At 35.8% G+C, this 72089-nt stretch overlaps 2 protein-coding genes and 1 pseudogene across 2 annotated transcripts; 2 read left to right on the forward strand and 1 right to left on the reverse strand.

Moving 5' to 3' along the window:
* Positions 1–13753: 13753 nt before the first annotated feature.
* On the forward strand, positions 13754–13859 carry LOC137836265 (small nucleolar RNA R71; annotated as a pseudogene).
* Positions 13860–27823: 13964 nt separating this feature from the next.
* LOC137834204 (uncharacterized) lies at positions 27824–29680 on the reverse strand. The gene has a single exon (XM_068642266.1). The coding sequence runs from the start codon at positions 29678–29680 to the stop codon at positions 27824–27826; it is 1857 nt and encodes a 618-aa protein (XP_068498367.1).
* Positions 29681–58866: 29186 nt separating this feature from the next.
* Positions 58867–59550, forward strand: LOC137834205 (uncharacterized mitochondrial protein AtMg00810-like). Its single transcript, XM_068642267.1, has one exon. The coding sequence runs from the start codon at positions 58867–58869 to the stop codon at positions 59548–59550; it is 684 nt and encodes a 227-aa protein (XP_068498368.1).
* The last annotated feature ends 12539 nt before the right edge of the window (positions 59551–72089 follow it).

Here is a 72089-nt window from a genome sequence, read left to right on the forward strand (position 1 = left end):
TTTAGAACCATTAATTGAATAAAAACAACATTAAACCCCAATAAAAGAAAAACATAGTTATTAATTACAATGGAGAAAGAAATCTCCAAAGAAATGTATTTTTCTCTCTAAAACTAGGTGAAAAATAAGGTAAAAAAATTATCTTTTTTTTTATTATTGATATTGGGGTTTTCTCATAATGGACTTCTGATATGGACTTAAGCTATTAAAAAATTGATCAATTAAGCGCTGAAAGAAATATAACTTTTTTTCTTCTTAGACTTTTCTCAAATATCTAAAAATGGGTCAGATAAACCCTTAGATAAAGTTTCTTCTTTTTACATAGGAATAAACTTACCCATCCAATTTTAGCCGGTTTAAATCCATACAACAACTTTTTATTTATTTTGATATAAATGAAAAATTCAAACTCCCTACCTTCAAAATCAGCAAAAAAAAAAAAAAAAGATTGAGTGTAACAGAAAATTAAAATAAAATTTAATCCTAAAGAACAAGTTATCTAAAATTAAATTAAAATTGACCACAATGAGAGTTCAAAAACATAATAAATGTCAATATATTAAATAAGTATATAATCTTTTATCACTTAGGTTAGTCATTTAACATTGTACTAGGATAAAAAATTATTAGTGCGACATGATAATAGAAATAAAAAAAATTCTGAAATGATTAAAAGTAAATTTAAATATAATTTTTCAATTGGTGTTTTTCCTTTATTCTCTTGTCTTGTCATTAGGTTTGATATTCCTTCAAAAACAAAAAAAGGTTTCATATTCCTTTCAGCCTCTAACTTCCACCTCATTTTGATTCTCTTCTCCCTTTTCCCTTTTCCCTCTTCCCTCTGGGGTCATCGTGCGTGCGTTGCTTCCTCTTTTCTTTAGCCAAAGTGCGATCTTTGATTAGCTTTGCCTTCGGAATTTACAAGAATTTCCCACACACTTTTCCCTGTTCATTCCTATTTTATTGTACTTTTTTGTTATTTTCAGTTTCTTTGCAGGTGTTCACAACGGATTCCCACCTACTCATGTTTGCTTAAACCAACCGACCAAGTTACAGATTTACCTACTCTGAAGTCATCAATCCGAAACCATGTTTTCACGAACATGTGTCGTATGGTTTTTTTTTTTGTTTATTGTTCAATGAAACATTGGATTCGATAATTTACTGAGTAAATAGTCTACTACTTCCTGTAGTTAACACCTTTATTACATATCCCTCATCAAACTATGATCAATAATAATAGAGTCTTGCCACCATATACTATGAACTAAATTGTTTTAAACCAAATTAAACTATTATACATTGTTTTTAAATTGTTTATTTTTTTTTAATTATTTCAATTATTACCAATGAATACCCCATAATATATTTTTTAATTTCGCAAGTTATAGTTTAATTATTTTTATTTAGAAATAATTTAGTTTTAAACTAATATAATAATTAAGTTCTTTTAAACAATTTTAATTTAATTCAAATATTGTTTTAACAATTCAAAATATTTCCATTTAGACAACTGGAGGTGGTGCAGGTTAGGCTCTTGACAACATTGAGTTCCAATCAATTAGTATGGAGGACAGCGAAATCCTAATCGGGCACATAAACAAGAGATTAAAAATGTAATTTAGAATTGTGAAAGTAGTAAAAGCTCTAGCTCGAACATTTTTGGGAGGATTTAAAAGTTGAGATAGTAAACGCGGTGCAGAATTTTGCAGAATCTGGTAGGTTTTCTAGAGGTTTAAACGCTTTTTTTTTTTTTTTACTTTAATTTCTAAAATAGTTTGTCCAACAACTACATAAATATAAACCTATTTATTTGGTGGTAAGTGTTAGACTTTATAACTTTTGTATAACTTTAAACTAAAAGGGTGAATGGTTTAAAGAAGGTTTTCGCAAACTTTTTTAAGATAGAATAAAATTCTTTGCAAGAAATCAAATTTAGGAATTCAATTTGTCAAGAACAAAGCTCAAAACAAAAAAGCAACATAAAAACAATCGATTGTTTATCGGTTGTTTTTACCAGTAATATAACAACAACTAAAATTAAAGAGTTTAAGGAATAGAGAATTGCACAAACAGTTTATACTGGTTCACTCTTAACCCAAGAGCTACATCCAGTTTCCCAGAAACCACTAGGGAATCCACTAAGTTATCAAATCCAGATTACATACACACACCACCAAAGAAGTGACATTGATCCCCTCAAGACACACACTTCCTTTAGCTCAGCACACAACCCTTCTTGGCTTTACAACACCAGAATGTACACAAATCACAGAACGAATTACACTGTTACAGAATCAATTGAAATCAATATAGAGTAATCCTATTACATTTCTCTCTTGAATATCCAAAGCTCAAGTTCAAACTCAAAATGCTTCAAAACTCTTTGAAAAAAACTCAAATATGTTTTTCTTTCTTGTTATTTGTTATAAAACATTAACAAACTATTTATAGTATTCAAATCTTGGTCAAAGCATTTAAAGCAGGACCGTATTCAGTTATGAAATCAATTAAAGCTCTTTTAACAACCAAAACTATTTTTTCTGTTAGGATTCCAAACAAACAATCGGTTGAAATAGCGAATCAATTGGTTGTTTGGGTTTGATAGCAAGTCAACCATCCAAAATAGTTTTCAAACTTTTTCAAAAATAGCTAACTATAAAATAATCGGTTGTTTCGACAAAACAACAGGTTGTTTTTCACTTAGTTTGAAAAACACTTTAATCTTAAAAGATTTGAAAACACTTAAGCTTTAGATTCAACAAAGAGTGGATTATAAATATAATCTACACCAGATCCTATTCTAAAGCATCTCAGCAACAACAAGCACATCCAGCATTCCATCAAACACAAAGGATTTGGATTCTTCAAAGCTTGAACACACTTGATTCAACAATCTCCCCTTATTTGATGAAGACAAATCCCTGGTTGCTTGTGTTGGACTTGTTTGAATCTGAAGCAGTTCCTGCAAAACAAAGTTTAAGCAAAGCACAATATCTCTGATAGAAGGTTAGAGCAGTAAAACAAAACATGTTTTGTTTAACAAAAACAATAGCTAAAAACCACCAGAAATACCAGCATATCAACAACAAAGCAGCAGAATTAAAGTTCACTTAAACAAAACATAGAATTTGCAGATAATAAAAGACAACAGAACATAAAATCTCCCCCTATTTGTCTTCACAAATAGACAATAAGAAGAGATAAAAAGGCAATTGTTCCAGATTATACAGAATTTAAAAGCAAAAGCACTTAATCTAATACAGGGCAGAAACAATCGGTTGTTTCGATCATTCAACCGGTTGTTTTTCCTTCAATCACCCTTGCCATACTGAAGTTCAAAGATCTGATTATGAACAACTTCAATCTGTTCATCCAGGGTCATAAATTGAGTATCCATGCTATTGAATCTGTTGTCAATGCTCTGGAAATTGGTCACACAAAGATCATGGAGATTTCTTTGATTTTCAGCAAAGCCATCAAGCCTATTCACCATGTATCTTTCAAAAGAAGACATAAAAGGCATCTTATCTCCTTGATGTCCTGCACTTGTTCCAGCTTCAAAGGTAGTTGCAGGATGATCTTCATTGTGAATATCCATATCAGCAACTTGATCTTCTTCATCAAAATTAGCAGCTGCAACACTTGATGAACCACCATGATCACCATCTCTGCTCACCCATTTTCCATTTATTTTGGTTAATCCCATCTTGCTTAGAGAGTCCTTGTTTATTTCTTGTGTTGATTTAACCAACTCAGAGGTCTCATCTTCAAGATTCACTTCAAAATAGAGCAAGAATTTAGAGATTAAAACAACATAGGGATAGTGGTAGTCACTTAACCTCATGGATTTTTGCATATCTTCTTTGATGATATTGTTAGAATGTATAGCTTTACACTAGAGGGGGGGGGGGTTGTGAATGGTTTAAAGAGGGTTTTCACAAACTTTTAAGTCTAGAATGAATTTCTTTCAAGAAAACTGGATTCAGAATTCAGTTTGCCAAAAACACAAAGCAATTTAGCACAACACCAAAAAAACGATCGGTTGTTTCGCAGAAACAATCGGTTGTTTATACCAATTCACAAATATAAACTGAATTTTAAAGAGTTCAAGGGATAGAGAGATTGAACACACAGGTTTATACTGTTCACTTTTAACCAAGAGCTACACCAAGTCTTGCCAGAAATCACTGGGGAATCCACTAAGCAATCAACCCTAGATTACTTACACCACCACCAAAGAAGTGACCTTGATCCCCTCAAGACACACACTTCCTTTGGTTCAGCACAAACACCACTAAGAATGCTGATCTTGACAACCTCAAGAGCACACAACACTTCTCAGCTTCACACAGAGTTTCTTCAAAGTACGAAAGGATTACACTTGTTACAGAAAGATTTGAAATCAATACAAGATGAAAATCCTATTCCACACTCTCTTGATCCAAGCAATCTCAAAGCAAACTTCAACTTCTTCAAAAGCAAAATCAGTGAAAAACTCAAATATGTTTTTCTTTGATTAAATCTCAGTTCATGTTTGTTACATAAACATAACAAACTATTTATTGCTTTCAAAGACTGGTCAAAACATTTAAAACTGGAGCGTAAACAGTTATAAAATCATTTAATGCTTAGTCAAAGAACAAAACAGTTTTCTGTTATGGTCCCAAAACAAACAATTGGTTGAATACTCGAATCAATCGGTTGTTTTGGTTTGACAGCAAGTCAACCATCAAAAACAGTTTTCAACCTTTATAAAAACACCTAAGTATAAAACAATTGGTTGTTTCGACGACATCTTGAAGCCAACCATCCTTCAAGTGGTGTGCACATTTCCAAGAGCTCCAACCACATAAGTTTCCTTGTCCTTTTCATCTTCTTCTTCCATTTCCATTGCAAAACAAACTCTAAAACATGTCTTTGTTGTTCTTGTTATTTCAAATTGGTAGAACTTGTTTGTCTTGTGTTTATATTCGGTAGTTTCATTTGGTTTGTTGTTCTTGTGGTTATGATTGTGTTTCTTGGACTTTTAATCGGTGCATTTATGTTCTTCCTTGTGTCAAATGGTTCATATGTCCAAAAATGGGTTTCTATGTGAGTTTGGCTTGGTTACTTGTGTTTTGGTGAGTTCTTGAACGTTTAAGAACATTAATCCAATTCTTAAAAAGTGCCTAATCATATTCCAACTCTTATTGAATCCATAACATGTCCATATCATATCTCCATCATGTTATTGGAATCATATCACTAAGGGTACATGAGACAACGACAGAGAAGAAGACCCCTGCGAAGCAGCAGCCCTACCAACCTAGGAAGCCCCAAACCAGAGGGCGTGCAGGGAAAATGTGCCACCAAGGGAGAAGCCTAGGTCATGAGAGTCCATGCGTGTGGTGTGGATGACACGTTCAGGAGTAACACAAGCAAAGAGCCACTGGAAAAGATACGACCTGTAAGGGTCACGTTCCAGGGGTGAAGCTGCACGCATGGCACGTGAGCAGCTAAGGCGCTCCCAGGATGGGTGACCCCAGAGATCAGGTGCACGAGTTTGCACCCAGGTGGTCATCCCATCAGAGGTTGCACTCCAGTTAGGGGGCCTTACGCGCTAGGTTGCCCCAAGAGTGCGTAATAGCGGCGCTAGGGCACACCCTCAGAAATCCTAATTTGGGTAGCGGAAATAGTGGAAACCCTAGACTATATAAATGGTAGTAATAGACCTAACAAGGTATCCTATTCATTTGCACAACTTTACACACATAGTTTACACAGAGCTTTTACGCTTAACAATTTTGGTGTTTCCTAGCCCTAAGATTGACTTGAGCGTCGGAGTGGAAATGACCTCTAGGGCGCCCTTTGTCTTTGTGATTTCAGGTGTTATATCGGGAGAAAGGCACGAACGAAGCCACAGAGGATCGAACGTGGGAGTATTGTGAGACGTACGAAGGCAACCAAGTCAACCGGAAGGAACAAAATACTTGATTAGAAATATTTCCACTAGATATGCATTGTTGTAAGAGAGCTATCAATGCTTTATACTACTCAAAAGTGAAACCGATTTGCTGAGACTACACTTATGACTTTGAACCTTCATGATTCTGCTTATCATTATTAGAATCTTGTGTGAAGAAAAAATCTCCTAAAGATCAATACAAACCTTGTCTCCTTGTGAGAACTTCTCCTTTAAATTATTCCATATGTTAAAGGAATTGTCTATATAGATGATGCTATGTTCGATGGATGGAGAAATAACCTTGAGCATCTAGGAAACAACTAACATATTGGTTCTCTACCATGCTGGAAACAATAAGTTGGTATATGTTGGAGATTTTATTGTTCCATAACCTATATTGTTCTTTGAAATGAGACTCATTTGAAATAAATGAGATTGATGATGATAGTTTGATCCCTCAAGAATAATATGGACAATAAGAAATGAATGATTATCAAATGAACTAACATGATAACGTGAACAAAGATCTTGTGAGGGATCAACAACTTCACCAATGGATAAATGTAACAACCAGATCTCTAATCAGAGCTCTAATACCATATTATAAAAAAGAGTAGAAATGAACAAAAGAGAAAAAGGAAGACAAATGATATGAGAATGAATATTTCTTTTATTTTCTTTATTGAGATTAAAGTAAAGGGGGTTAGAATATATACAGGCAGTACACCCGTTATGAGTCTAACTAAAGAGAGAGAATGTAAAGAGCCAGTAAAGGCTAGAATAAAAAAAGACTAAATAAAGGCTAGAAACAACTAAGAATTAGAAAAAAAATATGATATTAGCTTCTTTCTAAAAGCCTTATATCCATATTCTTTGATAATCCAAAAAAGTATAATTCTAATTAATTATTGATTTTCAATTATATTTTTGAATAATTTAGATTTTTTTAACATCCTCAACTTACAAACATTTCAAATGTGGTTGTACAAGCCAGAACTGGAGGAGTCCCAAATGTCTTGGTACCCGGTTCTGACCTACCAGCATGTTTAAAATGCATTAAGGTCAAAAGATGATTAATGATGGCAAAACCCCCAACCACACACAACCACATAATAAGGAAGATGAAGACCTAGAAGTTGTTTATGGATTTATTTGCAAATATGGGTCTAATTGAGTTTTTTTTTGTAGGCCCAATCAAGAGGACACATCTAGGATGAAGTGTTAGATTTGTAGGCCTTAAACAAGAAGGGGGTTGAATTTTTTATAAAATATTTTTTGCAAATATTGAAGGTACAGTGAAGGCCAAAAAGAATCAATCAATTAGAAATCTGTTTAGTTGAATTAAATAACAATTTTCACTTAACAACAGAAAATCAACCGGTTGTTTATGCGAAACAATCGATTGTTTATAGCAGCAATTATAAAATTCAAGCAAAAACAGATTTAAAGAGATAAGGGATAGAAAGTTCACACAGTAAATTTATACCGGTTCACTCTTAGATAAGAGCTACATCCAGTCCCCAGAAAACCTCTGAGTATTCCACTAAGCAATCAAAACACCCTCTGAATCTGCACACCAACAATTCTTACAAAAATACAATTGTTAAGAGAGAAAAGGAATGATAACACTTGATACAATCACAGATTGAAAAGAACAAATATAGTGCAATCCTATTCCACTCTTAGAAAGAATCCAAATCTTGAAGCAATCTTGGAAAAACTTGATTTGAAAGCAATATATGACTGTAAAACAAATTATATATACTCCAATCAGCTGTTAAAAACATTTAATGCAGGAGCCAAATAAGTTTTAAAACAATTAAAACAGATTGAACTAACTTAACTGAATTCTGTTAAGAAATTAAAAAATGAATCGGTTGAATTTTCGAAACAACCGATTGAATTGGTTTGACAAAAAAGTCAACCAAAGTTAAGTTGTTTCAAATCCTTTTCAAAAACTTCTAAGTGTAAAACAACCAGTTGAAACGACATTTCAACAGGTTGATTTTCCACTTCTCTTTGAAAACACATCTTTATCAAAAGGATTAAAAATAAAAAAACCTTGGATCAAATCGAGTGGATTACAAATTCAAACTATCCAAAACCCACACACACAAGCAGCAACAAAGTCTTCAAGCAATCTTCATATATTTGGAGACATCAAAGCCTATGTTCAATATGAATGAATGTACAAACATATCAGAGAAGACCTCCAACTCATGAAAACATAAACTAGAGCTTTGGTTAGAAGAACACAAGAAGACTGAGTCTCGGCTGAATTCAATGGGAAATACATGAGGAAAGACACTTTATCTTTAGGAGAGAGTGTCTTGGAGAACAAGATAGAGGGGTAGGGGTGCCATTTGTGAGAAACCTTTTAGAAGGTAGGTCAAAGAAACCCTAAACCTAAAAGCACTTGTCATGAAAGGTGGGCTTGGCACAAACCCAATTTACCATAGCCGCCCTTATAAATATGCATTTAAGAATGCGGCTAAATAGCCACCGTCTTCTCCATTGGACATAAGACTACGTGTACATCAAATGCAACTAGAAAGCCGCCTTTTAACCTTTATGCACCAATGGATGCATCAACATTATTCCTCCCAGGTGGTTGAAGGACGGTTTCCCCAAGAATATGTTGTAAGATGTGTTAGCGTCTACCACCAGATATCGTATCTTGATTGTTCGACTAAGCTTTCCCTCAACGAATTTGGTATAAAAGTCGATGTAACCTCCTTACCTTCTCGGTGTGCTGGCTCATCCCTCTTTGAGGGCTCGTCGTTCCGTGATCGATGCTCTGGTTGGCGCTTGCATTGTGCCATCAGCGAGGGTAGTACTCCCTATGCCCTTTCTCTCTCCTTGAATGTTCACATTTTTATGGAGGGGAATGTTTCACGCTTCGATTGTCATCCTGCACGTATTTATCAAGGCGATGGACCTGGGTAAGCTCCTTAATTTTATCTTTCAGCGCTTCACACTCCACGATCCTGTGCTCGATGTTGCGGTGATACCGAAACTTACATGACAAATCATCATCCCTAAGACTCTGCACCGTCCGAGGAGTCGGTAAAAGATTGACATTCAGAGCCTAATCCATTATCCTTCCCTTGTCAACGTTCAAAGAGGTTTATTTGGTGAAACGAGGGCCAAGGTTCTCCCTGTATCTATCATTTCTGTCGAACAAGGGTCAACAAATATTCTCTTTCTCCTTCTCCTTTTCACCCCTAGTATTCTCCTGGACTTGGTTCCAATATTCACAGAGTTTCTTCAGGTGCATGAACTTTGTTGCTCACTGTTGGAGCTCAACCAAGTTGGAGGACGACTTCCTGAATAAGCTATCGGCGAATAATCCTAGTCGGAGAATCGTGACCATGTGATGAATGGCGACTTCTGAGCTTAAATTCTAGATGTTTAGCGTCACCTTGCTAAACCTTTCCATGAACACTCGGAGGGAATCTCGTTTCTCCTAGCGGATGTTCACGAGCACAATTGATGTTAGGTGATGCAGTTGACTTGTGGCGATCTGCATTCCAAACTTGGAGATCAACATTTCAAAGCAGTCTATGGAATTAGGGGAGAGTTTGGTGAACCACATAAGGGCTCCTCCCTTTAAAGATATGGGGAATACTCGACATAACATCGAGTTCTCTGAGGTGAACAAACTCATTTAAGTAGTGTAGGCATCAACATGCTTATTGATGACTTTTTACGACAAGTGCACCGCATTTGTCAGAAGTAGTAAATGTCCCTCAGGACGGATATCGATCCACAAGGAACAGTGAATTATTGAGTACAATAATTGCTAAATATAGAAACAAGAACAATTAAAAGAGTTTTGAATTAATTGTGTTGGCACTGATCAATAAGAAAACAGACAAAGAATTAGTTGTTTCAATTGGAAAAATAAGGATTAGTTTCATCTCTCTCACTCTCAAGTATTTTTATTAGCATGTCAATATTAAGTTTTTTGATTGAAATTGATGCCCGTATAAAAATCATTTATATCGATTCCTCGCATATAAAATCCTCAAGAATGTCCCCTAACTATCAATCCCTCGCATAATTATAAGAACAACTTAGAACGAAGCTCAAACGTTTAATAGCAATTAACATTTCAAGTTTATTCCTAACACTGAAATATGTTAAGTATTGTTGTTTAGGTCTGAACCCTAAAAATACCTCCCGGTCAGATTTAAGATTCTCAATTTGTCACGGAAAATTAAAAGTAAAACAACAATACCAATAATCAATCAAAAACTGAATATTAATATATAAGATATCACCTCAATGCATAAGAGTTTGAGTAGATTACTCCCAATCCCAAATGGTAGAATTAGCCACGCATACTTCTAGCACCTTCCATTCTCCCAATTGGGTTACAATTCACTCTATGGTGTTTTCCTCTCAATCTGGCACACTACAGTTGAGCCTCTAGCCCTTTATTTATCCTAGTTTTCTAGGGTTAGATTGCTTCCTATGTCGCGCTAATGGGCTAAATGATAAAACATAAAAAAGACCCAATCTTTCTTTGCATCTCTTGCCATTCTGGGACCTTATATCTTTATCTTTTTAGCTCAAATCATTCATCTTAAATCCAAATCTCCAATCTTCCTTAGAAATATGCAATTAACACCAAATTTGGGAGTAAAATACTCTTATTCAAATAAATATCATAAAAAATATAAAAATGTATAAATTAATAAATTAGGGATTATTTTATATATAAATTAGCAATAAATCCTCATAAGTGCCTATATTTTAATATGAAATATTACTAAAATTAGGCACTTATCACTCTCCCCAACTTAGAATCTTGCTTGTCCTCAAGCAAAGTAAATGAATATATTTGAATTTAAATATCAAACAACTTAATTCACTAAACAACATATCAAATTAGAAACTTATGATGCTTCTAAATTCAAATATAGAAAAATATAGATACAATCAACTTCCAAGATCAAATCAAAACAAACAAATGACAATTCATCAAGGAATATCTTCTCATATGCTTATATGTAAGTGTTTCTCTCTATTTTCACTGAATCATAACAAATCACGGTTGCTTTTCATTTCATCTTCAAATCACAAACATATTAGAAACATGAATCTTGAGGTCTTTTCCAGGGTTGTAATGAGGTTGGGCTTCCAAAAAATATTGGTTTTTCTTAGATAACAAAATGCACATCTTAAAGAAGAAGAACATACCTACAATTCAATTATAAAGAACATATATGTTATCTAATTACCACTTTCTTTCGATGTCACCTTTTTCCTCATTTTCTTTCTTTTCACGATTTTCATGAAATTTTTTCTATCTTTCTTTTCTATTTCTTTTTCTTCTTCTGTTTCTCTCTTTTTTTTTTTTCAATAATAGGAAAAGATTCTTCCTATTTTCAACCTTTTGAACTTTCACAATCAGAACCAACCATTCCCTTTTCTATATGTATTGCATCTATGTTCTCCTTCCTTAGACATGCTAAAGGGTAGGAAATTATATCAATAAATGTTAAGGTGCAATATTAACAAAAAATTTCTTGGCCCAAAGGGGATATAAAAAAATGGAATTCTAATATAAAGGTTGGCTTTTTGGCCCTGGCTCCTAATTAACACAAACAAATGCCTCAATCATCTTCATGCTCTTTTATGATGCAACAAAAATAAAAATTAAGCAACCACAACTGTCAATTCATCAGTAAAACTCTCAAAACTGTTTAAGGTTCACACACTCACTTGGTTTAAATGGTCTCATTCCTTCTTGTCTTGTCATTATCAGTCATAATCAATCATCCTTTTCATGTATCATAATTTTAACTACATTTGAATAGGGATTCAATCATATTTTCTTTTCTAACCTGTGTCTACTTCATCTCACTATTTAATATTTAAACACAAATTCTTTTTTCCACAATTCAAAATTAATATTCTAGTTTTTTTTTATTTGAAATAAAAATAAGAAAACTAGAAAGCAAACAAATTAAAACTGAAATTTATTCAAGAAAGATAATTCAAGACTTAAAACTACCAAACTAACTAAACAGGAAATTTATTCAAAATAAGAAATAAAAACAAACTAAACAAATAAACATAAAACAAAATAATCGAAAAATAAAATAAATAAAATAAGAAAAAATTAAAATAACTAAAAAGAAAAGAGAATTAGAAAGATAAAACCATATTTTTGCTCAATCCTCTTTTCTTAAGAAGTCATCCAACATTTTGTTAAAATCTTTATCTACAGTCTTGCTTCATTTGCTGGATCTGCCCCCTGAATAATAGAACCTGTCCCCAGGTCAAAATACATAACCTGCAAAATGATTAGGAGGCATACATGATTTTTTTTATATTTTTTATTTTAAATAAAATCAGCAAAGGTAATAAAACAACATAAAACTAAAATGTGGGTTGCCTTTCAGTAAGCGCTCGTTTAACGTCATCTAGCTTGATGCCTGTTTATTTCAAGGTGGAATATCTCTTTGATCCATCCTTTTGTACACATTCTTCCCCTGCATTAAAATTTTTAAGACCATAAAAAAGATTTAAAGTTACCTCCTCATCTTGAGTTCTAACTTGAAGTTCTCCTTTGTCGACCTCAACTATGATTCTAGCAGTCTTCATAAAGGGTCTTCCAAGTATCAAGGGAACCTCCTCATCTTCTTTCATGTCCATCACAACAAAATCCACAAGGAATGTGAATTTATCCACCTTGACGAGAACATCTTCAACCACACCATATGGATACTTGGTTACTTGATTAACTAACTTTAAAGTCATTTTGGTGGGTTTAATCTCCAAATCACCTATTTTCTTCAGCATTGCCAAAGGAATTATATTTACGCTTGCTCCCAAATCCAATAAAGCATTGGCTACTAATTTTTGAGGCAAGCCTTTTTGAATAATGACATTGTATCTATCCTCCAACTCTATATTTATTTCTTCAATATAGCTCCTATTCTTTCGAAATCTTTCAAATGTTGAATCTTGCTTCAAATTTCCTGCAAAATAATTTTTAGGGAGCAAATTTATCAAAGAATTTTCTTTCCTTCTCTTTTTTTTGAAGGAGAATGAGGATATGATAAATCTTTTTCAAGAACTTCTCTCTCCTTATTTTCACTTTTATTTTTTATTTTTTTCTCCTCACTTCTCTTTTTCTCATCTCTCTTCCCCTCTGTCTCATCTTTTTCTTCTTTTTCAGCCACTACATTATCGCAATGCTCTTTTGAATTGGTTTGGCTATTGACTGAAAACTGGCCATTTTGTTCCTCCGCAATTTGTTTGGTCAGCTGTTCCATCTGGATCTCTATACTCCTAATCATGGCCATGCTATTGTCCTGTGCTCTCACAATATTGTACTGCGCGCTCACAATCTTTGTCCGGGCGTCTTCAACTTTACTCATTCTTTCAAGCATGGATGGATCCTCAACTTCAGGTGAATTGTTATGATAAAAACAGTGACCATTAGGATGAACACCTCCACAAAAATCACACTTGATTGACTGACTCTGGCTTTGAGATGAATGAACAACATATAATTGTTGGGGCAATTTAGCCATTTGTGCAGTTAGTTGCTCAATCTGCTGTGTTAGAATCTTATTTTTAGCCAAGAGTGCATCTTCTAACAACTCTTTATTCTGAAGATCTTGTCCATCATGTTGGGCTTTATAATCAGTTGATACCAATGCATCAATAATTATTGTCGCTTGTTCTACATCAAGGGCCATCATTGTGCCACTAGTTGCAACATCTAAGAGCATCTTTATGTCAGATCTGAGACCATTCAGGAATATGCTCAGTTGTGCAATATCTTCAAACCCATGATTTTGGCATTTTCTCAATATCCTCTTAAATCTTTCCCATGTATCACAGAAGACTTCATTTGCTCCTTGTCTGAACATAGAGATTTCAGACTTTGCTTTGATGTAGCGAGAAATTGGAAAAAATCTTTGCAAAATTTGTTCCTCTACATCCTTCCAGCTAGTGAGGCTCTGATTTGGAAGTGATTTGAGCCATTCCTGCCAATGAAAAAGAAAACAAGCGCATATAAACATTTTCAAGATCACCTCATTGAAAACCCATTGTTCCTACCAATTCATAAAATGTATCCAAATGTGAATATGGATCCTCATGTTCCATTGCTGTAAATTGATAGACACTGATGAGAGTGAGAAAATCGAGATTTATTTTCAAGGCCTTGGCAGTAGTAGGTATTGCAATATTAGAAAAATGTCTTGGTACTTGGTACATGACATAATCTCCAAGACTCTTCTTAGTAGGTGGTGCTTGTTGTTCTGTCATGTTGTTTTCTTCCTAAAACATATAAGTGGAGAAAAAAGGAACAAAGTACTTTGTTTTCTTTAAAAAGAATAAAATAAAATAAAATAAATTCAAAATAAATTTAAAGATAAAAATAAAAACAAAATATGTAAAATAAAATAAAAATAAAACAAAAACAAAAATAAAACACTAAAATGACATTAAGAGAAAAATAACAAAAATATTAAAAAAAAAGAAAAGAAAAAAGAATATAGATAAAATAAAAACTAAAAACAGAATAAAAGAAAACACTAAAATCAAGAAATAACGTACTTAAAAATAAAAAATAAATACTAAAAATAAAATAAAATAAAGCTAAAAAAAAATTAAAACTAAAAACTATAATTGTAAACCACTAACTAATATTCTAACGAACTAGCTTACGTAAAAATAAAAACTAAAACTAGTAATAAAATATAATTAAAACAAATAAATAACAGTTAAGTAAACTAAATAAAAATACCTAAATAAAACTACATAAACTAATCCTAAAAAAGCTAAAATAAAATATAATAAAATAAAAATAAACTAAAAATAAACTAAAATAAATAACGTAAAGAAAAGAAAAGAAAATAATATAAAAACAACAACTTTCTTTTTTTTTAAAACAGCAAATCTATAATAAAATTAAATCAAATCTAATTTTAATAAAATAAAAAAATCAAAACAAATAAAAAAATTAAAATATTTACAATATTTAAGAAATTATACTCAACAAATCAAATTTGTTCCCGGCGTCAAAAACTTGATGACTTTTTACGGAAAGTGCACCACATTTGTGGGAAGTAATAATTGTCCCTAAGGACGGATATCGATCCCACAATTATTGAGTACAATAATCGCTAAATATAAAAACAAGAACAATTAAAAGAGTTTTGAATTAATTGTGTTGGCACTGATCAATAAGAAAATAGACAAAGAATTAGTTGTTTCAATTGGAAAAATAAGGATTAGTTTCATCTCTCTCACTCTCAAGTATTTCAATTAGCATGTCAATATTAAGTTTTTTGATTGAAATTGATGCCCGTATAAAAATCATTTATATCGATTCCTCGCATATAAAATCCTTAAGAATGTCCCCTAACTATCGATCCCTCGCATAATTATAAGAACAACTTAGAATGAAGCTCAGACGTTTAATAGCAATTAACATTTCAAGTCTATTCCTAGCACTCAAATATGTTAAGTATTGTTGTTTAGGTCTGAACCCTAAAAATACCTCCCGGTCAGATTTAAGATTCTCAATTTGTCACGGAAAATTAAAAGTAAAACAACAATACCAATAATCAATCAAGAACTGAATATTAATACATAAGATATCACCTGAATACATAAGAGTTTGAGCAGATTACTCCCAATCCCAAAGGGTAGAATTAGCCACGCACTTCTAGCACCTTTCATTCTCCCAATTGGGTTACAATTGACTCTATGGTGTTTTCCTCTCAATCTGGCACACTACAGTTGAGCCTCTAGCCCTCTATTTATCCTAGTCTTCTAGGGTTAGATTGCTTCCTATGTCGCGCTAATGGACTAAATGATAAAACATAAAATAGACCCAATCTTTCTTTGCATCTTTTGCCATTTTGGGACCTTCTATCTTTATCTTTTTAGCTCAAATCATTCATTTTAAATCTAAATCTGCAATCTTCCTTAGAAATCTTCAATTAACACCAAATTTGGGAATAAAGTACTCTTATTCAAATAAATATCATAAAAAATATAAAAAGGTATAAATTCATAAATTAGGGATTATTTTATATGTAAATTAGCAATAAATCCTCATAAGTGCTTATATTTTAATATGAAATATTACTAAACACTAGCGCAGAAATGCTAATCAAATGCGGCTATTTTACATTTACAAATGCGGTTATAGAGCCGCATTTGCTCAGCACGCAGTTGTAAATCAGAGAAATACAAATGCGGCTATAGAGCCGCATTTGTAAATGCGATTTACGAATGCGGTTATTTCAAATAACCGCATTTGTATATTATTCTGAATGAGCTCGCATTTGTATATTCTTCTGAATGAGCTGGGGTTTTAGGGGCACGTTGTTGGTGAAGAGTGGAAGGGGAGAAGAGGAAACACGGTAGCGGCGGCGGAAGCAGTGGCGGAGCGGCGAGAGCGAAATGCGACAGCGGCGGAAGCAATGGAAGAGTACACCTTCAAAATGCAGAGCGAAACCCATTAAAAACGAAAGCAATATGGAAAGCGAAAGCCATCGAAGTTCAATGCAGTTGTTAGGAGCAATGGAAACAAGAGAATAAGGGGCAATGCAGTTACGTACCTTCGAAAATGAAGAACTTCGCAACCAGAGAAAACGAAGAACAGATATGAGCGCAAACGAAGAATGAACGAAACTGTTGAGCGCCTAAATATTTTAGGGTAAAAACCATTTACAAATGCGGCTAAACTTAAAAACCGCATTTGTAAATCAAGCTTTTTGATTTACAAATGCGGTTATTCAAATAACCGCATTTGTAAATCAAGCGTTTTGATTTACAAATACAGTTTTTAAGTTTAGCCGCATTTGTAAATGGAAGCTCTTGATTTACAAATGCGGTTATTTAAATAACCGCATTTGTAAATCAAAATAATTTCAAAAATGCCACCGCGTTTTTTACGAATGCGTTTAAGCGCTGAACCGCATTAAATAAGGAGCGTTCTTTTCTTATTTTTGTACTAGTGAAAATTAGGCACTTATCACTTATCGGAATCGATTGTCTCGTTGTTTCGATTGTGTAGAACAACTGGTTGAGTTGCAATTCCTCCACTGTTTTCCGAGGGTGCGTTGTAGTAGAAGGCTCGATTAGCTAGAATGAGGGCTTGTCATGGTGTTAACTGCCATGGGATACATCGATCTTTTGTTGTTGCTTCAGGGGTGGATTACCCTCAGTCAGTTGTCGCTTCATGTCCTCATTCTCCGTTCAGAGAGTTCGAATCTCCTCCTCATTCTTGTGTTTCATTTCCGCCATCTCTCTTTGAAGGGACATAAGCAAGGCCATCTACTCGCCTCAAACATCTTCTCATTCACATATTCCTGGTAGATACCATCTACTTCACTCTTCTCTCTACCATATCTCTTGGCCCCACAGTTAGCGCCAATTGTTCTTGTACAAAAGGGACTGAGAGAATTTCTACCGGCTAAACACTTAACTTCTCCACATTGGTCGGTCGTCACTACCTCCCTTCGCTCCTTCTCTAACTCTTCAGGTTTGGTCGGGCTTTACTTCCTTCATTCGCTCTAGTTCACTACCTTCGGATAAACTTCTCTTCCTTCATCTGCTCTCAGTCGAGAGGACACCTACAAAAGGTGCTCCAACGCTCAAATAGGTGTTCGGTATTCAATGCAATAAATGCGTAAAATGACGTACCTTTTCCTTGGAAGTTGTGCTTATTTATATGTATGTGATGAACCCTGATACTCTTGAGTTGAGATTAACGTATGGATCGTGGTTAAGAGTGTATTATCTAGTTCTCCGTATGACTTAACCTTGTTAATCATCTCTTGACCTTAATGCATTTTAAACATATCGCCGAGGCATCTAGAACGTTTCCCGTTCCGACCTATAAAATGACCTTTGGGATTAATTCTAGAATCGAGAAATTGTGGTAAAAAGTTGAGAATAGAAGAAGTTGCTTTGAGACTTTCAAAGAGTTCTGAAAACGAAAAACGCCTTTGAGTTCTCCTTTCAAATGTGTTGCGTCATATATCAACATTGAATATGGAATTTTTAGTTATAGGGCTTTGTTTATTTATGTACTTTCTTCTGTTTTACATTTTAAGTTAGTCATGATTAAATATTGCATGTTTGCAGGGATATTAGAGTATGAAAATTAGTTTATTTCTTAATAAGATAGTTTGCTCACTTAACATACAAAGAGGAACATGTGTGCTTTGTTATCAATTTTAATCAAAACGAGTTTTGAGATTTTATAAGAAATTTTTCTCACTCTCAAGTACTTGGCCTTAGATTATGAAAGAATATGAGCTTCACAAATTAAATCTTTAAGAACCTCTTGTGGTCTATAATTTGTAAATGAATTGAACTCCCTCAAATGCTCATATTATATAATTCTTTTTGCTAAGAAAAATTGGGCGTTAGATTATAATCTTTATCCCTAGCAGACACTATGTGAATTATAATCAATGTATAAAGTGATTACTTGATGGAACAAAAAAAGTTGGTATTGAAGGAATAAAGTTTTCTACAAACTTTATAATAGTTTTGAGTTTAGGATCCTTGAAAAGGTAACCAGTTATCATACCTTTGTGGATTCTTCAGAAAGATTACAACAGGGATCCATGAGGATCAACCTAAGAAAAGAAATAAGTGACCATGGTTATACCAAACTTTTGTTGTTACTCATGATCTCTGCGAATGAACTATCCTTGATGATGTATAGATAGATTTCATTATAGGACTAAGACAAAGGAAAATTACGTAAAACTGCATTGGTCCCCTTCAATAATTATTATTTTTGTATTGTATATACAGATAATTGCTGATAAAAAAAAACTGATAATTCATATACAATATTATCATCACACTAATTCATATACAACAATTCATTCTCACCAATGGCACTAAAATGCTAGGAAAGAATAATTGTAAGATCAAAAGTGAACTATTTTTAAATTATGTGATGCAAATAATAGCTTTTAAAATTTGGACACCCAAAATAAACTTAGAAGTTGAAATATCTTAATTTTTTATTTACATAAAATTTCATAAATATGATATAGTTTATAAAATCTAATTAATCATTAGATTGAATAATAGAGTCATTTAAGGTGTGCGAGTACAAAAGTTTGACCGTTAAATATCAAATGATCATATATATATATATATAAATAAATAAAGTGTTCTCAATAATTGACAATGTGTTAATAATATGAAGAAATATTGCTCAGTATAACCAGATAAGAATCACAGGTGGTATATATATATAATGTTTTGTGTTGATTATAGTATATAATCTACTTTGTAATGCAGTAAAATAAATATAACTCTTTATTCTTTAATTACTCTGTACATATCCATTATGTTATTCTTTAAGTATTCTCTAGATTACCTAAACTACCAACTACATTCCGTATTTTTTTTTTAAGATTCTCGTATATTCGTAATATATTTAATATTAAAAAGATGAATTTAATAGAAACGTACTACCTGCCTATTTTTCTAATACTAGAAGCTCAAAATTTGCTAAATTTAATAACTGGGGAACATATATGCGAAGTTGTTCTTAAACCTTCGTATGAAAATGTTGACTCGTCATCACCCACTATATTCTTAAAAATTCAGTAAAAAGTTGTACTCCTCCAATTGGGGCCCTCACAAACCTATCAGCATCATTTTTTTATATGATCTGATAAGTAGAGCAAGGTTTAGGACATAAAAATAAATTAGTGATTTTACATTAAAAGTTAAAGGACATGTGCCTTTTAGCTTATAATATGATAACCTACAAAGGGGTTCTATGATTTGTATATTTATTTTTATGCAAATAATAGGTTCTTATACTATATATCTTTCCCAAAAAAAAAGAACAAATATTCTTGTACTAGTAAGTGCTGACAAAACAAGTATGATTTTTAAGTAGGTTTGAGTAAGTTTCTTTATTTATAAATATTTGATTTAAATATTTTTTTCTTATTATATTATTTATATAAGATTAGTTTTTTTCTTAATTAAAACTTTAAATATCCTGATATTTATAATAAAAATTTTATTAAAATATTATATATATTTTAATAGCTTTTTTATTGTATATTTAGGAGATTTAGAGTTTGAATTAGAGAGAAAAACCAATTTTACCAAAAATATATTTAATTCTAGATATTTTTAGAAGAAAATAATCAAAGAATGAAATGATTTTATTATGAATTAAAATAAACTTGTAAAAAAACATTTTAAAAAATTATATATTTTTTTACTAGTTGTTTTATATAAAATAAAAAATAATTTCATTTTTATAAAGTATTTAAGGACAAATTCACCTTACCTTAATATGTTATGTTTAAGGTTTGTCCAAGGAAATAAAACACTATAAAAAATAGTATTATTTATAAATTTTTACCCACGGATATGAATTCGTAGGTAAATTTAATATTATATACGGATATTACCCACAAATCTAATTCATAGGTAAATTTAGCATTACTTACCAATTATTATTCATGGATCTCTATTACCTACCAGCTATTACCCATAAATTTCTATTACCTACCAAATATTACTTACAGATATCTATTACCTACCAATTATTACTCACAGATCTTTATTACTTACCAACTATTACCCACGGATCCTATTACATACCAATTCTTACTCACAGATTTCTATTACCTACCAATTATTACCCACATATCTCTATTACCTATTAACTATTATCATAATAATTATACATATAATATTAAAATATTATATATGAATAATTATAAAATCATAACTAATATTCATAAATAATAATAATAAATAATAATAATCATAACTAATAGGTATACATATTATTAATATTATAAAATTAATAATAATAATATAGTAATATAAATAATATTATTAGTATTATATGAGTAATATGAATATATTATTATTAATAATATTGATATTGATAATCATATTAATAAGTATAATAATAATCATAACATCACAATAATAATTGACTGATGTAATAATTAAAGATTTTTGTCATTCTTAAAAAAATTTAGTTTCAAATCCCACTTTCTACTGTTTAGGTATCATAAAAATGAACATAAAATAATATTTATTAATAATAATTAAAAAGAATAAAAAAATTCAAATTATAATTAAAAGTTTAAAAATAAAATATCTTGAATTACGCTCAGAAAGTAAAACTCTAACTTCAACCCTTTGATTCACCAAGCCAAATCTACCATAATATCATTCCACTAAAAATCGCGACTACAAACAAAAACTCTTTAAATTACAATTTGAATATTTTTCAAAACTTTTCTTATACTTTATAAAATTTATATCACAGTTATATTTCTCAGGAACTAAGAAAAACTAAAAATAACGTTTAAAATAATTTAGAATTTTACTTAAAATTTAATTTAATTTATTTCATGTTGATCCATATAGTTCACAAATTAGGAAAATTATTTTTAAAGACTAGAATTAAAAAAAAGTAATATTAATTTCAATATTTAAATAAAATATTAAAAAATCATAAACTTATTGAAGTTTTCTCACTAAAAAAATGTTAAGAAGTTATTGTTTACGTTTTTCATAATTTTAATTATTTATTGTTGGACTTGTTCTTGAAAGTACCTTTGTGAGTAACATTACATGACGGTTTAGAATAGTAAACGAATAATAAGTGTACCTGAGTGGAGAGTGGGGTCCAGGCACGGTCGGTTGACGTAGTGAAATTGCTGACGTGTCGATCTTCTTCTCTTTCGGTCGGTCGTTCCTTCTTGGTGTCTCCTTCGGTCGGGCGGGGGAGGGTACCTGCGAAGGCACTCCGACGCTCAAGTAAGTATGAGATTCTAAGTGTGGTTTAGTAAGTGAATGAAAACGTACCTTTCTCTGGCTTGAGCATCGTATTTATAGGATTGCCTAATGGGCTTTCTATCCCTTGGGCTCAGGAATACGAGTGGGTAGATATTAATGTTAGGAATATACCCATTGTTCTTAAGAAACCGGACGACCTGGATAAAGTGATAGCTAGGGCCCCTGTCGTGCGGTCGGGTTTACCTTCGGATATTCTTATTGCTGAAATATGTGGGTATACCGACCATGTCTGTCATGGAAGGGAGAACGCTCCAGTAGATTTTTTTTATGTTTATAGTACGTTATTCGCTGATTTGAAAGTGACTTTGTCGTTCGATGAGTTCACGATGGACGTGCTACGGTTTCTCAACCTAGCTCCAACCCAACTTCATCCGAACTCATGGGCGTGCATGCAGGCCTTCCGAATGGTGTGTCAACTTTTTGATTTGACGCCCAGAGCGGAAGTGTTTTTATTTTATTATAAAATACATTCGGCCAACCCGGTAAGTTGGGTGTCATTGACCAGCCGTCCGGGGAGTGTGCGTTTTGCGGCCTTTACCACGTCCTACAAGAACTTCAAGGAATGATATTTCAAGATATTTGTGGAGCCGGACGGCCGAGAGTATTTTTATAATGATGATGTTACCAAGTTTCCGTTCCATTGGACCCAGAATCCGACTGTACTTAACACGAGTTCCCGTACGGCCCTGTCGGCTTTGGATAAGGCCGTTATGATGGTGTTTGACCAACTCCCTCACAAATTACCTACGAGGGAGATAATTTCGTTATATGCGTCGTCCGATCCCTGGGCGGATTTTATTGGTATGTGATTGTAAATTTGGTTTGATTGAATAACTTCATTAATAGTGTTTAATCCTGTGTGTTTTGCAGAAATTATGAGTCGGGCGGACGCTTCTTTGCATGAATATATGAACAAGTTGCGTCAGAGTAGGGATGGTCAGTCGGCCTCTGTCGACACGACCGGGGCGTTGGCGGCCGTTCCGTCCACAACGGTGCCTACGGCGGGGGCCTCGGCTACTGCGAAGAAAAGGGGTCGGCCCCCGAAGGGAAATTAGGAGGGCCGAGCTGGGCCATCCTGAACGACTTCTGAGCCAACGCTGTTGGCGGTCGGCATGAACATAGCGGCCCATCTGCAGGCGGAGCTGACCGCGGAAGAGAATGAGATTTTTGCCACCATCCCGACAACCAAACTGATGGTAGAAACGTTAGAGTTACAAAGCCGGGCGCTTATGGCAAGCCGGACGGTGGTCGAAGAGCTCGAGAGAGTGACGACCGTCACCATTCCTCGGTTGAAGAAAGATGTGACCGAGGCCACTCAAGCTACAAAGATGTCGACCGAGAAGGCAGAGAGGTTGAAGGTCCAGTTGGAGGAGAAGCAGACGGCCTTAAAAGCGCAAGAGGAACTCGCGAAGAGTCTCGAGGCGCAACTGAAAGAAGGAGCCGACCGGGAGGAGGCTCTAAAAGCGGAAGTGGCCAAGTGTGACGACTTCATGCTTCGCATTAGCGAAGAATACTTCCGGTTGGGCATCCAACAAGTGGCTTGTCTGCATGGTGCCCCACTGGAGGACGACCGATACGACATAGAGTAAATGGTGGTCGATGGAAAGCTGGTGCCGACTAACCCTGGCGAAAATAATGAGGAAGCTGAGGCTGAGACTCCGGGGCCATAGCCGGACGCCTCGTTTGAAGAATTAATGAATATTCCGTAGATAATTGCTGGACCCGGCATGTGGGCATCGTACAATGGTTTTATTTTGAACGTATTATTTTGAACCTTGTTTGTTTGTCGTAAGTAGATTTTATTAATTTGAATGCCGGACGAGGCGTAGGTTGTTCCGATCACAAGAAAGTAATATAATTCTGAGTGCGTTAGTAATAGTTTGACAATTCGAATGCCGAACGAGGTATGCTTGACTTCGTTAGTAATAATGCGAATGCCAAACGAGGCATGGATAATTCTGATTACGTTAAAGTAATATGATAATTCGGATGCCGAACGAGGCATAATTGATTCTGGTTGCGTTAAAGTAATAATGTGATAATTCGGTTGCCGAACGAGGCATAATTAATTTTGATTACGTTCAAGTAATATGATAATTCGGATGCCGAACGAGGCATAATTAATTTTGATTACGTTCAAGTAATGTGATAATTCGGATGCCGAACGAGGCATAATTAATTCTGATTACATTAAAGTAATATGATAATTCGGATGTCGAACGAGGCATAATTAATTCTGATTACGTTAAAGTAATATGATAATTCGGATGCCGAACGAGGCATAATTAATTCTGATTACGTTAAAGTAATAATGTGATAATTCGGATGCCGAACTAGGCGTAGTTTGGGAGTGATAGAAGAAATAGGAGGAGTGTAGTTTATAGTGCCTCGTTAAAACCTTCTCGGTCGTAAACCCTTCTTAGGGAAAAACCGACTGAGCAAGGAAAGAGTGCACTTTTATTAATTCAACTGTAATAAAATTTGAGATGCGTGACATTCTACGTTCTCGGTATGTTCTTTCCAGATAAATGTTCTAAATAATAGGCTCTGCCGGCTGCTGTGTCTGCTATGCGGAATGGTCCTTCCCAATTGCTAGAAAACTTGCCGCCTTCCTTCCGGGCGTCGCCTCGCATTTGCCATACTAAGTCACCTTTGTGGAACTGTCTTGGTTTAACTTTGGAGTTGTACCGCCTGGCTGCTCTGATTTTGCATGCTTCCTCACGAATTCTACACTTGTGTCGAAGCTCGTTGATAAGATCTAGGCCAACAGAGAGACTTTCCTTGTTTAGGTCAAGATCAAGGGTTTGTCGGCGGAGGGAAGGTTCTCCAATTTCGACGGGGATCATGGTTTCAGTGCCATATGTTAGGCTGTACGACGTTTCTTGTGTGGTCGTCTGAGGGGTACAGCGATACGCACATAAGACTTCTAGGAGTTCTTCAGTCCAGTTACCCTTGGCTGGGCCAAGACGTTTCTTCAGCTCGTTCAGAATGACCTTGTTGGCGGCTTCTGCTTGGCCGTTTGTTTGTGGGTGTTCGACGAAACTGGTGATGTGTTTGATGTGGAGTTTCTCGTAAAATTCAGCTAACGTCCGGTCGGTAAACTGCCGACCGTTATCGGTGATGATGATCTGTGGGAGGCCGAAACGACAAACAATATTTTTCCATACGAAATTTTGGACATTGCGAGCGGTGATCGCGGTTAGAGGTTCAGCTTCAATCCACTTGGTAAAGTAGTCAATGCCGACCAGTAAAAATTTACATTGGCCTTTACCGGGGGCGAAAGGGCCAATGATGTCCATACGCCATTGGACGAACGGCCAAGGTGACAACATAAAATGGAGTTCCTCAGGTTTTTGGTGGGACAAAGTGCCAAACTCTTGACATTTAAGGCATTTTTGGACGAAATTGGTGCAGTCGCCTTGGACGGTCGACCAGTAGTATCCGGCTCGGAATACTTTGGCAACCATTGTTCGCGCGCCTGAGTGAGTGCCGCAAATTCCTTCGTGCAATTCTCGGACGACATAGGAAGCTTGGTCGGGTGTCAAACATTTAAGGAGTGGTCGGGTATAACCTCGGCGATAAAGGTCGTCGCCAATTAGGACGAAACGGGCGGCCTGCAGCTTCATGGTTTTTTCACCGAGAGGATTACATGTGCCATCGAGTAAATATTGCTTAATTGGGGTAATCCAAGTAGATTCCGCGTCGGTCGTTAGGCATTCCTGTAGGTCGATGCTTGGGCGTACGAGCGTAACATGGATGACCGACCGATGTATTCCCTTACACTTCGTGGTTGCCAACCGGGACAAGGCCTCCGCGCAAGTATTGTGATTGCATCGAACGTGTTGCATGGAAATTTCCGAAAATGTGCTCATTAACTGTTTGACTAAGTGATAGTATCGCTGCAGAAAGCTTTCTCGTACTTCATATTCGTCATTAAGCTGACCGATGACTAGTCTGGAATCACTTTTGCAAATTAACTTAGTGATTTCCAATTCTTGAGCGAGGCGTAGACCGGCTAAAATGGCTTCATATTCGGCCTGATTGTTTGAAGTTTTGAAGTCGAATTTTAGGGCTTGCTCGATGACAATCTCGCCGGGGCCTTCCAAAACGACTCCAGCTCCGCACGACCTTTCGTTGGAGGAGCCGTCCACGTATAAAATCCACGATGATTGTTCAGTCTCGGCTGAGGAAGGAGTGAGTTCGGCTGCGAAATCAGCAAGAGCTTGCGACTTGATGGCTCCTCGTGGTTGGTACTGAATATGGAATTCGGATAGTTCTATCGTCCATCCGATCATTCGTCCAGCTAAATCTGGTTTAGTGAGAATCTTTACAATAGGGTAATTTGTCCGAACAATGATACGATGATTTTGAAAATACATACGCATTCGTCGGGCGGTAATGATGAAAGCCATAGGCACCTTTTCGATCATTTGGTATCGGATTTCGGTGCCATGGAGAGCGCGACTAACGAAATAAACTAGCCGTTCCTCAAAATTAATTTCTTGCACTAAGACTGAACTAACGGCTTCGTTTGAAACGGCGAGGTAGACTATAATCGGCTCCCGGACGTCCGGTTTCTGGATGACCGGTGGGGAAGATAGAAAAGTTTTCAATTGGAGGAAAATTTCTTCGCATTCGGCCGACCACTCAAAGCGAGATGCTTTTTTCAATAATCGGACGATGGGTCTCGTTCGTTCTGCAAGTTTGGGAACAAATCTAGATAAGGCGGTGAGCCGACCGATGAGTCTCTGAATTTCCTTAATGGAGTTGGGGATTCTCATTTCGGAAATAGCTTTACATTTCTCAGGGTTAGTTTCTATGCCTCTATGGGTAAGCATAAAACCTAAGAACTTTCCCCCCTCGACGCCAAACGCACACTTGTCGGGATTGAGTCGCATCTGGTGCTGGCGGAGGGCCTGAAAAACTTCTTTTAGGTCAGCAACATGTTGCTTACATGAGTCGGACTTGACAACAATGTCATCGACATAGACTTCAACATTCCGGCCGATCATGTTGTGGAACACATGATCCATTAGTCTTTGATAAGTGGCCCCGACATTCTTCAGTCCGAAGGGCATAACTTCATAATAGAAATTATCGGAATCAGTCATGAAGGCTATCTTCTTTCGGTCGGCCGGGTGCATTTGGATTTGATTATAACCTGAATAGGCATCAAGGAAGCTGAGGATGTGATGTCCGGCCGCCCCATCAACGAGACGATCGATGGTAGGCAGAGGATATGAGTCTTTTGGGCATGCCTTATTGAGGTCCGTGTAATCAACGCACATTCGCCATTTTCCATTTGCTTTCTTTACCATAACTACGTTGGCTAGCCATGTAGTGTAATGGGCTTTTCGGATGAATCCGGCTTGTAATAACTTATCAGCTTCGACACGTGCGGCCTGGCATCGTTCGTCTCCTAAATTTCTTTTCTTCTGAGCTATCGGTCTAGCTTCTTTATATAATGACAGTTGGTGGGTAATGATCTTCGGGTCTACGCCAGGCATGTCAGCGGCCGTCCATGCGAACAGGTCAGCATTTTTAACAAGCGTTGTGCCGATGGCAACTCGGTCGTCCGGCTTTAGTGAGGTGCCAATATGTGTAGAGTGGCGATCATCCTGAAGTGGGAATGGATGCAAGTCTTCTCCTGCTTCCATGCGGGGGTCGTCCATACGAGGGTCAAGATCAACAAGGGCTATCATTTGGCGACGGGACATGCGTTGTCCGGAATGCCGAGTCGGGGATCGTCCTCGTTTTTGCGGGGGTCGGTCGTCCGGATTGGTCGTGTAGAGTCGCCGAGTTGGTTCATTTTTCAAACTCGCAACATAACATTCCCTAGCGATTTTTTGATCGACATGGATTGTTGCAATGTTGTTATTGGCCGAAGGGAATTTCATGGCTAAGTGTGGGGTGGAAACAATGGCTTTTAATCTGTTGATGGACGGTCGGCCGAGCAGGATGTTGTAGGAAGTCTGGGCGTTAACCAGGAGATATCGTATGTTTATTGTTTTATGCAGACCGTCTTTACTCTCTAAAGGTTGTATACAAGTTTATATACCCCTTAGTGTCAACCCGTTCACCTGAGAACCCTACAATTTGTTCGTTATAAGGTTGAATGTCTGCTTCTGGGATGCGCATTTTCTTGAAGATATCCCAGTATAATATATCGACCGAGCTGCCCTGGAATACCAAAGTCTTGGCAATTGTGAACTTGTCAATTTCCACAGTGATTACCATAGGGTCGTCCTGGGCTGGATCTATGGCTGTGAAGTCGTCGTCAGTGAAAGTGATCGGAGGTATGTGTGGGCGCCTTCTCGTAGTAGCATGAGCGAACTGAATGTCCCGGAGATGTTTCTTTCGGGCAGAATTTGAGCACCCGCCGCCGACAAAGCCTCCGGCTATATAATTTGCTTCGTGGTTTGGTTCGCCCAAGGTAACGGGTCCAACAATCATATTGATGACTTCGCGAACTCGTTGACGAGGGCGGGCGTTTCGGTCAGGACTTGTGCTGCGGGCGCGTGTACGCCGAACGGGGCTTTCACTGTGTTTCCGCGAAGCCTGGCTATGATCAGTTTGGCGTTTGTAGTTATTACGGTATGACCGGTCGTCACCACGGGATGGACGGTCGGTACTTCGTGGTGGGGATCTTGAATTTCTTATCTTCTTGACGAATTGCCGCAAATGGCCAGCCTGGATGAGTTCTTCGATTTTGTCCTTCAACGCTTGACATCCTTTGGTCGTGTGACCGAAATTTCGATGGTACTGACAACGCCTAGCAGTATCTGCATTCGGTGGTGTTTGATACTGTTTTAGTGTCGGAATTAAATCCGTTTGCAGTGCTTCATCTAGGGCTCGTCCCCTCGGAACAATTAAAGGGGTGTAACTATTAAACCTGGGGATTCGGCCTCCTCTGTTCCGGTCGGACCTTGGGGTGGTTCGAACGGTCCGTTCGGTCTCGAATTCCCTTTCTTTGCTCGGGGTTTGATCATTGAGGACTCCGGATCCGATGGCTTCGAACCGTTGGTGATAGTCAATGTGTTCCTCAATTTGCATGAATTTGGTTGCCCGAGTTCGAAGATCTTCCATGTCTTGAGGCGGCATTTTGATGAGACTTTCGGTAAAACGGCTTGGTCGGATGGTCGAAACCAAATGGTGTAACGTGACTTCCTGTTTGAGCCCTCGGATATTCATGCATGCCTTGTTGAATCTATCTAAAAAGGTTCTGAGAGATTCACCTTTCTCTTGTTGTACCGCTAGTAGAGACATGGAAGACATGTGATGCAGTCGGCTGGTGGCATATAGAGTAGAGAATTTTGCGGCTAAGACGTCGAAGTCGTCAATGGAATTCGAAGGTAGCTCTGTAAACCAAGTAAGAGGTTCTCCCTGGAGCGACGTGGGGAATACTTTACACCACACATTGTTATCTGTGGTATACAAAGTCATTTGCGTCTTGTAAACATTTAAATGCTCGTCTGGGTCGGTCGAGCCGTCATAGAGTTTGATGACGAGGCCTCTCCACTTGTCAGGAAGTGGTGTGGTGATGATTTCGTCTGTAAAAGGATGACCCCTTTTACTTATCTTTCTTTCGACTATTTCAGTTCTGGAAGCAGGATTGGTGTCGGCCGGTGTAGGTATGCGAGAGGCGGTTCGGTCGGCCATATGGGATTGGCCTTCTCGTTTGGGATTATCAACCTGTCGTTGGAGTTGTGCATTCTGCTCTCTCAATAAGGCGATTTCTTCCTCTTGACGGCGCCTATCCTCTTCGTGTTGACGACGGTCTTCAATCCCCTTTTGCCGCAGTTCCTCCATCTGAGTTTGGAGGGTTTGAATCATAGTCATCTGTTCTGCCATAGCGTCGTTGTTGTTCCTTGTTGCAACCATTATAGCTTTAAAAATTGCAATCTTGCCTCGGCCCCACGGTGGGCGCCAATTGTACCTGAGTGGAGAGATGGGGCCCAGGCACGGTCGGTTGACGTAGTGAAATTGCTGACGTGTCGATCTTCTTCTTTTTCGGTCGGTCGTTCCTTCTTGGTGTCTCCTTCGGTCGGGCGGGGGAGGGTACCTGCGAAGGCACTCCGACGCTCAAGTAAGTATGAGATTCTAAGTGTGGTTTAGTAAGTGAATGAAAACGTACCTTTCTCTGGCTTGAGCACCGTATTTATAGGATTGCCAATGGGCTTTCTATCCCTTGGGCTCAGGGTGGTTATGGATAGGTCTTACCAGTCGTGCTCCGGAATACCCGGAGAACATATCTTCTTTAAACGCGTATTCCTTATTCTTCGGAGGTGTATCTTAACCACCTTAGCTTGTCATACAAATGCCCTCACATCTATTATGCGTTCGGTCGGTCGGCCACGTTCGTCCGGTGCCTACCGGTACACTTGCCCCCTAGGCTCGAGGTGAATAAAAGCTGAAGAGTCGTAATGATTGTTGTGCCTTTCGAGGTGTCAGACATTAGTTCACAAATTAGGAAAATAATTTTTAAAGACTAGAATTAAAAAAAAGTAATATTAATTTCAATATTTAAATAAAATATTAAAAAATCATAAACTTATTGAAGTTTTCTCACTAAAAAAATGTTAAAAAGTTATTGTTTACGTTTTTCATAATTTTAATTATTTATTGTTGGACTTGTTCTTGAAAGTACCTTTGTGAGTAACATTACATGACGGTTTAGAATAGTAAACGAATAATAAGTATCTTGATTTCACCATCAAAGATACCGAGATACCGACAAAGACCCTCTACTATGATTACAACCCAACGTTATAAAAACAATATGTTTGAAATTGATTTGTTGTTGTATATATTTGACTTGAATTATAATATATTTTAATTGTGTTATATTGAGTAAAGAACATAAGATACTTTAATTGATCATTGTGGTCAAGATGGGTTTAATTTTTCTTTTTTATCAGCAAAGAATAATTGAATAAAATGAAATATTTGAGGGGTATCCCAATCCTATTACAATTAAAAAAAAATAAAGCCTATAAACTATATAAGGTAACTTAAGCTAACAATTATAGCACAACAAATAACAAACTTAGACTTCCTAATTATAATTAGAGTCTTCACAACAGCTCATGCCAAGCCTTAGATAACTCATTCTTCCTTCATCTTCTGTACCGTCCCGTATCCGGGCGTTGACCAAGTCAAGGTCAAAGTCAACGCCTGGAGTCAAAGTCAACACAAGGCGTCGCCTAGGTGAAGAGACGCCAAGTGCCAGCATCGCCAAGAGGAAGCGTCGACAAGGCAAGGCGTCGCCTAGGTGAAGGCGTCGCCCAACCAGGGCGTCGCCAAGATCAAATATCATTAAGTCAAGGCAATCACAGTGCGGTTCCCCGATACCCATGGGTAGGAAAGACCATGGAGGGAGCGACGCCGTGGGAAGGCCTCAGGTCCCGATAATCCGGGGTAGTGATAAAGAGAAGGGAAAGGTGGCTTCAAGGCCATAGTGATAGCACCAGTGTAGGGCAGCCTGACTCGTGAAGTACCCCTGCCGCCCCAGAGACGCCTTTGGGACAGATACGACTCAAGGGGAGGGTCACGCCCAGGGTAGCCAGGCGCAGGGTACGAGAGGAAGGCAGATACGCTCTCAAAGTGAGTGACTAGATGATTGGGGGCATGAGTTGGCACCCAAAAAAGTCACCCCTTGCGCAGTAGCACTCCCAAGCAGGAGGACTCACACGTAGAAACGTCCCCAGATGGGCAGAAACGTCCCCAGATGGGGTCATGACGCTGTGAGGCCCTCCACGTGTACGACAGCCAGATCAGAATAGAAACACCATTTAGTCAGGTACCAGGTAATTAAAGTCATTTAATACAGTTTCTGTTTCGAGCGTTTAAGGTACTATAAAGGCTCCCAAGCGTTTCGACGTCTTAAATGCGCTACGTTTTCTAATTAAACGCGCTAATTGAGTGCGTTACGTTTTATGATTAAAAGAGCTTTAAGGCGCTTTAAATGCTTGGGTAGTTTAAATAGCGCTGAGAATGTTGGAAACAGGGTTCGAACTTTTGGCTATTTTTCTAGAAACACTCTAGTTGCTTGCTCGAGCCTTGAGGTTTTGCACAAGGGACTAGGGAAGGATTTTGGCCAGAACGAGAAAATATACACTAGACACAGTTTCCTTTTCACCACCTTCAGAGTGCCATACGCGGTACTTCGAGACGGAGGTGCATAGTTTTTGGTGTTTCTTGCTGGCTGACTTGAGCGTCGGAGTGCAAACGGCCGCTAGGACGCCATTTTGTCCTTCTTTGCAGGAATCCACAGGTAACCAGTGGGAAGGAGTCCCTAGCTGACGGTTGAGGTCGCGCACGAAGACATCCCAGGTCAACCGGACGGAACATCTTCCATCCTCCAATGCATTCTCTCTAATAGCTTCCAACGATTACTGCATAATTCTGCATAATTCTGTAGAACCTTCTTATGCCCAATCTCCAACCTCTCCATCTCTCCATCTTACTAACACAAGCATAACCACTACAAGCATTCAATCCAGAACCAATATACAACATTATTTGATGGCACAAAACTACAAAATAATGCATAATACATGGGGGAAAATGCAGTATACGTGGGGTAAATTATGCAGTATACATGGGAACACTTGACATTGGTAACTTTATTCTCGTCAAGATGTTAATCTAACTAACCTTCAAATCAATATATGACATATATTTATGAAAAGTCCTTTAACATGTGCAACCACAAAACCCAGCTAGACAAACTTCTTCTCATCCAGCTTTGCACTAGAACTGGACTTAACCTCAAACAACAAAACCCAGGCTTCACAATTAGGCAACTATTATGCAACAAATTTGATTCAATTATGCAACATAATTATACAAAAAAAGATGTTGCAGCAGAAAAATTGGCACACGCCTTGTGCCCAAATTCGTTTTTATATTTCCTTGGTGTTAATACTAACAAAAGCTGCCACACCATTCCTCTATGCTCTCGGGCTAGCTTAACCACATTCTATTTCACGATTATGGTATACCTAGCACAGGTACAAGCATCTAAACAACATTGCAATTTTGTTCATCATAAAGAGGTAATGCATACTAGCGCACTTGTCTAATCTTTGTGACAGGTAATCAGCCAATTCCGCATTGCCACCCTTCATACTCCATTGCTCGCCCTGCGTCATCTATCCTTTCATCCCTCTGTATTCTTTTCCCTGTTGCTGCTACATGAGGCCTGCTCCCCATTTTTCTCTACTGATTGAAACATCACCCTATTTAAGTTACTCCTTCACAGAAGCTACACCAAAGGAAGCCTAGATCACACACACTTCTTACTCCCTTCCAATACTGGACCGAGAGCTCAATACATGTGGACCCTTGTGAGTGACAGAGACATTCCCTTTACACCATGAACATTTATTCTCCAATCTAAACTACTTAATTATGCAGAATACTAAGAACATATTGTTGCAACATAAACACAAAAGTTAGCTACAATAGTCTGTCCAACTGCTTCTCATCTGGGTGCCTAGCTGTAATAAACCATTATAACTACCTCGTCACATCTGTTTAATGTTATCTTTAGATAAGTTAAGTATCCTGGACGTGTTCAAATTACTAGATATGATATGGGATTTGGTAGTACTTTATATTTTCATTGAGTAAATTTCACACCTCTAGGGTTCTCATCAAGGATAGGTGAGAAAATATATCAAGAATGAGGTCACACATGATTGACATATGTACCGACCACTCCTCAGTCATCGACTCTAGAGAATACCTCAGACATCGGACATCGGTGTCAGATAGTAAAATGGGCTACGTAAGCTGGGTCCCACAAGCTATATGAGTTAACATGAAGTTAATGCCCAAATACTAAGAAAAAGCCTAAGTCACGAGGGATCCATGCACGTGTATGTATAGCGCATTCGAGCGCAACACAAGTAAACAACACTTGGAGGCATTAAGGCCCACTAGGGTTAGGGTTTCCAAGGGAAGACTGCATGCATGTCACGTGGATACTTAGGGCACCCACAAAACAGATGGCCCCGCAACGTTGGTGCATGAGTTGGTACCTTGGCAGCCACTATGTTAGTCGTTGAACTCCAATAAAGGGAAGTCCTATGTGCCAGATTACGCTAAGATTGTGTAATAGCGGCGCAGGGACATTCTCCAAGGAACCCTAAACATGGGTAATAGAACAGAAGTAAAACCCTAGTTACAACCTATATAAAGGGTGGTAAGAACCCTAGCAAGGTACACCGTTTCTAAGACTGAAACTATTTTATACACTTACTGTTTCTTTGCCCTAGTATTGACTTGAGCGTCAGAGTGCAAACGGGCGTCAAGACACCCTTTGTCTTTGCTGGTGAGAGATTCTTCAACCAAGGAAGTTCGATTCTTAGGCGGAGATAGGCGGGGCAGAGACTGTCGTTCAAGTCAACCGACGAACGAGTCAACCGGCGAGAACAACATAAAATTTCATATCAAAGTTTGACATACGATTAAAGACCTTGAAACTCTTACGGCAGATAATAACTTTAATTTACCTTAAAGAACCTCTAGTTGTTATGTTAACATAAAGGGAAATTGTATTAGGAAAAATCTATTAAGGGGTGACAATGATTCCATATGCTAATGTGAGTTATCAATGCTTCGTATGCTAATGTGTGTTATATGTCAATGACACTACTACCACCTAATTTGTGGCTTTTGGAGAGGTATTTTCACATCGATTTTTTAGCAATTAGACAGTGGTTTTCCAACCACAGTTTATCAACACGTAGTCTATACATTTAGGGTATAGACAACAGTTCCACAACCACCGTTTATAAGTCACATCTAGATGGTGTTTCTTTTCACAACCGCATAATGAAAATCAAATATGGGTATACACAATCCTAGGAAGCATATAGATGTCGGTTATGTACAAAACTATCATCTATACCCTTCCCTAGTAGGTATAGACTAAGGTTATGGTCATAACCGCCGTCTATTATGGTCGTGTTTTTTAGTTCATTCTATTTTATGCGTTTTTCCTTCTTAATTAACCTGTTCATTTAAAAATCTAGTTAGATACATAAATTTAAAAGAAGCAAATTATATATGTTGATAAAATGTATTACAAACACTAATACATATTCCTATCTATCTAATTTCTATACTATTCATTATGCCTGCTTCCAATCTTTTCGAATGCCTAGTCTTACAATGGTAACCATCCATTGCATAATGTAGTAGCAACACTCATAGACTGTGGGTTGTTTATTATAATACAATTCAATATAAATTAAAAGTTAATACTGAAATTTTGATAGACAATGAAAAGATTAAGACAAAAATTACAAACATTTAGGTTTAACCATGTTAGCTTTTCATAATTTGCACTGGGTCGACCTCTGAGTATGCTATATCCACGCCATGCGCTGATTAATAGAAAAAACCTTCTTAGTAGACGTTTAAGTATTATATGCAGGCAAGTTTATAATGTAATTACACATCAACTATTTGCTTCAGATGTGTGGATGACTTCTTGTGCAGTGAACAAAACCACTTAACATTGTTATCAACTACAAATAACACAAGTAACTGGCAATGACCCCTACATCATCCATGAAAGTAGTTAGTAAATATTTTAAACATGAACTACTAATAATTGAGTACTTATAATTGAATTTACTCTTTAATGTAAGGGCAAAGATATATTCCCTTTTCAATCAGAGTGTTGGTGATGTATGACTGAGTTTCAACTTTATTCACTCCAATTGAAGTAATGAAATAGGGATTCAAGAATCCATAAATATCTTAATTCCTGTCATTAACAGAAACTCCAGACAAATACCTATAAGTTATTAGTTAAAGCACAATCAATAATAATTTAACATAAAGTAAATTGAAATATAGGTGAAAGATACTTACATCATAAAAAAATGAACGATGGTTATATTAAGCTCCTAGTTTCAAGCTGCAAATTCTAACACATCTGGCATGTATATGTCCAGGGGGATGTTAGTGTTTCTTCCAAAAAAAGTATAATCCCATGGAACCTCGAGTGGGCTTGTGCCAATAGTTTTAGCCGTTGATAATAAAGAAGTTATGGGATCGTCAATGGGAACCAGAAGCTTCTTTTGTGAACTTGGTTTTCAAGGAAGTTTTTACAAAATAAAGAACATTTTTATTAAATTAGATATAATACATAAATATAAATCAATATAATGAAATTAAATTCTTACCGAGGGTTTTGGAATAATTCGAATGAGGTGTTTGGACCAGACTATGAATTTCTGAACTGCCTCGACAATAGTAGTTACCTCATTTGTAGGTAGTTGAACACGAGCATCAGCAACTCGTACTTTTTCCACCATCACCTTCACTACATCAGGGGGAGAGCCACGTTATGTAAGGTAGTGGCCTCTTCAAAGACTTTTCTAATGGTCACCACTTGAGGAAAGATGTCGTCCTCTATAAGTAACTCACATTGGCTTATTTGGCCAATGACATCCCCTGACGTTGTAGGAGTTGCACAACTCCATTTTGTGCTCCTAAGAGTAGGAGCATCAAACGACTCAGCACAAAGTTGTTGCGATAGAAACTTCTATCGCAACAACCGATTCTTCTCCTCAAACTCTAGCCACATCTGCTCACTCTTCTGTTGCATCTTCTGCTTAAATCCTCCATTAATTATTGTCGTATCTTAGACACCATTTCTTCAATGGTCTCTGCGGCGGAGGAGGAGGAGGATGAATTTCGTGGTGCAACTTCGAAATATTGTCAAATTCCAACCCCTTTTCTAGCTGCACGTACACGACCAGGGTGCTCAGGTTGTCCAATAACTTCAAGAAAGATATCTTGATGACCATGAGGTACAAAATTACCTTGGGAGCTTTGCTCAACCAAAGAATTCGACAAGAGTCCAAAATTATATAAGTTTTTAATATAGTTAATGCTTTAAAATAAATGCAAAAGTAGATAAAAGTAACTTACAAATTTTTCTTAGACTATCCGTAATTGCTCATAACTATATGTACCAGATTTTTTCATTCAGGTCATCTTCCATTTTTGGTGGCGAGTAGGTGGAGATGGAGGTTCACTAATCCCTGTATCAATTTTAGAAGCAGTCACCTTTCTTGATTGCTCCTTCTCATTTACCAATGATTATTCAAGCTTATCATACCCACACGAGACATTAGGTGCGAGGTCTTATTCTTGGATGCATGTGAAATCTCACATTTTTATTATAGGTATGAACCTGTCCTATTGGAGAATATTCACTTTTATTTTAATTTAATAATACATAAATTTAATCAACATTAGTTATATTTAACAAAATTCCGGCTGCATTTCACATTGGTCTTTAGGAAACACGAAATGAAAGTGGTGAAATGAAATCTCAACAATCAAATATTGCCTCGAAGAACAACACAAAATGCTTTGAATCAAAATTACGTAAAATATATGTCATGTCAATAAGAAGTTACGTACTACTGGACTAATAAAAAGTGATTGTTCTTCTCAAATTGTCCACCTAGACATTTCAAGACTCAATACAATTACTATCACTACAATCCCCTCTGCTTTTTAAAAAATGTTTTAAAATAAATTACAATTGGAGGAGTAGTAGACAAATACATGTATTAAATCTCAAACGGAAAACTAAGGGTCTCTCATACGGGAAACAATTGCCGAGGATCGAACATCCCCGTCTCAATATCAACACATATCAAAGAATTATAAATATACATGCAAAATAAAATCAACAAATTTAATCATACATACAATTGAATAAAAAATATTAATTAAAAATCAATAAATTATTTATAATCTAATTACAAAATCTAATTAAAAATCATTAAATTAATTATAAATACTAAATAATATTACTCTAATTACAATCTAACAGATTAATAATTATATTTTAGCCTAAAAATTAACATAATATAAATTAATAATAAATACAAATTAACATTAATACTAAAATATACACATTATTATAAATTCTTACAAAAACACCAATCTGCAGCAGCGAAGGTGGTGAAAGGCAACGACGACGTCAGCAAAACAATGAAGAGAAGGGAGCGGTGGTGGTAGCAACAATGGTGGCAACAACAGTGAGAGAATGAAGACAAATCGAAGGCAATGAGAACCTTGATTAATGAATCGAATGGAATGAGCAATGAACAAAGAGCAATGAGTGTGAGGGAATAACTTACAAAGGAAGAATGGAAAGAAGAAGAACATAGTGAGATGTTGAAGCCGTGAAGAAGATAATATGAAAATGCTCAAAACGAAAGCGTAAGTGCGCTTCAAATTAGAGTAATATAAAGGAGTTAAACACGACGATTCTTTATACCTAAGCGTATTGGAATATACAACGATTTTAGTAAAACTGTTGTATAATTAGCTTTGATAGGCGACGGTTTCACCCCAACCGCCATCTATTCGTTATGTAATTGGAAAATGACACCATGTTTTGTTGGATAATGTTTGACAATGAAACCAATGTTTATTAGCTGTTGTAAATGAGCTTTTCTGCACTAGTGATTTGAAGAAATCATAATCTTATATAGTCTCCATTCTGGTATCGCTAGTGTAGAAAAGTCCTTAGACAACAATTTTTTAGCTATTAGATTGCGATTACTATTGGAAAATAAACAACGGTTCAAAACCACTGTTTATAAGTCACATCTAGACAATGGTTTTTTTACCAACCGTAATGTATAACAAATAAAAAATATGACTATAGAATAATATCCAAGAAAGGGAAAAAATGACAGTTTGGGTCATACCCGCCTTCTATTCGCTTCCTTGAGAGGTATAAACGACGGTTATGGGCCATAACTGCCATCTATTATGAGAGTTTTTTTAGTCCATTTTGTTTTATGCATTTCCCTTTCTTAATTAACCTGTTCAATTAAAATCTCAACTAGATACATTCATTCAAACAAGCAAATTTTATATATTAATAAATGTATTACAAACACTAATACATATTCCTATCTATCAAATTCCTATACTATTCATAAACTATCCTAGAGTTATAGTAATTAACAAAATATGTGGCCCAAATATTTCTCACATAATCTAGGGCTTCCAAAGGCAGTGATTGTTCATCCGTAAACAACTGCATTACAAAATAAGTTTAAATTAGTGTTAAGATACATATACTTTTATTATAAAAATAATTTAAATATTATTACCTGCTCTCAATCTTTCTGAATGCCAAGTCTTACAATGATAACAATCCATTGCATAACGTAGTAGTCACACTTATAGCCTTCTGGTTGTTTATTATACTACAATTCAATATAAATTAAAAGTTAATATTAATATTTTGATAAACAATGAAAAAAGGAAGAAAAAAATTACAAACATTAAGGTTCAACCATGTGAGCTTTTGATAATTTGTACTAGGTTGACCTTTCTATATCCACTCAATGCCTTGATTAATAGAAAAAACCTTGTTAGTAGACGTTTAAGTATTATACACATGTAAATTTATAATGTATTTATACATCAATTATTTGCTTCAGATGTGTGGATGACTTCTTATGCAGTGAACAAAACCACACTGTAGTGTTATCAACTATAGATAACACAAGTAACTGCTACTGACCCCTGCATCATGCATGAAAACAATTAGTAAATATTTAAAATATGAAATACTAATAATTGACGACTTATAATTGAACTTACACATTAATATAAAGGCAAAGATATATTCCCTTTTCAATCAGAGTGTTGGTGATGTATGACTGCGTTTCATCTTTCTTTGCTCCAATTGGATTAATGAAATAGGGATCCAAGAATCCATAGATATCTTGATTCCCGTGATTAATAGAAACTCCAGGCAAATACCTACAAGTTATCAGTGAAAGCATAATCAATAATAATTTAACATAAGGTAAATTGAAATAAAGGTGAAAGTTACTTGCATCCAATCTTTTCCCATTCAAACAATTAACGCACGGACACCTAACATTACTCTAGCATGACCACTATTGTTGGCGTTATGTTGTGCAAATTGTATATATTCTTTTACTCCTCTTTCATACTCATCACTTATGGGAATTGAGTTAATCCAATCTCGATCCCATTATATTTTCTAACGACCATTAATGCATGTGAAATCTCACGTTTTTATTATAGGTATGAAGCTATCCCATTCAAGAAGCTTTAGTTTTTTTTATAATTCAATCGTACATAACTTTAATCAACATTCCTTATATTTAATAAAATTTCGATAGCATTTCACATTGGTCTTTAGGTGACACAAAATGAAAGTGATGACATGAAATCTCCACAATTAAATATGCACTCGAAGAACAACACAAAATGCTATATACCAAAATTACGTAAAATATATGACCTGTCAATTACAAGTTACGTACTAATGAACTAATATTGCTCTTCTCAAACTGTTCACTTGGACAATTCAAGACTAAAGACAATTACTATCACTACAACCTCCTTTTTTGTTTTATAAAAAATATTTTAAAAAAATTACAATTAGAAGAGTAGTAGACAAATACATGTATTAAATTATTATTTTATTATTATTGAAATAGTTAGTTATATAATGTCTTAAAAAAATAATAAATATTTAAATTATTTAAAAATAAAATAGTTTAATATATTATATTTGGAAAATGTTATATTAAAAATAATTTTTGGATGGTATACTTTGTTTTCTCCCAAAACCACGAGAAACATGCCCGATGCACAGTGCCCTAAATATTCGTCTTTATCTCTACAATCCTAATTCAAACCTCTTATTGAATGGATGATGGTGTACGTAAGGTGATATAAGTTGCCTTCCATGAAAATCACACACCCACTATGATATGACAGAGCAATCCATTTCACCAAAAGGTTTGTGGAAGCTTTCATATTAGTGACCAAAAAACTGAATAGATTATGCTTTTGTAATTATTGGGGTATGTAGCACTTATGTCCTAGTTATACTCGATATATCTAATAATATATAGAATAAAGGATATAAATCTATATCTATATATTATTAATATATTAATATAAATTGATAATGAAGATTTATGTAAATAAATATAATTAATTTTTAAAAAAAATATTTTTTATAATTAATTTAAAAGAATTTATTTATTGTATAATAAAAATTTATACAATAAATTTAAATTTTTAAAAAGTTATTGCATTATTTTTTAAAAATTATATTAGAATCTTACTAAAATTATTAAAAACACAAAAAAAAAATATAAAATTAAACACTTCATCCATCCATTATATAATGCTGTGTCGTAGGCATGCCATTAGTTTCATTGTATAGAATAGGTAAACTAACTGCATGGACAATAATTATTTAGGAGACGGATCATCGAAAACTGTTACTACACTAGCACAGTGTTTTGGGCAATAGAAGCAAAATGGAGGAAGTTGCAGTGAAGCTTCCACCTGTCTAATGCATACGTCCAAAATTCAAAGTAATATTCTTTCTGATTATAGGGGAAGTTGTACATTGCTGTAGCCACTTTCTATTTGTTATCACTACATAATATATTTCAAACTATTTTCGTGTGATACAATTTAATATAATAATGTCAGGCTCTCAGTCCCCTATTCGTACTTATTTGGCCAGCAGATAGCCATTGGCTCCATCTTCATTGAAACTCGGTTACTTCAATAATTGCAGGGAACACTTTTTCAGTACAGTGATTCATTTCATTTTTAGCTTCAACATGGCATACTTTAGAATTGATAGTACGAAGCAGGGGAACCAGGACATTGCACTGCTTTGTCTTCCTTTGTTGCTGCATGAATTACCTCAAGGGAACTTCAACAAAGATTAGCTTTTACATGGATCACGTAGAGAATCATCATGGAACTCGTTTTGAAATGGTTTCTCCTCAACATTTTCAATCCAAAAAACAACGGTTCATATAAATATTAATATCTTGAAACTGGTTTTGTTCTTACTCTAGTCTTAATACTAATGGGCGTTTTTGAACACTGATGTTGATAATTTAATGGACTTGACATGGTTTATTCATGTTATGTGGGAATAAAAAGAAAGTTTCAAGATATTCCTATCTTTTAGCTTTTAATTATAGAAGTGGTTTTGGTACATTTAAAATTTCAAATAGCTTAGTTTATAAATTATCATCTCTTAATTTTTAAAATATTTTTTATGAATAAAATTATGATAGAAACCGTTAAACTTCAAAATAAACAATATCTTAATTAATTTTAAAATATTTTTAAAAAAAAAGAGTTTTAGATAATTTTTATACCTTAATCTTCTATTTAAAATTTAACTTATTTTTAAAATTTATACATATATTTCTTCTTTAATTCATTAATATAAAAAACCTTAATAAAAATATTTAGTTTAAAATTCAAAATATCTCTAATAGGATGATTAAATTTAAATATAATATTTAGAAAATAATGATTAACTTTAACTATATTCTTTTGGAGGACTTGATATAGGAACAAGTTTGGTATTTGTTTTAAAAATTTGAAAGGGAACTTTAGAATATTAAAGCCTTCAAATGTTCAACATTCCTCTGTTATGATACCTCCTATTGAAAAACGTAATAGTGGGGGTAGGTAGGAAAATGTCTTTATCACATGTATTACATTAAATTCAACCGATAGTAATAAATAATTCAACATCATGTTTAGCATGTTTTTTTCTTTACCAGACACAAACACAAAGTGCTTTAGTTCTAAGTTTCTGTTAATGAAAAAAATACATTAACAGTTTCGTCTTTTCTAAGTCAAATATTCATATTGAATTAATGATGGCTACTATTGTTTTAGCTTTTTCCACGTTAATGATTCCTTTTTCAACTAGTCACACACTTGTTTATTCCCTGTCGTTATTATAACTTTTTTAAATTGCTAAATCTATTTTAAAAAGTGAAAATGGATCAAACAATATCCTATAATTATGGATTTTGTCTGTTTTCTACTGTGTTTTATAAAAGGTTCAAATGTCATCTTCTGTTTATATTAATTTTTCTTTTATATTCACAAACAAGATTTCTCGTTATCCTAACTTAAGTCACAAATCAGTAATTAGTAAAAATTACAGTAAATGATTTTATGTAGTGGACATTTTTTGAATGATGTGAAATTATAAGCTTGTAAGAGGTTGGTGATATATACTTCTTCTATATGTCTTTTAATATAATCTATAGCACGAGTGGTTATTTAATTTATTATTCTAGTGTTTATATCTATGTAAATATCACTTTCAAGTACGCAACCTAACTCAATAAGTTATTATATTCTAGATTGTGTCAATTTTTTTTTTTTTTTTTTTTTTTAAATTTAAAATAATTTTTGAAAAGTTTTATCAACATAAATTATAAATTATAAATTATATATGAAGTGAGTGAAAGAGAAAATGGGTTGGATTAGAACGTTTAATAGAAACTAGGATTAAAAAATAATTTTATTTTAGGAAGATAGACTACAAGAAAATCATGAAACAAAAATCAATTTTTAGAGACCAAAATAATTAGTTGCAACAGTAACTAAATTAGAGACCATTTTAGAAAGTAAAACAAAAATTGGTTTCTAAATTAGTTTATATTATTTTTAAATAGTTTCTAAATTGGTATCTAATTAGCAACCAAGGTTTTAGAGACCAAATTTAGAAACTAAATAATTGGTAGTTAAAACCTTGGTTGCTAATTAGATATCAATTTAGAAACTATTTAACAATAATAGAAACTAATTTAGAAACCAATTTTTGTTTTACTTTCTAAAATGGTCTCTAATCTAGTTACTGTTGCAACTAATTATTTTGGTATCTAAAAATTGGTTTCTATTTGATGATTTTCTTGTAGTGATAGGTAAGTTGGTAAGTCAAGTATAGATTATATTAGGATGTAGGCAATACTAGAAGAGTTAGGAAGGTGAGACAAAAATAGGTCATAGCGGTATTTTGAGTGGAGAAGAGAGTGATTCAAATGGAAGAGATCTTATGTATGAAAATTTACACGGGAATTACTACAGACAATTTAGAAAAGGAAATAGAGGATGAATGGAAGTGAAAAGAGGATGAAACATTATAATATATTGTAAAACTTGCCTGCAAAAAGCTAGAAAATAACAACATAAAGAAATTCACAAATGTATATGACATGTTTTGAAAGGTGAAAGGTATGCCATTTGCACATTTGTTGGCTTGACATAGTGTGAAAAACAGGAAATACCAAAAGAGATATGTTAAATTGTGTTAAAAAACTTTTGCAGTTTTTCGTTAATATCTTTTGTGTAAGTGTCATCAGACGATATGAATATGAAAAAGGGTTTAAATTTTTTTTCAAGATTGACTTTGATTTGTCATTCCTTCTTTAGTTAGTTTAAGTATAACATGTAACATAAGAGATCAAAGGAAACAAAAGATACTCCATATTTTTATACTGATTCATTTGACCACATAAACTAGGTCTATTCTAAACCAACCATTTAAGTTTCACTAAACAGTCTACTATTGCAAAGTACAAATGAGTATTCTTTGATCAAATCACTCCTGACTAACATTTTGTATTCTTGACACTAGCCATTTTCGGATCAACATTAAGTATTCTTGACATTTGGCTCAACACAGTTACAAATACTAAGTAATGAATAGATCACTAGTTTTCACTCATTAGAAAGACTAGTTTCTTTCCACATATACAAGGTTTAAGCTCTCTTTTACTAGTAGGTGAGAATCAACACAAACATTCTTCTTACAAAGATTTAGGGCACAAAAAAGTAAACAATGTTCCAACATTTGCAAAATATGAATCACTTTCTTATCCTTTCATTCGAAACATGTTTTCTTACAAGTTTGAAAAAGTAGTTATGCATTTCCTTTTCTAGTCGTAGAGTAGCTTTAACTCACTTCATTTCCTGCTTTCTTTCCCTGTTATTGTCTTATGAGCTCTTAAGTTGAGAAACATTAAATATAACATGGAGCATTAAACTCTCTTCTTTTCTTTTTGCAAATTATTTGATAGTTGAAGTACTTATCTTCCTTAGTAGCTATTTTTTTTTAAATGATGGTGAAAGTACACACCATACAAGACAGATAGCGAAGCCAAAGTTGTAACTAGCTGCATCATAAAGGTCAGTGGTTGCTGTAGCTTTAACTCATATCCTAAGATATTTTTAAATATTGTTGCTTGGAGGATAACTTCCTAGAATAGATGTAGAACACATTTTTCATGCGTGTTAGTTTGAAGTCTTGATCTGTACTTATTGTTTGAAAATTAACTTATCAGATGAAGTGGAACTTGGTTCTATCGTATGTTAGATGAAGCATATGCATTTGTGATCTAATCAATATCTATCAAACGCAACTACTTCATGTTTTTTAAGCTATCTACTTGTTGTGTTTAAGAATATAATCAAAACATTTAGGGTGTTGTATTTTTTTCTCTAACAATCTCCCATTTTTTTATGGTGTTTAAAAATAAAACATGTGAGTATGAACAAATTATAACATTAGGTAAACAGATCAACAAAAAGGATTGATTTGGTTGGTCTATAATTAGTTTAATACTTGATCACCATTGAATGCTTGTGAGTTTCTACCCATATTAACTCATATGGGCATCCGTCTCATGATGCCTTCATATTCTTTTAAGCATGGGTTCGCCTTGCTTTGTCTCCATATGTCTTCTCTTCTTAAGACCTTTTTTTCCTTTAAACTCCCATTTTTAAGCATTATTAAAAAAAGGGTGGTGCCTTATGGATAGAACACCATACAGCAAGTGGGTAGCACAACTATAAAGGAATTTTTTGTAAACAAAGGATAGTAGTATTATTTTGTTTGCATTGTACATACTTGAGCATTGGATAGAAAAAGTCATGTCAATAAAAAGTATGGATGAAAAGGTGTTGACATATAAAGAGGTTTCTCTTTCAGTTTAATACCACTCGTATAGTATTCATAAAACTTGAACGTGTCGAATAGACGCAAGACATAAACATCCAAATATCTGGATCTACTTTTTTTGTAAGAGATGCCAACTAATTGTGCATTGGTTGGCATATAGACTCCTTCTTCAAATGATAAATTTCTTCATCTTCGTCTCTGTTAAAATTAAAGTGTTTGATGAAAGGCTGGTGTTGCTGTTGTGCTTGGGTGGGATCTAGTGATGTGAATGCAATAACAAGAATACATGATTCTTTGACATTCTTAGGAGCAACTTGAGTTGGTCATGAAATGGCACTTTACTTAGAATTGGATCAATGTTCTAATTCAAGAACTCACCAAGACTTTGCACCAAACCAAAGCTCATATGGAAGTCCATATATTGTCAAATGGAATCAAACAACAAGGAATGAAGAATAACGAATGAGAACCGAACAGAATTGAAAGATAAAGCTACTGTGCCGAACAGAAATTGAAAACAAAGCTAGGAAAAACAAACTTAAACGGTGCAAAAGGATGAAGAACACTAAACAATGGAAACTACCGAATGAATTTGAAAGAAATGAAAGAAAGAACACTTATGGAGTGAAGCTTGCTGGATTTGAGACCTGGAAAATGCAGTCACGCCACTTGGAGCCTTGTTCCAAGATAAGTGAAAGGTTGCCGCCACTTGAAGCTCACCATTGGCACACAAGATAAGGCAGAGGAAGAAGAAGACAACAAGACTCACAATTTCTCTCTAAATTTGAGTATAGTCTCTCTACTTCTAATTTCCAAATCTGATTTGTACAAGGGCAACACCTTTATTTATAGCCTATAAGGTGCTGAAATGCAAAGCCAAATGTGCCCTTAATGACACTCAAATTCGGCGCCAACTAGTGCATGAAGGAAGTGTGACTTTCCTTCCTAGTTTGGCACCTCCTAACTCCTATCTACACTCCCCCTAGCATCCCTTACTACTTACACACCTATTTATTACATCCGCACCCCTACTCTATAAAAGAAATAAGAAGAGCCATCTTTTGATACTCTTGTCCCAAAGCTCTTGCCATGCTCCTAGTGATTTGTTGGGCTTGGGCCCCTTGTTGGGCTTGGGCTTCATGGGCTTGAGCATCCTCTACTTGGTTTCCATCATACTCCCCGGGTTGGAGAGAATTCGTCCACGAATTTGGGAAACCTGCATCAAAAGGAGTGAGATCAGTAACATTGAAAGAATTACTACCAAGATAAGTAGTACGCATATCTAACTCATAGGCATTATCATTAATCCTCTTGATGACTTGGAAAGGGCCATCTCCACGAGGCATAAGTTTGGACTTCCTTAGAGAAGGAAATCTATCCTTTCTCAAATGAAGCCAAACCCAATCGCCGGGCTCAAAGATTAATGCCTTTCTCCTTTGGTTGGCAGTGTCAGCATACTTACCAACTTTCTTCTCAATTTGTAACTTGATGCAGTTATGCAAATCCTTAATAAAAGAAGCCTTTTCAAAATCGTCCTTACATAGAACCTCATCAAGTACAGGAATGGGAAGAAGATCTAGAGGTGTGAGGGGATTAAACCCATAAACAACCTCAAAAGGAGAATGGTTAGTGGTGGAATTTACTACCCTATTATAAGCAAACTCAACATGAGGTAGTAAATCCTCCCAAGCCCTTGGATTCCCAGAAATAAAGCATCGCAATAATTGACCCAAAGTTCTATTAACCACTTCAGTTTGACCATCAGTTTGAGGGTGGCAAGTAGTAGAAAAAAGAAGTTTTGTGCCAAGTTTCCCCCATAAGGTCCTCCAAAAGTGACTTAAGAACTTGGAATCCCTATCGGATACTATACTTCTAAGAAGTCCATGTAAACGAACAACTTCCTTGAAGAAGAGATTTGCAATATGACATGCATAATCCACTTTGTGGCATGGAATAAAATGGGCCATTTTAGAAAAACGATCCACTACCACAAAGATGGAATCCTTACCCTTCGATGTCTTGGGAAGTCCTAAGATAAAATCCATAGAAATATCAACCCAAGACATTGTAGGGATAGGAAGAGGGGTATATAAACCATGGGGTTGGACCATAGATTTAGCCTTCCTACATGCTATACATTTATCACAGAAGTTATGTACGGATTTGCGCATGTGAGGCCAAAAGAAATGTTCATGCAATGTTTCTAAAGTCTTAGCTACCCCAAAATATCCCATAAGCCCACCCTCATGAGCCTCTCTAACAAGAGATTGTCTTATGGATCCTTGGGGAACACAAAGTCTTTTTCCTTTGAAAAGAAAACCATTATGTAAGAAAAAGTCTTTGTGACTTCCCTTGGAACACTCTTGATAGATTAGAGAGAAATCTAAGTCATCATTATAAAGTTCCTTTATGTGATCAAATCCTAAATATTGAACATTCAAAACATTTAACAAGGTATATCTTCGTGAAAGAGCATCGACAACCAAATTAATTTTACCTTGTTTATGCTTGATCACATAAGGAAATTGCTCAATAAACTCCACCCACTTAGCATGTCTCTTATTAAGCTTGCTTTGGCTTTTCAAATATTTAAGGGACTCATGATCACTATGGATCACAAATTCCTTTGGAAAAAGATAGTGTTGCCAATTTTGCAAAGCTCTAACAAGAGCATAAAGTTCTTTATCATAAGTGGAGTAATTGAGATGACTCCCTTTGAGTTTCTCACTAAAATAAGCGATGGGGTGTCCTTCTTGAAGGAGAACGGCCCCAATGCCTATATTAGAGGCATCACATTCTATTTCAAATGTCTTAGCAAAGTTAGGAAGGGCTAGAATGGGGGCTTTAGTCAATTTATCTTTCAAAGTTTGAAAAGCGTTTTCTTGCTCTTGACCCCACTTAAAAACCACATCCTTCTTTACTATGGCATTTAAAGGTGCGGCAATTGTACTAAAGTCTTTCAGAAACCGCCTATAAAAACTAGCAAGTCCATGAAAACTTCGTACTTCATTGACATTGGTGGGTGTAGGCCAATGTTGAATTGCTGCCACTTTTGTTTGATCTACATGCACCCCTTTATGACTTACCACAAACCCTAGGAAGTCTATATGATCTAATGCAAAGAAACATTTAGCGTGATTAGTGATCCTGCCTGCTGACCAGAACGCAAGAGCTTCGCCTCGTCGAATCTGGATCGACTTTTCACCGTGCTAGCTTCCGTCCTTCGCCTTGATTCACCTCAAGAACCTGCAAAAGACAGAACGGTGCCGCTGCGGCCGATCACGCTCCGACGCCCAAGTCAGCGACTGAACCACCAAAATACTAAGAGAAAACTAAGAACTTCAGGAACCGTGCAATGTTCTCTCTCAGCGTACTCCAGTTCTTGCAAGCGTAAAAGAAGTATTCTAAAACGTGCGTACCTCAGAAGTTCGTTAGGATTCCTTATATACCTGTGCATTTTCTCTCTCCTGATAGTTACACATCTGGACACGTGGCTCGCATCCAGCTGTACACGTGTCACCATCTGGAGCATCCTTGACTTGAGCGTCACCTCTTATTCTTCAGGCTTTCGGCTAAGTTACTTATGCAGGAAGCAACTCAGCGTATAACTGTCTTGGAGCGTGATCTCTTCTGCGTGGCGAGTACGGGTGTCTTCATACACACCTTCCCTGTGGTCTCGCCGGCCGCCATTATAATCTACTTTACTTACTTCACTGTGCATGCTCGGGCGAGCTGTTCCCCGACCTCAACCTCTGGCCATCTAGGGAATGACCATCTGACGACTTCATCCTTTGCTTCGAAATCCTGGAACAAGCTTTCCTGATCTTTCGGCGATGTCATCCTCTCGGCGATTTCCGATCGCGTTGTCGCCTGGGTTCGCATCTGGCGACTACAACACAAACTTGGTGACCGCCGTTTTAGGTATGCTAGAGATCGGGGCACGCCAACTTAACGACTGGCGATCACACGAGCCTCCCGACGTCCTTCCCTTCTACCAGCCAGGTGTCCCGTCCAACACGCCTATACTATTGCTTGCGGCCACGTCATCAATTCCGACTACCTGGGCGGTACAATTAGCATATAATTTCTCCTTCCTAAGAGTTTCTAATACTTGTCTAACATGTGACTCATGATCTTCTAAAGACAAGCTATATATAAGAATATCATCAAAGTAAACCACAACAAACTTGCCAATGAATGCTCTTAATACATGATGCATGAGTCGCATGGAGGTACTAGGAGCATTAGTCAAGCCAAAAGGCATGACCAACCACTCATATAGACCAAATTTGGTCTTAAAAGCGGTTTTCCATTCATCACCATGTTTAATTCGAATTTGATTGTAACCACTCTTAAGATCAATTTTGGAAAATATTTTAGACCCATGTAATTCATCCAACAAGTCATCTAACCTAGGAATAGGATGCCTATATTTGATGGTAATGTTATTTATAGCGCGAAAATCCGTACACATCCTCCATGTCCCATCTTTTTTTGGAACAAGTATGACAGGCATAGCACATGGACTCATGCTATCTTGTACCCACCCCTTAGCTAATAATTCCTCAACTTGTTGTTGAATTTCTTTGGCCTCTTGGGGATTGGTCCTATATGCAGGGCGATTTGGTAAAGAAACCCCGGGCATGAAGTCTATTTGGTGTTCAATCCCTCTTAGAGGTGGTAAGCCTTTAGGAGGATCTTGAAAGACATCTTCATATTCCTTTACCAAATTGTCAAAACATGTGGGACTATCCTTAGCCGACTCACATTCAATAGGTCTAGGAATAGCTAAAAAAATAGGCTTTTGAGTAACTATTACCTTTTTAACTTGTTGGGTAGATATGAGAAGGCTTCTCTTGGAACTTTTTTTTATCATTTTCTTTCTCTCTCTTTTCTCTCATTTTGACTTGGTCCTCATGCACTTCCTTTGGAGAGAGAGACTTAAGAATGACTTTGTGCCCATGGAAGTTAAAAGAAATTTTGTTGGTAAAGCCATCATGAAAAACTTTTCTATCAAATTGCCATGGCCTACCTAAAAGAATATGAGTAGCTTCCATTGGAACAACATCACACAAGACCTCATCTTTATATTTACCAATGGAAAATGTAATGAGGACTTGCTTGTTCACCACTAACTCACCCACCTCACTTAACCATTGTAACTTGTAGGGCTTGGCATGAGAGATGGTAGGCAATCCAAGTTTGTCTACCACTCTTGTGCTTGCCACATTAGCACAACTCCCACTATCCACAATCAAAGAGCAGACCCTATCATTAATAAGACACCTTGAATGAAAAATATTTTCTCTTTGAGTTTCATCAAAAGGTTTTAAAACTTGTCCAAGCATGCGTCTTATTACTAATAGGTCACCCTCATGTGGATTCTCACTCTCACTCTCACTTGGGGATCTAGAAGGTGAGGAATGTCTAGAAGATTCGGATTCATGCTCACTACCATCTACCCCATCATGCATATACATAGTTCGCTTAGAAGGGCAATTAGAAGCAATATGTCCATAGCTTAAGCATTTAAAACACTTCTTACTAGACGATTTAGGTGGTGATTTAGGCCTAGAAGTGGAAGTGGAAGGCTTAGAATCTCTAGGTTTGAAAGTAGAGTCCTTAGAAGGGATAGTTGAGAAAGAGCTATTTTTATTTTTCCAAGAACAGTGGTAGTAGTTATCCTTAGAAGAATTTTTGAAAGCATTTTTCCTTGCAAGTTGATTTTCAATTTTACTAGCAAGGTGAACCATATTTTCCAAAGAAGAATATTCTTGCAACTCTACCACGTCTTGAATGTCCCTTCGAAGGCCACTCACAAACCTAGCTATCTTAGCTTCCTCACTCTCATCCATATTAACTCGAATTAAAAGCGTGTCTAGTTGTTTAAAGTAATCATTCACACTTAGCGTGCCTTGATGAAACTGTTGGAGTTTCAACAATAGGTCTTTCCTAAAGTGTGGGGGTACGAATCTAGCGCGTAAACAAGCTTTCAAATCGTTCCAAGAGACCACGGGCGGCCTCTTGTGTAGGTCAATGTCCATGAGATATTGATGCCACCATTGCATGGCATAGTCTAAAAATTCTAAAGATGCTAATCTAACCCTATGCTCATCTCTAACCCCATTTACATAAAAAATTTGCTCAACCTTAGCCTCCCATCCTAAGTACACATTAGGATCACTTTCACCACTAAAGCTAGGAAGTTTTACATTGGGTGAATAAGGGCCAGCCACATGTTGGCGCCTCTCTTCATGGGGATGGTGCCTTGGCCGTGCATTGTCTTCATAATATCCATGAGAAGAATGAGAATGCCTTGAAGAATGCCGAAGAGGAGGATGGTGTCTTCTCTCCCGGTTTTGATGGACTTCCTCACGGCTTAACTCCAAGCTTTGGAGCCTTGCCTCCATTTGTCTTATTACATCAAGATAGTGAGCATTTGATTGCTTAGCATTCTTTAAGTCTTCAAAGAGGGCTGCCTTTTGAGGTGAGCAAGGTTTGGAGGATTCTCCACTAGAAAAATGAGCCATGATCAAAAAATACAAAAAAAAAAAAAACAGAAACAAACAATGAAAGAAACTTGTTAGCAAAATAAAGTGAGATATAGGTTGCTGGAAAATGTCAAAAGAAAATACTCAAACCACTCCAAGAAAGTATTTTGTCCTCAACCAAGCCTTACTTGTGGAATGGAGGAGCTTCAAATGAAAAATGTCAAAGCAAACCACACCCACTTAAGAACAAGTCGCCACAAAACTTTAGAAGAACAAAAGACAAGCAAAAAAAGGTATAAACAAGAAAAGCTAAACCAAAATAGAAAGCAATATATGACAAACTGGAAAAGAATATGAATGAAAGACAAGCAAGAAAATAAGGAACTCAATGAATAAAAAAGGCACATCAAAAGAGTCCTAAAGAAAAGTGCTAGAGTAGATTGAAGAAAACAGAAAACAAGCTACTGGAAATTTTTTTTTAATGCAAACTGTGCTATGTTTATAGATTTAACTGGAATGATTGAAAGCGAAATGGAATGTGAAAATTAACCACAGAAACTTCAATGTCTTAACTCAATAATGGCACTGGAATGAGGTAAAAACAGTAAGCCAATTGAGAGAAATAAAGTTTTCAAAATTGCTGCCCAATTACCGTATTCTTTTTGGCAGTATTGTACACTTTTCGTATTTTATTTATCATTTTTTGTGTACTTGGAATTTTTGAATACTTATTTTTGCTATGCTTTTTTAACAATTTGAAGAATGTAAATCCAAATTTTCACAAATTTACAGTGAGCCAATTAATTGCAGTAAATTGAAAACAGTAGCACGTTTGTAAGAAAACAGAGGAGCCTATTTAGGAATGAAAAACAGTATGATGAACTAGCAAAGACATAATGGAAATTATGTAAAGGAACTTGTATAGAATGAGAATACAAGCATGAACTCAAATCTAAAAATGAAAATGCACAAAGGATCAAGCAATAAACTCAAAAACAGAAAGTAAACCAAAGCAAGAAACAATCAAAGCAATAAAAGTACTACAAGAAGTAATGACAATTATGGAATAATATGATTAAGACAAAACTTGACATGATTACAAAATTAAAAGACATATCACAAGATATAACAACAAGTGAAAGGAAGCTTAAGGTCATCTCTAGGAAGGAGAATGCCATTCCAAAAGAGCAGCCATACTCATATGAACAATGAGTGCCATAATCCTTTTCACAAACGGTGTAACAAAAGAAAAAACAGCAAGGAAACTCAAAATAAATCCTAAAACAGAATGGTAAACAACTTGAATTAAAGAGCTCTTGAAAGTAAAGTGCAATACAACTAAAAAAGTAAGCAAAAACAAGCCTAGACTCTAGATACCACATGATGTGAATGCAATAACAAGAATACATGATTCTTTGACATTCTTAGGAGCAACTTGAGTTGGTCATGAAATGACATTTTACTTAGAATTGGATCAATGTTCTAATTCAAGAACTCACCAAGACTTTGCACCAAACCAAAGCTCATATGGACGTCCATATATTGTCAAATGGAATCAAACAACAAGGAATGAAGAATAACGAATGAGAACCGAACAAAATTGAAAGATAAAGCTACTGTGCCAAACAGAAATTGAAAACAAAGCTAGGAAAAACAAACTTAAACGGTGCAAAAGGATGAAGAACACTAAACAATGGAAACTACCGAATGAATTTGAAAGAAATGAAAGAAAGAACACTTATGGAGTGAAGCTTGCTGGATTTGAGACCTGGAAAATGCAGTCACGCCACTTGGAGCCTTGTTCCAAGATAAGTGAAAGGTTGCCGCCACTTGAAGCTCACCATTGGCACACAAGATAAGGCAACGGAAGAAGAAGACAACAAGACTCACAATTTCTCTCTAAATTTGAGTATAGTTTCTCTACTTCTAATTTCCAAATCTGATTTGTACAAGGGCAGCACCTTTATTTATAGCCTATAAGGTGCTGAAATGCAAAGCCAAATGTGCCCCTAATGACACTCAAATTCGGCGCCAACTAGTGCATGAAGGAAGTGTGACTTTCCTTCCTAGTTTGACACCTCCTAACTCCTATGTACACTCCCCCTAGCATCCCTTACTACTTACACACCTATTTATTACATCCGCACCCCTACTATATAAAAGAAATAAGAAGAGCCATCTTTTGATACTCTTGTCCCAAAGCTCTTGCCATGCTCCTAGTGATTCGTTGGGCTTGGGCCCCTTGTTGGGCTTGGGCTTCATGGGCTTGAGCATCCTCTACTTGGTTTCCATCATCTAGGTAGAATAGAATGTGATCCACTCATTTGTTGAATCTAAAGCTGATGTGATTTAAAACCTCTTTGAAATCAAGTGTTTTTCCAACTAAGTGAGTAACAACCTATTGTTTTGTCGAATCAATCGGTTGTTTTACTCTTAGGAGTTTTTGAAAAGGTTAAAAACTGTTTTAGTTTGGTTGACTTAACTGTCAAACCAAACAATCGGTTGTTTCGTGGTTTCAACCGATTGTTTCTTTGAAAAGCCTAACAAAATTCTGTTTTGAATGTTGAATCTGCTTTAAATGTTTTTCAACTGAATACACTCTTTCATTAATTGCTTTGACCAATGTGTTGAAAGTATAAATGGTTTGTTTATGTTTTCAAACAAAAAGAGAAATAGTTTTTAGTTTTCAGTTTGAGGGATTTTGTTTCTAAGATTTGAACATTCACATCAAGCTTTGGTTTTTCAAAGAGAGTGGAATAGGATTGCAATTGTATTGATTTTAGTTTGTACTGTGAACAAGTGTAATCCCTTCTAAACCTTCTTTATTTCTAGTGTATTGTGGCCAAGGAGTGTTGTGTGTTCTTGAAGTGGTCAAAATTAATACTCTTGGTGTGTTTTGCCAAAGGGAATGTGTTTCTTGAAGGGTTCAAGGTCACTACTTTGGTGGTTTGTGTGTTGTAATCTGGTTTGATTTCTTAGTGGATTACCCATTGGTTTTCTGGAGACTGGATGTAGCTCTTGGCTTAAGAGTGAACCAGTATAAACTGTTGGTGTATCTCCCTCTTACTCTGAACTCATTTAATTTTTGTCTTTAGCTTTACTAGTATAAACAACCGATTGTTTCGAAGAAACAACTGATTGTTTTTCTGTTGCTTTGCTGTTTGATTGCTTATATTCTTGGCTAACTTTAATCTTGATTCACACAAAGAATTTTGTTAAACTTAATTTTTTTTTAAAAACCCCTCTTAAACAATTCACTTCCCCTTTCTTTTAAGGCCATATATTCTAATAATTGGTATCAGAGCTTGGTACTTGAAAAATATTCAAGTTTGATCCTAAAATCTTGTTTCTATGGCTCGAAAACTACCTTTTTGAAGAGGGTGTTTCAATTAACAAACCACCTTTGTTTTGCGGTTTGAATTATAAGTATTGGAAAGCTAGAATGAAAATCTTTGTTGAATCTATGGATCAAGGAATTTGGGATGCAATTGAAAATGGTCCTTTCATTCCTAAAATTGAAAAGGGTGGATCTTTTACTAAAAAACCTTGGTCTTAATGGACTAATGAAGAAAGTGAAAAGGCCAAATTTGATTGCATTGCGAACAATATCATAACATCTGCTGTGAACTCAAATGAATATTTCAGGATCTCGCAATGTGAATGAGCTAAAGAAATGTGGGACACTTTAGAAGTCATTCATGAAGGGACAAATGAGAATGAAGAGAAAGTTCTTAACATGCTGTTTAAGAAACTCAGAAAATTCTTGAAGAAAAGAATCAACAAAAGGGACTCATCCAAAAGGTATGATAACAAAAACTCTACCAAGGTTAAAACTAACAATTATGCATACCTTGAATATGGTGAGCAGGGATATACCAAAGCTAAAAGACTAAACAAAGAAGAGAAGAAAGGAAAATCAAGAAAAACATGCAATAATGAATCATCAAGTACCTCTTCAAGTGAAGTTGGAAAAGCCAATCTCTGTTTGATGGATAAAAAGGAATATGATTCAAGAAATGAAAGCAGTGTAAGTTCGTGTGCCTCCTTAAATGCTGAAAACTATAGTCAATTGCTTCAAGCGTTTAAAGAAACTCATGAAGAAGCTAACCGATTGGCTCTCTTGAACAACCGTTTGAAAGGAATGAACAACTGGCTTGAAAACAGAGTCAAAGCACTGGAAGAAGAATTGGGAAATTCAAAAATAGATTTTGAAAATCTTGAAATGCTTTACAAAAACTCTTCTTGCAAGTGTGACTCTCTTGTTTGTGAAAATTGTGAATCTCTTGAAAAGAAGGTGCACTACCTTGTAAAAACTGTGGATAAACTTTCAAAAGGTAAATCCAACTTTGAGAGTGTCTTGGCATCTCAAAATTGTGTTTTTGGAAAAGTTGGATTGAGTTTTAATCCACAGAACAAGTTTTCAAACTCTTTTTAAAATTTGCCAGAAAAACAACTGATTAAAAAATCGAAACAATCGGTTGTTACATGTTTTTACTGCATGAAAAGAGGCCACTCAGTTAGGTTCTGTAAAATTAGGAAATATTCTGTTCCTAAAGTATTATGAGATGGATTCCCAAAAGTTTTGTAGTTCCCAGTGATGAATGTAAATCAAAAGGACCCACATTTGTAAGGGGACCAAATCTTTGCACTTGAACTTGTCTTTTGTAGGGAAAATTGATGGAAAACATGCAGCTGTGGTACTTGGACAGTGGTTGTTCAAAACACATGATTGGAGATAAATCTAGGTTTATGAACATCATCCTCAAACAAGAAGGGCATGCGACATATGGAGACAACAACAAAGGAAGGATACTTGGAAGAGGCTTTATAGGAGACAAGATTATATTGCTAATTCACGATGTCTTGTATGTGGAAGGACTAAAACACAATCTGCTTAGCATTAGCCAACTGCGTGACAAAGGTTATCAAGTCATCTTCAAGTCAAACTCTTGTGAAATCTACCTTCCCAACTCAAAGGAGGTAATGTTGATTGGTAAAAGAATCAACAATGTCTATCAATTAGATATCTCTTCTCCTTGTTCCATTGGTTGTCTTCTTTCTAAACATGATGAGTATTGGTTATGGCATAGAAGAATAGCTCACATTCACATGAATCACTTAAACAAATTAATCTCAAAAGATCTTGTGATAGGGTTGCCCAAACTTAAGTTTGAGAAGGACCACATATGTGAAACATTTCAAAAAGGGAAACAAGTTAAAAATTCTTTCAAACTTAAAAATGTTGTTTCATCTTCTAGACCCCTTAAGCTGCTTCACATGGATTTGTTTGGTCCTTCAAGAACCATGAGTCTTGGTGGCAACTATTATGCTCTTGTTATTGTGGATGATTTTTCTAGGTATATATGGACACTCTTCTTGGAATCAAAGAGTGATGCTTTCTCTGCCTTCAAAATGCTTGCCAGAGGTTTACAAAACATAAGAAACTACAGTATTGGCTCAATAAGAAGTGATCATGGAGGGGAATTTCAAAATGAGAAATTCAGCAAATTCTGTGAGAAGATAGGGATCTTGCATAATTTTTTTGCACCAAGAACTCCTCAACAGAATGGTGTAGTGGAGAGAAAGAATAGATCTCTTGAGGAGTTAGCAAGAACCATGCTAAGTGAATCCTCCCTACCCAAGTATTTTTGGGTTGATGTTGTTAGCACTTCTTGCTATGTGATGAATAGAGTGCTAATAAGGCCAATTTTGAAGAAAACTCCCTATGAACTCTTCAATAAAAGGAAGCCAAAAATTAGTCACCTAAAAGTGTTTGGATGTAGTTGTTTTGTTTTGAATAATGGGAAATAAAATCTGGGAAAGTTTGATGAAAAAGCGAACAATGGCATATTCATTGGATATTCCTCAAATAGTCATGCTTATAGAGTCTACAACAAAAGGCTCATGATTGTGGAAGAATCTGTTCATGTGGTATTTGATGAAGTTGATCACAATATCTTAAAACCCTCAAAGAAAAGCACTGAAGAGGATGAACATAACATCATTATGCAGAAACTGGATTGCTGTCCAAAAAAACAATCGATTGATTCATCGAAACAATCGGTTGAAATTCTGCAGCAGGATGAGTTGCCTAAAGAATGGAGAATTCCAAGAGATCTGTCAGTGGAGAACATCATTGGGCAGATAAAGGAGGGTGTTTCTACATGTAGTTCTATCTCAAACTTCTGCAGGCACACAACTTTTGTCTCTCAAGTTGAACCAAAGTCAATTGAAGAAGCTCTTAAAGATGAAAAATGGGTAGATGCAATGCATGAAGAGCTGAATCAGTTTGCTAGGAATGATGTATGGTTTCTTGTCCCCAAGACAGATGAGATGAACATCATTGGATCTAAATGGGTATTCAGAAACAAGCTGGATGAATTTGGTATAATTACAAGGAACAAGGCAAGGCTTGTGGCTAAAGGTTATAATCAAGAAGAAGGCATAGATTATGGAGAAACCTTTGCTCCAGTTGCAAGATTAGAAGCTGTAAGGTTGCTGCTGGCCTTTGCTTGTATGAGTGGATTCAAATTGTTTCAAATGGATGTCAAGAGTGCTTTCCTCAATGGAATCATCAATGAAGAAGTGTATGTTGAGCAACCATCGAACTTTGAGGATCATCAACATCCCAATCATGTTTTTAAGTTGAAAAAGGCACTGTATGGGCTTAAGCAAGCTCCAAGGCACTGTATGAGAGACTTAGTAACTTCCTTTTATCTCATGGCTATGAAAGAGGGATGATTGAAAAAACTCTTTTCATTAAGAAAGCAAATTCTGAAATTATTTTGGTCCAAATCTATGTTGATGACATCATTTTTGGTGCTACCAAAGATAGTTTATGTGAGGAGTTTGTAGCTGCCATGCAAGGTGAGTTTGAAATGTCTATGATGGGAGAACTTTCATTCTTTCTTGGACTGCAGGTTAAGCAATCAAAGGATGGGATTTTCCTATGCCAATCAAAGTATTGCAAAGAAATCCTCAAGAAATTTGAGATGGAGAGTTGTAAAGAAGCTAGTACACCTATGCCTTCAAGTTGTTATATGGATGCAGATGCTGCTGGAAAAAGGGTAGATCAAATGAAATATAGAGGTTTAATTGGTTCTTTACTCTATCTCACAACAAGTAGACCGAATGTCATGTTTGTCGTGTGTCTTTGTGCAAGATATCAAGCAAATCCAAAGGAATCTCACCTTAAGGCTGCAAAAATAATTCTCAAATATCTCAAAGGAACTACCAATGTTGGTCTATGGTATCCTTCTTACTCTTCTATACACTTAATTGGATATTCAGATTCTGATTTTGCAGGGTGTAAGCTGGACCAAAGAAGCACAAGTGGTACTTGTCATCTTTTTGGATCAAGTCTCATTTCTTGGCTTAGTAAGAAACAAGCCTGTGTAGCTCTTTCCACTGCAGAAGCATAATACATTGCTGCTGGGAGCTGTTGTGTACAAATTCTTTGGCTTAAACAGCAGCTTGCAGATTTTGGTTTGAAGATCAGCAAGGTTCCTTTGCTTTGTCAGAACACAAGTGCTATAAATCTCACCAAAAATCAGATTCAGCACTCAAGAACAAAGCACATTGAGATTCGTCATCACTTCATAAGAGATCATGTGAACAATGGAGATTGTGAGATGAAATTCATTGAAAGAAAACTACAACTTGCTGATATATTGGCAAAACCTTTGCCAAAAGACAGGTTTTTCTTTTTAAGAAATGAGTTAGGTATTCTTGACTCTCAAACTCTCTTTTAAACTCTTTTCTCTGCATAAAGTCTATTTGTGAAGACAATAGGGGGAGAATATGGTTATATGGTTTCTATGTTGCTCTACAAACTGTTATAACTCTTTAAATTTATGTTTTTAAGTTATTTTTGCTTTTGCTAATAAAAACAACCGATTGAATAAAAGAAACAACCGGTTGTTTCTCTAATATTGTTGTTTGTTTTGGATGGTTTTCTTCTTTTGTGATTATACAGAAAATTAGTTGTGGTATGATCATAACTTGCTATGAGAGGGATTGCATAGTTTTTTGTTTTGTAGGTGCAATTTCAGATTGAATCTAGATCAACACAAGCAACTAGGGATTTGTCTTCATCAAATAGGGGGAGATTGTTGATCAAGAGTGATCAAGTGCTTTGAAGAATCCAAATCCAAAGTGTTTGATGAAAGGCTGGTGTTGCTGTTGTGTTTGGGTGGGATCTGGGTAGAATAGAATGTGATCCACTCATTTTGTTGAATCTAAAGCTGATGTGATTTAAAACCTTTTTGAAATCAAGTGTTTTTCCAACTAAGTGAAAAACAACCTGTTGTTTTGTCGAATCAACCGGTTGTTTTACTCTTAGGAGTTTTGAAAAGGTTGAAAATTGTTTTAGTTTGGTTGACTTAACTGTCAAACCAAACAATCGGTTGTTTCGTGGTTTCAACCCATTGTTTCTTTGGAAAGCCTAACAAAATTCTGTTTTGAATGTTGAATTTGCTTTAAATGTTTTTCAACTGAATACGCTCCTTCATTAATTGCTTTGACCAATGTGTTGAAAGTATAAATGGTTTGTTTATGTTTTCAAACAAAAAGAGAAACAGTTTTCAGTTTGAGAGATTTTGTTTCTAGATTTGAACATTCACATCAAGCTTTGGTTTTTCAAAGAGCGTAGAATAGGATTGGAATTGTATTGATTTCAGTTTGTACTATGAACAAGTGTAATCCCTTCTAAACCTCCTGTATTTCTGGTGTGTTGTGACCAAGGAGTGTTGTGTGTTCTTGAGGTGGTCAAGATCAATACTCTTGGTGTGTTTTGCAAAAGGGAGTGTGTTTCTTGAAGGGTTCAAGGTCACTACTTTGGTGGTTTGTTTGTTGTAATCTGGTTTGATTGCTTAGTGGATTACCTAGTGGTTTTCTGGGGACTGGATGTAGCTCTTGGCTTAGGAGTGAACCAATATAAACTATTGGTGTATCTCTATCTTACTCTGAACTTATTTAATTTCTGTTTTTAGCTTTACTTATATAAACAATTGATTGTTTCGAAGAAACAACCGATTGTTTTTTGTTGCTTTGTTGTTTGATTGGTTATATTCTTGACTAACTTGATTCTTAATCTGGATTCACACAAAGAATTTTGTTAAACCTGATTTTTTTTAAACAAACCCCTCTTAAACAATTCACCTCCCTCTCGTTTAAGGCTATATATTCTAACAATTACACCATCAATTTATATTGGTTCACTCAACCTCTGAGCTACATCCAGTCTCCAGAACAACCACTAGGTTTTCCACTAGCAATCAATCACATATTACCCACATTCAAAGCCACAAAAAGGTGATATTGATAACCCAAGAACACTTACCCTCTTTGCCTTTCACACAACCACAGCCAGAACACCCTTTGACCTTACAAGTTTACAAACTTTACAAGTATGGAAAAGTAACAATTACAAGAATAAAAAAGGAACAAATTACACCTGGTATTTCAAGAATCACAGAGCTCCTAAGATCAGTTCTTGAACCAATGCACAACCTTTAGGCAATATTGCAAAACTTTGAATCAAATCTCTCTTCAAAAACATTTTCAATCTCTCTTTTTGTATGTTTTTAAATACAAAGAGAAACCATATTTATAGTTTTTAAAACTAGTCGTTTTAGGCAGTTAATCATGAGTCAAATCAGTTTTATATCAACTGAAAACAGATTTAACAAGTTTTTGAAAAGCTGTTAAGAAATGGGACAATCAATCGGTTGAAATGTCATTTTAACCGGTTGAATTAGTTTTGACAGTTAGTCAACCAAGTCAAAAACAGTTTTGAAAACTCTCAAATAAGCTAAGTGTAAAACAACCGATTATATCGTGAATTCAACTGGTTGTTTTTTTCTTTGCCTAGTAAAACATTTTTCTCTTTTAAAACAGATTGATTCAGCTTGTGCATAGGATTAAGAATGATCTTTACAATAATTCTAAACACCCTAGAACTAAACTTCGATCAAAGCAACAAAGCATCAACCCTTCATCACAAATTTGGTTCATCAAAGCTTCCATGTTCTCGGTTTGGTTTGAGGTTGAATGCAACATAATAAGGTTTGTGTGACACAGATAGGTGTTTGAATAATGTGAGGACACTATGATGCATGACTCTTTGTTGATATACGTGTCAAAAGCATGTGCATTTAACATATTTTCTTCTTTGAAAGACACCTTTATCCTTGGAACACTAAGGTGAGCAAGCTTGATGAGAGAGGAGTATCTGATAAAATAATTTATCTCAACCTTGGATATGTTTGAGAAGGTGTTGGCTTTGTCCTTTTCAATCCATGGATTGTGACAATTTCTTTTGAAACCACCTTTTTCTTGTGAACAACCATTTTCCCTTGAAATGCCATATATTTTTCTTCTGTCTCTGAAAAAGAGTGGAAAACTTCTCTTTTAATGACATTTAAGGCTTGCTTCCATTTTGCGTTCCTTTCTTTTTAGTAGATTGTGTCATTATCAACAATCACTTTACTTTTTTTGCCATATCCATATAATAATCAGTGCTTGGAATATCATGCATAAGGATGTTAGGTTTGATGGCTATAACAAGAGGGGGTGAATTGTTTTCAAACTATTTTCACAAATACTTTTCGTAGAATGAAGCTTTAACAAACAACTCAGAAAAGAAATTCAGAAAAGCAATTCAATAGTCAAACAGAAACTGGAATCAAAATATTAATCGGTTAAAATTGCGATTTAACCGGTTGTTTATGACAGCAAAAATTACAAACAGTTAAATAAGAGATGAGATAGAGAGAATTACACATAGTGATTATACTGGTTCACTCAATCACAGAGCTACATCCAGTCCTCAGTCAAACCACTGAGTTTTCACTATGCAATCAATCACAGATTACACAAACACCACACACAGAGAGGTGACTTTGAATCCCACAAAGCCTGCTCACCCTCCTTGCACACAACAACCACCTCAAGCCAGAATCACACTGACTTTATAGGATTTTATACAATAATGTTATATGCAAGAACTTGAACAGGATTAGAAAACACCTGGTAAAACATAATACACTAGCACCCTATTGATCAGTTCTTTGACAGACAGTAAAGCACAAAGGAATCTTGTTAAAACTTGATGACAACCTTTTCACAAATAGTTTTGGTAATCTCTCAAATCAATCTCAACTCAGAGTATCAAAAGGTTTCTGTTTCATCAATCTTAATCATCTATCATCATCTAAACATTTGAAACAAAAGCATATTTATAAAACTTGAAATGCTAACGTTGGAGCAAATCTGTTAAAAATAGATTTTCAAAAAGTTGTTACAAGCACATACAATATATCGGTTAACACCACGAATTAACCTGTTGAATGTTCTTATCAGTTATAAAACAGTTTTAAAACCTTCTTTGCCAGCTAATTTACAAACAACCGATTATCTCGACATTTTAATCGGTTGTTTTTCCCTTTGCATGGAAAAACACTTTAATCTTTAAAACCGATTGAAATGAGCTTTATCTGAGATTCAAAACTGATCTTACAAAGATTCTAAACCCCAAACCTAAACCTAAACCTAAAACATCACTCAGCTTCAGGCTTCATGAGGATTTGGCACATCAAAGCTTCCCATCTTCAACAATCTCCCTCTATTTGATGGAGACAAATCCCTGGTAGCTTTTAGAAATGATCTTTGTTTAGAATATGTTGAATCCTGCAAGCTCTGAACAAGCACAAAATAGTCTTATCCAAATAGATATGCACTTTATATCAGTTTTCAGAATAAACAGAACCATATAAGAACAATTGGTTATAAGACAGAGATAACCGGTTGAAATTCTGATGAAAACTAGAAAACACGGTTTCAAATACTTCCAGAAACTTAAAACAGTTTAATAGCAATAATAGCAGTGTTGAAAAAACCAGAAAAGACACAATTAAGAACATATTACAGCTTCTCAAACACTGCTAGTGTGAATCCAATTGATCTTCACTTTATTCATGATGCAGTAGATCATGAGGAGATCTTCTTCAGAAAGAGTTGAATGGTTTCTCCCACTAGGTGTGAGAATCCATGAAACTATTTAGGCCACAAGCCTTTCATCAAGCTTCAACCCTCTAACAGAAAAATTACTCACTTTGGAGTGGGGATTCTTGAGACAACTTTTGTAAAACTGGATTTTGTTGAAATCTTCCACAACTCCAAGGTTTCCCCTATTGATTCTTAGTCCAGGAGACTTCAACCCGGTCACAACAAACCATACCTCATTTGTAATAATCATATCTACACCTTTGACATAAGAAACAAGTGAGTCACCATCAAAAGTAAGGTTAGTGTAGAATACCTTTCCAAGATCAGGATAAATGTTCCCTGTGAGTTCCAGCAATCTCTTCAACTTTTTTTCTTTGAGGACACTCCTTACAGAATCTAACTTTTGTTGTTTCATCCAAGAGAGGGAAACAACTTTTGGAGTATTTACATTCTTTCTACTAGTCTCTAGTAGGTACTTGTTGATGAGATTGGTATCCCTTGCAAACCTGATGTGATTCCAATAGCCACATAGAACAAGATTCTTGACATTTTTAGGAATCACCTTGAGCTGGAAAATATAGAGGCACTTTTCTTAGAGTTGGATCATGGTTCTAAGTCAAGAACTCACCAATAACAAGTACCAAATCCCAAACTCATTTGGATGAACCAAATATTGTCAAATTGAATCAACAAAGGAATTTAAAAAGAAAAGACCGAACAGAATTAAACCAAAATCAATTGTACCGAACAGAATTAAGAAACAAAACAGAATATAGGTGCTGGAAATTGGAAGAACCGAAACTAAAACAACTCAAAACACAAGGCAACATGAACAATTGAAGAAGAAGAAAGGAAGGAGAAGAGAATGCTCATGAGGATGGAAGAATGGTTGGATGATCACGCCACTAGAAGTATGGATGCTCCTAGATGAGTGTGCAAGCCGCCACTTGAGGAAACCATGGTCCTTCAAGATAAGACTAGAGTAGAAGGCTCAAAAGCTCTCCAAATGCTCACTCCAATTTTGAGTATAGTTTCTTTAGATCAATTCAAATCTGAATTTTACAAGGAAGGCACCTCTATTTATAGCCTAAGGTGCTGAAAAACGAAAGCTAAAACAATTCAAAATTCCCTCCAAATCAATCTAGAACCGGCGCCTATTTGCAAAGCAAGGAAGGTGTGATCCTTTCCTTCACTTTGGCACCCCCTATTCTACTCCTACACCTATCTACTCATACACCCCCCTAAAGCTCCTAACTAAAGCCTAAAAGATGCTATAACAAAAGAGGTTTCTAAAGTTTCCCTCTAAGCACCTTCAACTAAAGAAACTACAAAAAGAGAAAATAAATGTCCTCTAGCTCCCAAAGCTTTGAACATGCTTCTTGTAATCCTTTGAGGTGGACTTTGACCTCCATGGGCGTCCTCCATTTGTGCCTCCACCTCTTCTTGAGCTTGATGAGTGGCCTCCATGTTCTCTTGAGCTTGATCTCCATCATACTCCCCGAGTTGGAGAGAATTCGACCACGAATTCTGGAGACCTACAGAAAAAGGAGTTAGATCGCTGACATTAAAAGTATGACTACCTAAGAATGTATCAGGCATATCTAATTCATAAGCATTGTCATTAATCCTCTTGAGGACTTGGAAAGGTCCATCCCCTCGAGGCATTAGTTTGGACTTCCTTTGAGTAGGAAAACGATCCTTCCTCAAATGAAGCCAAACCCAATCGCCCTCATCAAACAACAATGCTTTTCTCCTTTTATTGGCAAGTTCAGCATACTTGCCAACCTTCTTCTCAATTCTCTTCTTGATGTCTTTATGCAAAGTTTTCACAAAAGAAGCCTTTTCATCCCCATCTTTGCACAAGACATCTTCAAGAAGGGGAATAGGAAGAAGATCAAGAGGTGTTAGGGGATTAAACCCATAGACTACCTCAAAAGGAGAATGAGAGGTGGTAGAATTTACTACTCGGTTATATGCAAACTCAACATGGGGTAGTAAATTCTCCCACACTCTAGGATTCCCCGAAATAAAGCATCTCAATAGTTGTCCCAAAGTTCTATTCACCACCTCGGTTTGACCATCAGTGTGTGGGTGGCAAGTGGTAGAAAATAAAAGCTTAGTTCCAAGCTTGCCCCACAAGGTCTTCCAAAAGTGACTCAAGAACTTAGGATCTCTATCGGACACTATAGACCTAGGAATCCCATGCAAGCGAACCACTTCTTGGAAGAAGAGGTTTGCAATGTGGCATGCATCATCCACTTTGTGGCAAGGAATAAAGTGAGCCATCTTTGAAAAACGATCCACTACCACAAAAATGGAGTCCTTTCCCTTTGATGTCTTGGGTAAGCCTAAGATGAAATCCATAGATATATCTACCCAAGGCATTGAAGGGATAGGAAGAGGAGTATAAAGACCATGGGGATGCATTTTAGATTTAGCTTTGCGGCAAGCTATGCATTTATCACACAAACTATGAACATGTTTATGCATATGAGGCCAAAAGAAATGTTCATGCAACACATCCAAAGTTTTAGCAACCCCATAATGTCCCATTAAGCCCCCCTCATGAGCTTCTCTAACAAGAGATAATCTAATAGAGCATTGGGGAACACAAAGACGTTTTCCCTTAAAAAGAAAGCCATCTTGAATAAAAAAGTCTTTGTGTCCTCCCTTAAGACACTCTTGATAGAGGAGAGAAAAATCAAGGTCATCATGATAAAGTTCCTTAATGTGATCAAAACCAAGATATTGAGAGGTTAAAAGATTTAGCAAGGTGTATCTTCTAGAAAGAGCATCCGCCACAATATTTATTTTGCCTTGCTTGTGTTTGATCACATAAGGAAATTGCTCAATGAATTCCACCCACTTAGCATGCCTTTTGTTAAGTTTGTTTTGGCTTTTCAAATATTTAAGAGATTCATGATCACTATGTATCACAAACTCTTTGGGAAAAAGATAGTGTTGCCAAGTAAACAAAGCCCTAACAAGTGCATATAATTCCTTATCATAGGTGGAATAGTTGAGATGATTTCCCTTCAATTTCTCACTAAAATAGGCTATGGGGTGGCCCTCTTGAAGGAGAACAGCCCCAATACCTATGCTTGAAGCATCACACTCAATCTCAAATGTCTTAGTGAAATTAGGAAGGGCCAAGATGGGAGCATTAGTCAATTTTTCTTTCAAAGTATCAAAAGCATTTTGTTGTGCTTCTCCCCAATGAAAGACCACATCCTTTTTCACTATGTCATTGAGTGGTGCGGCAATGGTACCAAAGTTTGGGACAAATCTTCTATAGAAAGAAGCAAGCCCATGAAAACTTCGGACCTCATTCAAAGATTTCGGTGTAGGCCAATTTTGAATGGCCACCACCTTTGTTTTGTCCACATGGACCCCTTTACAACTCACAACAAACCCTAGGAATTCTATATGATCAAGAGCAAACATACATTTAGCAAGGTTAGCATACAAATGTTCCTTCCTAAGGGTTTCCAAAACTTGCCTAACATGCAACCTATGGTCATTCAAAGATAAGCTATAAATGAGAATGTCATCAAAGTAAACCACAACAAACTTACCAATGAAAGATCTAAGAACATGATGCATGAGGCGCATGAAGGTACTTGGTGCATTAGTTAAACCAAAAGGCATAACTAACCACTCATATAAACCAAAGTTGGTCTTAAAAGCCGTCTTCCATTCATCACCCGGTTTGATACGGATTTGATTGTAGCCGCTTTTAAGATCAATCTTTGAAAAGATTTTAGAACCATGTAATTCATCCAACAAATCATCTAGTCTAGGTATGGGATGCCTATACTTAATGGTTATGTTATTTATGGCCCTACAATCCGAACACATTCGCCATGTGCCATCCTTTTTTGGCACTAAGATGATAGGCATAGCACAAGGACTCATGCTATCTTGCACCCACCCTTTCTCAATCAAAGCCTCAACTTGTTGGCGAATTTCCTTGGTTTCACTTGGATTGGTCCTATATGCGGGACGATTTGGTAAAGAAGAGCCCGGTATCAAATCAATTTGGTGCTCAATCCCTCTCAAAGGTGGAAGTCCATTTGGAGGATCTTGAAACACATCTTTGAACTCTTCTACCAAATTTTCCAAGCAATGAGGACTATCAACAAGTGATTCTATGCTAAGAGTTCTAGGGATGGCTAAAAAAAGAGGATGATGAGCCACTATTTCCCTTTCAATGTCACGCCTAGACACAAGGAGTGTAGGCTTAGAACTCTTATCTTTTTTATCTTTTTCACTCTCCCTCTTTTTCTTCATGATAACTTGGTCCTCATGGACTTCTCTTGGAGAGAGAGATTTTAAAGTAACCTTGTGACCATGGAATTCAAAAGATAATTTGTTGGTAAAGCCATCATGTAAAACTTTTCTATCAAATTGCCAAGGCCTTCCCAAAAGAACATGAGTGGCTTCCATGGGCACAACATCACATAATACCTCATCTTTGTATTTTCCAATGGAGAAATGGATGAGGACTTGTTTATTAACAATTATTTCTCCTACTTCACTAAGCCATTGTAACTTGTAGGGCTTTGTATGAGAGATAGTAGGCAATCCAAGCTTATCTACTACTCTTGTACTAGCCACATTTGCACAACTACCCCCATCCACTATCAAGGAACAAATGTTGTTTTGAATAAGACATCTTGTATGGAAAATATTTTCCCTTTGACTTTCATCAAAAGGTTGTGAAACTTGTCCAAGAAGTCTTCTCACAACTAACAAGTCCCCTTCAAGTGGACATTCGCTCTCTTCCTCACTAGATGTATGAGAATGCAATGAATGCTTTGGAGAATCCGAATCATGCTCACTAACTACAATGCCCTCATGCATGTACATACTTCGTTTGGAAGGACAATTTGCAGCAATATGACCATAACCCATACATTTAAAGCATTTAGTGTTAGATGTTCTAGTGGGAGACTTAGGTCTAGAAGTTGATGGCTTAGATTCCTTGGGTTTGAAAGAAGAATCTTTGGAAGGATGTTTAGAAAAAGAAGTTTTGTTTCTCCAAGACTTGGAGTAGTATCCATCATTGGAAGCATTTTTAAAAGAGTTTTTCTTAGCAAGTTGGGCTTCCACCTTCATTGCAAGATGAACTAAAGAGCCCAATGATGAATACTCTTGTAACTCAACAATGTCTTGAATATCCTTCCTAAGACCACTCACAAACCTAGCAACCATGGCTTCTTCACTTTCTTCTAATTCAATTTTAAGCACAAGCGTCTCAAGCTCCTTATAATATTCATCCACATTTAGCGTGCCTTGTTGAAACCGTTGGAGTCTCAATATGAGGTCTTTCCTAAAATGTGGGGGCACAAACCTAGCGCGCATATGATCCTTTAAAGAGTTCCAAGAGTCCACGGGAGGACCCTTGTGATAGATAATGTCCTTTACAATTCCATGCCACCATTTCATGGCATAATCACTAAACTCTAGGGTGGCTAGCTTGAGCTTATGCTCATCTTGGATCTCATGGATCTCAAAAATTTGTTCACACTTAGCCTCCCAATCTAAATACACATTTGGATCACTAGAACCATTAAAACAAGGTAGTTTGACCGAAGGAAGCTTGGACTTTGCATCATGGTAGAAGCCATTGCCGTAGTGAATTCTTTCCCCTTGGTGATGATGTCTTTGTCCATGGACTTGGGGTGGAGGTCTCCTTCTCCTATGCTCATCTTCACGGCCAACATCATTTGAAGAAGCTCTTGAAGATGGTCTATGAGAATGATGTCCATCATGGATAGAAGGAGATGGTCTAGTTTGTTGGACCTCCATCTTTTGCAATTTCTCCTCCAACCGTCTAATTGTTCTTTGAGCTTCATGTAATTCACCAATAATTGAAGCTTTGGAAGGAGAATTCTGCTTGTAGGATGCATCACTTGAAAATCCAGCCATTTGTAATTAAAAACAGCAAACACACAAAAACAGCAAACAAGTTAAAAATTAGCAAAAACAGTGAGCTGTAATGAAACTGCCGAAGTGAACTAAGGCTGAAAAAGATATCACTCTCAAAGAAATAATGTTCTTGCTCCAATCTGATCTTGAGGCCTTGGAATCCTCAAATGAAATATGTCAAAGCAAGCACACCAATCTTAAGAGCAAACCACCACAAAACCAAAGAAACAATAAAGACAAACAAGAAAAGGTATAAGCAAGGAAAAGGTAATTGCAAAAGGAATACTATATGTAAGACAAACTCAAAGAGTAAGAATGAAAGACAATCAAGAAAATAAAGAACTCAATGAGAAAAGTAGGCACACAAAAGAATACCTAAGGAAAAGCACTAGAGTAGATGAAGAAAACAAAAAAAATTTAGCTACTGGAAATTTTTTTTTATGCAAACTGTGTTTGATATTCACTGATTTAACTGGAACGTTGTAGAGCGAACTGGATTATGAAATTTATACCACAGAAACTTCAAGATGTTAACTCAAAAATGGCACTGGAATCAAATAAAAACAGTAAGCCAATTGAGAGAAATAAATTTTTTAAAATCGCTGCCAGATTACCGTATTTTTTTCGGCAGGAATGTACACTTTTTTTATTTTATTTATCATTTTTTGTGTACTTCATATTTTTGAATGATTCTTTTTTCTATTCTTTTCTAACACTTTGAATATCTCAAATCCAGAATTTCAGAATTTTACAGTACGTAAATCAGTTGCAATAAGGAAAAACAGTAAGCACTTTTTTCAGAAACAGAGGAATCCTAATAGGAATAAAAAACAGGATGATGAACTAGCAAAGACATAATAGAAAATGATGTACTAGAACCTTCAAGCTTTCTAGAACTTTTTGCAGATGGAGGAGATCCAACCATTTATATCAGAAACAGTTTCTGCAAAGAAAATTTTTTGAAGATAGAAATAACAGTTCTAGTTTAACCGGTTATTTGTGAGTGGAAACAATAGCTAAATGCATTGGGTTTTATAGCAGAGATTCCCTGGTCAAAGCTGAATGTATTCAACATAAAAACGAATCAAATCTGAGCAATAAAGCTCACATGGTCAGTAAAATAAAAAAGTACATATTCACATGTGATATTTGACCAAGCATTTAAGACAAATTTGATTTTCAAGATAGGTAGAGATCTGATCTATTAAAGGCTAATGTACCAGAGTTAAAATGTATTCAAACATCAATTAAAGGAAGTTTGACCATACACGTCACTAGGTTTAACAGAATCACAAAACCCAAAATTAAAAATAAAAAACAGATTCATCCAGAGCTTACCTTACATAAATAATCAGTTGTTTCGAGGAAACAATCGGTTAAACTTCTGTTCTGAGAAATTTTTTTGTTTTAAACCAGAAACACAGGTTGCATGTAATTATTACGTTTTCATATAACTGCAAGCTATAAAACATATGCAGAGAAGATGGAGCACATAGAGATCATTCATAGAACCATAGAGAAGCATATTGAATTAAACTTTGTACATTTATAGTTCTTAACAAAGAATGAAAGTTTTAATCCTTAGATTACTGATTTTCTAATTACAGAAGCTCCAGGAAACCAGCACAAGATTATGATATGTTGACAAGTACAGAACATCCAGTCCTTTCTGAACCTTTCAAGAGAAATCAAAAATCTGCAAAACAGAACTTTGTTAAATCTTAAGATTTGATCCCTTGAAGAATTTGGGAGCTTCAGTGTTAGATTTATCTTTTGTATTGACAATACATGTTGGAATCCACTTATAGATGCCTTTAGGTACAAGAAATTTACGAAACCTGCAATACCTGACAGAATGACCTTTCTTCATGCAATAGAAGCATGTAACAACCGGTTGAAACGATTTTTTAACCGATTGTTTTTTTGGAAAATTTGAAAAAGGTTTTGCAATTCTTTTCTCTTTGCTTGGAGGATAAAATCCTAAACCTGCTTTTCCAAAAAAACATTTCTGTGAGGCTAAAAC

The sequence above is a fragment of the Phaseolus vulgaris genome, chromosome 5 (assembly GCF_000499845.2).
Source record: "Phaseolus vulgaris cultivar G19833 chromosome 5, P. vulgaris v2.0, whole genome shotgun sequence".
Classification (NCBI taxonomy): Eukaryota; Viridiplantae; Streptophyta; class Magnoliopsida; order Fabales; family Fabaceae; genus Phaseolus; species Phaseolus vulgaris.

Coding starts and splice junctions, on each gene's coding strand:
- LOC137834204 (XM_068642266.1), bottom strand. CDS start 29,680: ATGGTTGCAACAAGGAACAACAACGACGCTATGGCAGAACAGATGACT.
- LOC137834205 (XM_068642267.1), top strand. CDS start 58,867: ATGATTGAAAAAACTCTTTTCATTAAGAAAGCAAATTCTGAAATTATT.